The following is a 72,089-nucleotide window of genomic DNA, read 5'->3' on the forward strand; positions in this document are numbered from 1 at the left end:
TACACAGCCGCGCCGCATGGGGCGGTGTAGTAGTGTAAAATTCTACGCTACTTTTGGTAATTTGGTCATAACTTTTGGTAGGAGTGTCTGAATGATGAACGGTTTGAAGCGTTGGAAACTAGACTCAAAGAGTGTTACACTACTTTCCGGTAACAAGGCTCCGGCTATACCTTACGCAAATACCAAAATAAGATTTTCGGGAGGAAAAGCGGCATGAGTCACGTAGGGCCCCGAGAGGAAAAAGGGGCTCACCAATACAGCTGACGAAAAGTGAAGGAGTGCTACTATTGGTGGACTGGAGTACCTGCTATAGAACCACCTACAATCATAACACGAATGTAGCACCCCCGACAAAAGGGAGTTCAGTACATTTGAATTGTACTAGTATGTATGAACAAACTTTATCCCAAGTAAAATCAAGAAATACACAGGTAACAAAAAGTAATAGAATCAACAATCCAATGCACATGAAAGGAACAACCAAAGCCAAACAAGTTCTACAATCTCTCCTTTTCCCCTTTCAACATTATTTCATCACATCAATGGTTTCACAACTTTCACATATTTTCATTTCAATAGTGATTTCAATCACTTTTCCACCCTTATTACCTCGGCCACCCTTATCACCACAACCCACACCTTATAACTTTGTGTTGCGGCGCGCAACCCGATCCAACCAGACAATCAAATTTCACACGACAACAACAATAATTCACAAAGAATTTTCATAACATCAATACCATTTCCATCATATGCAACAGTCTGTATACAATTTAAGTCACAACGATAATTGCCCGCGATAATTCATGTATGATATTACCACAGTTGTTTCAATTGCATCAATCACGATATCTTTCCATCATTTGTTACACAGTTCTTACCACATGAACACATTCACACTCACACGCTTGGTTTGTTGCCATTTACTTACACCATTATATCGCGAGACTTAACCAACAACGTTCAAAGCATATTAATCACAAGAATCATCATTTCAAGTAAGCACAAGTTCATATCAACAATTCATACATTTGGGCCCAAGACACCATAGCTGTCACCAAGAAGTAATTCATGTACAAGGTGTTGTCGTAATCGTTCAACTCATTTACGTCATTTCACAATACCATCTTTCATTACTTACCACGCAGGGTTTTAGCCATTATACACATTCCCACATTTGGACACATTAATGTTCTTTCATTCGTTAACACATACTCCCATATCGTCATCCTCAAGCATTTACAAGCTTAGCACATAATAAGGTAGGTACATCAATTCACTTTTCACAATCACATATAACACAGTGGTGTGGAAATCAATTAAGACAATCAATACACATATTTTCATACAAGGTACACATACCGTATGCTCGTCACAACAAGGGGATTCTACAAGAGTTAAAGTTAGCCATACATACCTCAAAGAGCTTTTCCTTAAGTTACTACAACGTTCCGGAAATTCTAGCAATTCCAATCTACTTTGAGACATAACAAAATTGAACACAAATTAGGAAGATATTCATAATTCTAGCTCATTCGAGCATTTTATCAAACACCATATGTGCGTTAAATCTTTATGGTCCTTTTATAAAGGATTTCATCAATCCACAACCCATACTTTACCATCTTTATCTCAACAATGTTTCTACAACCTTTGACAACACATGCAAGCAAGATAACAACTCCAATACCCACAAACATTCTTTATAATTACCCATCTTTAGCTAGATTCGAAATTAAAGGTTAGGGTATAGAATTTTACCTCAAGGATGAAGGCCTAGTGTGGTTTTCCTTGTTAATCCATTAAGATTTGAGCAAGAGTTGTAGAAGAATTGATGAGGGATACTTTCTCAGTCTAGGGCACTCTCGCACTCTAAAAATATCTGATTTTTGCTCAAGAAATGGTCCCTTTAAATCTATTTGACGAAATGAGGTCGTTTTATAACAAAAACCCCGATTTTTGCACAGCAGTGCCGCATGGGTTGGCGTGGTAATGAAAAATGGGTTTAGAAACGAAACTCGAGGTGCTCTGATAATTTACATAGCCGCGCCGCATGGGGCGGCGTAGTAGTGTAAAATTTTGCGCTACTTTTGGTAATTTGGTCATAACTTTTGGTAGGAGTGTCCGAATGATGAACGGTTTGAAGCGTTGGAAACTAGACTCAAAGAGTGTTACACTACTTTCCAGTAACAAGGCTCCGGCTATTCCTTACGCAAATACCAAAATAAGATTTTCGGGAGGAAAAGCGGCATGAGTCACGCAGGGCCCCGAGAGGAAAAAGGGGCTCACCAATACAGCTGTCGAAAAGTGAAGGAGTGCTACTATTGGTGGACTGGAGTACCTGCTATAGAACCACCTACAATCATAACACGAATGTAGCACCCCCGACAAAAAGGAGTTCAGTACATTTGAATTGTACTGGTATGTATGAACAAACTTTATCCCAAGTAAAATCAAGAAATACACAGGTAACAAAAAGTAATAGAATCAACAATCCAATGCACATGAAAGGAACAACCAAAGCCAAACAAGTTCCACAATCTCTCCTTTTCCCCTTTCAACATTATTTCATCACATCAATGGTTTCACAACTTTCACATATTTTCATTTCAATAGTGATTTCAATCACTTTTCCACCCTTATTACCTCGGTCACCCTTATCACCACAACCCACACCTTATAACTTTGTGTTGCGGCGCGCAACCCGATCCAACCAGACAATCAAATTTCACACGACAACAACAATAATTCACAAAGAATTTTCATAATATCAATACCATTTCCATCATATGCAACAACCCGTATACAATTTAAGTCACAACGATAATTGCCCGCGACAAGTCATGTATGATATTACCACAGTTGTTTCAATTGCATCAATTACGATTTCTTTCCATCATTTGTTACACAGTTCTTACCACATGAACACATTCACACTCACACACTTGGTTTGTTGCCATTTACTTACACCATTATATCGCGAGACTTAACCAACAACGTTCAAAGCATATTAATCACAAGAATCATCATTTCAAGTAAGCACAAGTTCATATCAACAATTCATACATTTGGGCCCAAGACACCATAGCTGTCACCAAGCAGTAATTCATGTACAAGGTGTTGTCGTAATCGTTCAACTCATTTACGTCATTTCACAATACCATCTTTCATTACTTACCAAGCAGGGTTTTAGCCATTATACACATTCCCACATTTGGACACATTAACGTTATTTCATTCGTTAACACATACTCTCATATCGTCATCGTCAAGAATTTACAAGCTTAGCACATAATAAGGTAGGCACGTCAATTCACTTTTCACAATCACATATAACACGGTGGTGTGGAAATCAACTAAGACAATCAATACACATATTTTCATACAAGGTACACATACCGTATGCTCGTCACAACAAAGGGATTCTACAAGAGTTAAAGTTAGCCATACATACCTCAAAGAGCTTTTTCTTAAGTTACTACAACGTTCCGGAAATTCTAGCAATTCCAATCTACTTTGAGACATAACAAAATTGAACACAAATTAGGAAGATATTCATAATTCTAGCTCATTCGAGCATTTTATCAAACACCATATGTGCGTTAAATCTTTATGGTCCTTTTATAGAGGATTTCATCAATCCACAACCCATACTTTACCATCTTTATCTCAACAATGTTTCTACAACCTTTGACAACACATGCAAGCAAGATAACAACTCCAATACCCACAAACATTCTTTATAATTACCCATCTTTAGCTAGATTCGAAATTAAAGGTTAGGGTATAGAATCTTACCTCAAGGATGAAGGCCTAGTGTGGTTTTCCTTGTTAATCCTTTAAGATTTGAGCAAGAGTTGTAGAAGAATTGATGAGGTATACTTTCTCAGTCTAGGGCACTCTCTCACTCTAAAAATATCTAATTTTTGCTCAAGAGATGGTCCCTTGAATCTATTTGATGAAATGAGGTCGTTTTATAACAAAAACCCCGATTTTTGCACATCTGCGCCGCATGGGTTGGCGTGGTAATGAAAAATGGGTTTAGAAACGAAACTCGAAGTGCTCTGATAATTTACACAGCCGCGCCGCATGGGGCGGTGCAGTAGTGTAAAATTCTGCGCTGCTTTTGGTAATTTGGTCATAACTTTTGGTAGGAGTGTCCGAATGATGAACGGTTTGAAGAGTTGGAAACTAGACTCAAAGAAATTTTATTTGATCGGTTGTGCATCACACAAATCCTTATATAACTGGAGATATGATTGTCCAAAGTGAGGTCTTGTGCGCACTCATTTGCAACTTTCGTCTCTTATGAAATTTTCCAACTTGGCTTAGACTTAGGCCTCTCCTTAGACCCCAATTCACTTCTACTATGAATTATACACTTATTAACATATCCAATTGATATCCTTAATCTCCTTAAACCTCATTTGCACGCAAGATAAAATATTTGGCCTACCTTGGCACCACGAAATCTTAAATTACTAAGCAAAATTTTCCGGGGCTTTACACTTTACTTGCAACTCATTTGATTCAACTGTTTATATGGACTAATTTGTAAACATAAGTTCGGTCGGTACCCACAGTTGTGGACTAAGAGGGGTGCCTACTTCCCCTCGAGGTTACTTCGAGCCCTTACCCTAATCTCTGGTAATGCAGACCAACCCAAGAGTTAATCACTCTAGGTGCCCTTACGCACCATATACCGTTAGGTGGAAACTCTTCAAATACCCAATTCCCAAAAGGAAATGAGTCATTACACCCCGTGAATGTCGAAACCCGAACTTTCTTTGCAGATGAAAAAAGAGGGCGCGACAACCATTAAGTTCCAAAAAATAACACGGACCTACTCAAGGCCTCGAATCACACATAACACCATCAAAATCACGAATCGAACCTCCAATCAAGCTTAATAAACTATTTCAAATTTCCCAAATTCCAAACATACGCCAAACACGTCTACACAAGTTGGAATCACCAAAATCTTGCACACGAGTCACAAATTACATATCAAACCTATTCCAACTCCCAGAATAATAATCCAAACCCGATAATATCAAAGTCAACTACCGGTCAAACCTATGAACGTTTTTAACCTTCAAATTGCCAACTTTCGCTAATTAGAGCCAAAACCTTCTAGAAGAAATCCAAATGTGAATCTGGGCATATGCCCAAGTACAAAATCACCATCCCAACCTAAAGGAACAATCAAAACTCCAATTTGGGGTCCAATACACAAAAGTCAAAATTGGTCAACTCTTCCAACTTAAAGCTTCCAAAATGAGAATCATTCTTCCAAATCAATCTCGAACCACTCGAAAATAAATATTGACTATACCCACAAGTCATAATACATCATATGAAGCTAATCATAGTCTCAAACAACCGAACAGAGATGCAAATTCTCAAAATGACTGGTCGGGTCGTTACATTCTCCCCCCATTTAAACATATGTTCATCCTCGAACGTATCGAGAGTCATTCCAAAGTCATCATAACATTGTGTATATTCACCATACAGATACCCATGGGTGATCCCACATCACCCCAATCCTTATAAGCCTGACAATGCAACCTAATTAAAGATCCTTACTTCAACCTTAGTCCACAAACTTCAGAACTCAATCTCCAACATCCGAGATTAATAATAAGACTCGATTCTCTCACTATACTTTGTATAAGTCTAAACAAGCTATATCAAGCCATAACCATATTCCAAATATAAGCACATGATATTCCACCTAACTCAGATACTCGTAGCAATAACTTCCGACTACAATAGCTGCTCAATAACAAACCCAATACCGGTAAATAACCGCATATCAAACAAAACCTCATTCTGAACCTTCGTACTCTACCAAGGATGAAAGAAACACATATAACCTCATAACTACTTATCATATCAATAAGTCATGGAGCTCCCTCGTCAGCCAAGAACCACAGCCAAATTCTAAACTAGCTAATAACATTACTCTTTCAAGCATACCTTAATCAACCCGATAGCACTAATTCCAAGTATAATAAAATTATCTCATTAAATACCAACTTCTCGACCAACATACAACACCAATACCACTTGGAGCCACATACCATGCAATTTGTGCAACAAATAAGCAACAACTCAAATGTAACCAAAGATGGAAGAAGAACCATATGAGAGAACCGTCCTGCAAGCTCAATATATAGCACCACAAAGTGCAACGCTATGAACCCATCACAAAAGGATAAACAAAATAGAAAAAATAAGAACAAAATATCATATCCCAACATACCTCCACTCCGATGTGTGACCCAATCCAAACACTAGTCCACATAGAATATCTCGAGCCATGATGCTCATAATTAACAACCATATGCATATCAACAACAAACACGCGAAGTGTATTATCATAACCATGGAGAAACGGATAGCACAATATACCCCAATTAGGCTTCAATCAACCATTCAACACCCCAAGGGCCATTTCGCTCAAATTCTGCCACAAGACACAAACAGAACCGCATCAAGTGTGTAAATAGTCAACAGTCTCACAACCCATTGTAGCATAGGAGAGTAACACATGGAACATATCAGAGCACGAATAAGATCAACTCTAATAGATGACACACCCATCAACAATTGTTGTACCGAGTAAAAAAATCCTACACAATGTAGAATACACATTCTCATTAGGCCTACCAGTGGCCTCCATTCGATTCTGATACTCCCGAAATAGGTAGATAACCTCTAAAAAGTCCACAATAACCTATCAATAACACATACAATCAGTTGTCAACCTCTTAACATACCTTCATCTTTTGCAACCAAGGAACAATTTGCCTCTGAGAACCGTCCTAGCCTTAAAATCCCTAAAATATAAGGATCTCCATGTTCGATCCCAACTCCTCCATAAACACAATGTGCCTTCTCAAATGCGCACCCTTCTCAGGTGATACTAGATAGTGCCAACATTATTCTAAACATCTGAAACCGTCCAATGCTATCTAGAACTCATGACCTTCTCTTCGGACAAAACCACAACCTCGTATATGTAACTCAATCCCACTGCATCCATCATGAATTAATACGAAGACACGACAACCCCATTATCAACTCTGAATCACAAGCAGGATAAACCTTCAATCAACCAGAAATGTTCTACTTGACTCCAATCCAAGACAAAATTACAATACACAAGACACTCCTCATGCCCGTCAAAAACATCTGTCTCAAGCCATGTCAAAATTATCGAGAACTCTTTGAAATCCATTTGCACATAACCAAGCCAGCAAAACTGAATTCGTCTAACTCAATCATGTCGCACAAATCGCCATGACCAAGAGTATTGACACAAAACACATGTAGAGTCTCACCATCGAATGAATCAATCACTTCTATTACTATGTTGATCTAAACCACTACAATGATGACCTATTTCTTCGAATTCACTCGACATGCCGTCAAGTTTTCACTTCTTCTTATTAGTACACTACGATCCTTAACCCCAAGCTCACCATAAGAGATACTATCATGAAACCACGTCGTACTAAAGCCTATAACCCATTGTATTCCCTCTTAAGCCCCAGAAAATACTGCAACTGAGATTCCCACTTTGAAGAGACATTGTGTGAATCTAAAGCTATTCCTTTAACCTCGTTGATACTGAAATGTAGAATCCATAATGATATTGAAATACCGAAAGTCGCGACACCATTTAATGCCAATCTCATATCTCAACCATATACTAATTCGAAAACCCTCAAATACCACATATGAATCTTGAACTCATTAGAATCCTCTCGAGAGTCATCACAATACTCTAATCTCCAATGTAATGCCCATACGCGCAGAACAACTTGTGCTCCATTGAGCCACAAATACCCAAAGAAGTAACCCCACATTTAAGTAATTGAGCGACTCCTTTCTCCTTACACACTACATACACCGCAAATAACAATTTGAATCACTCTAAGATTTCCAATATTCCCATATAGTATTGATCGAGGCCAACCTTGCACTACTATTGAGTAGTGAGAGAGGTTGAAGCAGCTTTTACCCGATTAAGGTCAGGAACGATTTCCACGGGGAGCTAGATATTAGAGTCGAAAAGACTTATCATGATTGTCATTTTCAATGGGTGGTATTATTACATGGTACTCAATCCCTTGAAAGAGATATCATGATATGTACAAACAGGGAACAAAGGAGCAGAATGCCCAGCTCTTTTACATGGGGCAGTGAAGTTGGGTCTAATGCACAATTTGTGATACACCATCAAGTATCACAATGCTTATGGCATTCACTTCGGCAGCATTTCGACACAATATCTGATAAAGAAGCACTACAATAATCGAGCACAACAGGAATGGCTAAAGGCATTGGAAACACATCCAGCATGGGGTGCTCGCGTGACTTCATTTATACAACCGGCATGTTGCAGAAATGTCTACTTTCGAGGATAATCTGGCCATTAAACAAAAACCAACACAGTGTTTCTTTTTGTGTAATGCACGCCTATTTCGAAAAATACAATCGCAGCTTATGTTTTGTGTACTGCACACCTGTTTCGTTGGATGGTATCCACGCCTGTTTAATTTCGAGGAAAACCTGGCCAGTAAACAAAAGTAGCGTTTATTGGCTTGGAGTTTTGCTGAGATTAATTACTTGACATGCAAAGGAAATTCATTATTAAAGGAACATAGCTGGAATAATGTGGGTGAAGACATGATGATTTCTAGAAAATGTTTTAACAAAAAGCTAAAGGCATTGGAAACACAACAAGCATGTGGAGCACACATGACTTCGAGAAAAGCTGGAAACAAAGACCAATGCAGTTTTTTGATTTTTAAATGCACACATGCTTCACCCAAGAAATGGAATGCACGCATGCTTCTAGCATTTTAAATTAAAGAATGATTCTAGCTGGTTGGCCATCTATAGTTTGTTTAATGAAAGCATGCTTCAAAGGTTAAATGCATTGGATTTACAACCACCATGGTGGAGATCACGTGACATCGAGGAAATGGAAGGGATACAACAAATACCATCGCAACTTATTTGTTGTGTAATGAACGCCTTTTTCGTTGGCCCTTATGCACTCCTGTTTCCTTGGGAATATGCAGAGTTCCAGACCAAAACACACCCGAGCACATGCTGAAGAGTTTGGACTCAATGCTGTGATAGAGAGCATTAGAGGAGCTTTGGGGAATGGGGCAACGCATGGTAATCTTCAGTTTGTAAGCAGTAATGAAGGCCTGGAGTTTCGACACTGGATTAGCATCTTTTACTGACAATGCTACGATGGCATGGCGAACAAAACAAAGGTGTCAAACAACCTGGGAAGAAATTGTTGAGCAAAGTGGCTACGGATGCAACACACATTTTAAAAAAATGAACTGGGCTTCATTTGGACTGAAAGACAGTGCGGAAATACTAATCAGTGGACTAGCTTTTAATTTGGCAATTTTTATTAGTAATAGGTTTAAATCATGGGCTACGCATGCTTCTCATGGGCTAATTTTATTATATAATGATTAGTATACTTGTCATATCAATTTTGAGTGATCTACTCAATTTTGATAATAGGGTACATGTATTTTACAATGTTTATGCTTTACATTTCGTAGGACATCAAGACATTTGTATTTCTTTTTTTTATATATATAAAAAAAACTAGCCCTAGGTACTTGCCTAGTGGATTGTCAAAAAAAAAAGTAGTCTCAACAACAAAATATTCATAAGTAACTGATGTCAACAACAACAATATATGGAGCCTAGTCCCAAAATATAGAATGTTTGAAAGATAGAACTGTAATAACATAAACTAAAAGAATAGGGACTTCAAGGCCTACGAACGTAACAATAGCTACCTCGAAATCTCCAAAGGCTGGTACTCCATAGCAATTACCTCTCTCAGCAGCACTTGGATATGCACATAAAGTGCAGAGTATAATATGATTATAATCGACCATATGTACTCAATAAGTAACAAGCCTAATCTCGGGCTGAAAGGAATGACGAGCTTGGCAAGGTCCAATTTTCAATTCCAACAGCCAATAACAAACAATGGAATAATAATGGCAACAGGAAAAGCAGCTCAAATAATATTAAATTCAACCTTTTCACAACTTAAAGGAAAATAAGTATTCTTTTCAAGAATAGCAGTTAAGGCATAAATTCTTTAACAGAAATCATCTAACAATAGTGTTATCAATTTAACTTGTGATTTCAAATTCAACACATATATTCAAGATATCAAGTATCAATTTGCATGAGAGAAGAAACACAACTCTATACCTGTATGATAAATATACATGCTAGAATCACAATATCGCAGTTTAATCATCAAGTATACCAAATCTCAGCACATGCATAGTGCCTGGCACAAATGCCCTTCAATTATCACAAACAGCAACACTCAGCATTGTATTGTGCCTGGCATAAGTCCCTCACCAAGAATATAATTACTCATGTACCTACGCCCACAATTAATACTTGACTCCGGAGAGGGAGGTCCTTGCCCAATCATTGATCAGATCTAAGTCAACGATTAGTATCATTTAGCCCAATATGGGGCCTGGCACATGCGTCGCCTCATAATCAATTCCACTCAGCCCAATATGCGACCTGCGTATGCGTCTCCTCACTATCAATATCAAATCGTCTCTATGACCCAAGATCAGTCATCAACAACTCAAGTCTCAAATTCTCACATCTCACAATACTTAGTTCAAACTGTGTCACACATAGGGACATCAACAACATGTGAGATGACATATAAAAATGCACAGAGATATTTGTATAATACGCGGATATAACATCATGACTGAATGTGACATTAATTAAGGCAAACAACTCAATATAGCAAGAATACCCTATCATGTATCAAATAGATAAGCATATAGCTTAGAAATGATTTCTAGCATGAATAATAGCTCGTGCAGTCATACAAGTGAAGAAAATATGGGAATAAAGGGGCATGATAGAAAAACAAGGAACATAATAGCATAAGGTCTACCTGGATCATGAAATACCCCGGTGTATGCATATATGCCCGTCACCTAGCATGTGCGTCACCCCTACCAAATCTCAAATATCATAGCCAACAGTAAAAGTTACCCTTAAACCAATTTTAAACAAGTTACTTACCTCAAAGCACGTGAAACAGTACTCCAAAAAGCCCTTCCCACGCGAATCAAACTAAGTAATAAAAATTGATTCCAAGCAATAAAGCTCCAGTGTTTATCAAACTGCGAAAAGTCAACCAAAAAGTTAAGCCAGGACTGCTTCTCGGAACCGACAAAAGTCATAAAATCACGACTATCCATTTGAATATGAGTCCAAATATACAAGTTTTATTCAAATTCGAATCCGAATCGAGATTCGAATCTCCATTTTTACTCTGCAAAATCATAGTCAAAATCCCCAAATTTCCCTTCCAAATTCCATATTCTATATGTAATTATCCATGTCGAATGAAGATATAATATTAAAATCAAATAGATATCACTTATCTTCTTGCCTTGTGTGAAAATCTGTAATGACCCGACCGGTCATTTTGAGTAATTGCATCTCCGTTTGGTGGATTGAGGTCGTGACTAGCTTCATATGATGTATTATGACTTGTGGGCATATGTCAATTTTGGTTTTCGAGTGGTTCAAGATTGATTTGAAAGGATGATTCTCATATTGGAACTTTAAGTTGTAAGAGTTGACCAAGTTTGACTTTTATGTATTTGACCTCGAATTAGAGTTTTGATAGTCCCATTAGGTCTCGATGGTGATTTTGGTCTTAGGCGTATGTCGGGATTCACATTTGGATGTTTTTAGAAGGTTTTGGCTCTAATTGGCGAAAGTTGGCAATTTGAAGGTTTGGAATGTTCATAGGTTTTACCGGGAGTTTACTTCGATGTTATCGGGTTTGTATTGTTATGTTGGGAGGTAAAATTGGTTCGATATTCCATTTGGGACTTGTGTGCAAGATTTGAGGTGATTCTGAGTTGTGTAGACGTGTTCGGCGTATGTTTGGAATTTGGGAAATTTGAAACAGTTCATTAAGCTTGATTGGAGGTGTGATTCATAGTTTTGATGTTGTTATGTGTGATTCAAGGCCTCAAGTAGGTCCATGTTATTTTTGGTACTTGTTGGTATGTTCAGATGGGGTCCCGAGGGTCTCATGTGCGTTTCAGATGAGTTTCGGTTTATTTTGATCATGATGGGCAGTTCTGGTGTTGGTTCTTCTCCCTTGTGCAGATTTGGCAATAGGTGCGGACTCGCTTATTCTAGGGAGTGATCACTTAGGAAGGTGTCCAGGAGAGTTTTTCTTTTGCGGGGAGTTAGGCGCAGATGCAGAGACGCTTCTGCGAGTTTTGAAGTGCCGCAAATGCAAGTGAAGGTCAGATCCAGCTTGCCTGCAGATACAAGCGGGGGCTCGCGTGTGCGACAATTTGTCCGCAGATGCGGGGTTCCTGACAGATTTCTATATATTTGAGGGTTTGTTCATTTTATCCTATTTTGAGATCTAGATCTCGGATTTGGGTTATTTTTAAGCGATTTTCACGATTTGGATTGGGATAAATATTTTTTTACTTGGATTTGATTATTTTTCATATTTGATTGTTGAATTTGGCATTTCATTGACGAATCTAAAAGAGAAATTGGGGGGGTTTTGTCCAAACTTTTTAAAAAGTGAATATCTGGGATTTGAACAACTATTCGAAGTCATATTTGAGTGAAATTGGTATGGTTGGACTCATATTCGAATGAATTATCATAATTTGTGATTTTTGTTGGGTTCCAAGGTGTAGTCCTAGGTTGACATTTTTGGTTGATTTTCAGAATTTGATTCAAGATTTGACCTTTATCATTTGGGTTTGATACCTTCAGCATTATTTGATGTTTTTGAGTTGCTTTTGACTAGTTTCGTGTCGTTCGGAGGCCGGTTCATGCGAGATGGCTTCTAGAGTATTGATTTGGCTTGTTTGAGGTAAGTATCTTACCTAAACTTTGTTGAGGTCTTAGTTGCCTGAGTTATTTGTGATAGATATGTGCTATGGGTGGCACACATATGTGGGGCTAAGCCCATGTGCATGCACTAGAGTATTATCAATTCTCGGGGTAGTGCTTAGGTTATGATATACCTTGAGCAGATTGCTAAGCTTCATGATGTGATGTTTCTCTTTCGTCCCCCTGTTGTGAGATATTTAAGCTATGTTTGAGGCTACATAGAGGTTAATCTCCTAATTGAACCTAGTAGTAGCTACCTTGTGATGTATTTACCTGATTTGTGCTATGATATCACACATGCACATGCATACACCTTAGTATGTCACTTATACCAGTCCAGGGGTATGAAATTTGATATTCAATGATCGCAGACATGTATTCTTGTATATTTTACTTTATGTGTGATATGGTTTGTATTGGTAGCTTGTTACCACACTGGGTGGATTGTGATGTTATGCTTGTGACCATACAGATGATTGGCGAGTATTATTTAAAATACTTTCTTCTATTACCTCGCTGAGGTTAGTTATGATACTTTATGAGTACATGTGGTTGGTTGTAGTCATACTATACTTCTACACCTTGTGGGCAGTGTCACACCTCCTTTTTTATTACCCCCAGAAGGGGTATAAGGGAGTTTTTTCCAATTTAAGCGACAATCGAAACGAGATTATTTAATTAAAAAAACAGAGTCGCCACTTGGGATAATTTATGGTGTCCCAAGTCACCGGTTCAAATCCCGAATCGAGGAAAGATTGACTCCATTTTATAGTTCGCGAACATAGAAATCCGGGTAAGGAATTCTGTTAACCCGAGGGAAGGTGTTAGGCATTCCCGGGATCCGGGGTTTTAGCACGGTCGCTCAACTGTTATTATTTGCCAACTTATTTGATTTTAAAACATTCTTGAAACCTACGTGCATTTTATTCCTTTTAAACCGCTTTTAGGATTCCAATTGTTATACAATTAATATTGATTACACGTTGCGAATCATGTCCCGGGAGCCGTACCTACGATCCACAACATGTTTATTTTATTATTAAGATTAAATTGTGGCTGGATCATATAAATGTACCCCCGGATTTTTAGAAATTAAATGTCACGGCCACGTCACGGGAACCCATAGCTATGACAATTATTTAATTAACGCGCCTAAAGCAAACTACGAAAGTTCATTATGGAAAAACGTAAGCATGTCACGCGAGCATGTATATAATCATGATAATAACTTCAAAACGCACCTAAAGGTATTTCTACGATGTTCATGGGTTAGACAACAATGTTTTCAGCAAAATAAGACTTATTTTAATCTACCATTTCCTTCCTTAAATAGAATGCTACACACACTATTTCCTCAAATAAGACACACATACGGACATAATATTTTTCAAGTTGATTAATTTGGAAATCATGTTAAAATGGCAACTGGACTTGCAGAGGTACTATATGCATACTTTGTTTCTAAATCCGACAATTAGCTTCAGCCATGTCAACTATACCTCAACAATAACATTTGATATTCATATATTGTTTCACAACTCTTAGAATTTATTTCACAGTTAATGTTTAAATCTATAGCTCATTTTAATTATTAGCTAAACCGAGCGTTTCGACACTGATTCAAATCAAAACCACAAAATAGTCAGAAAATCATATTCCAATAAACAAATATCATATCTACCAAACCTGTGGACAACCATTTATGCTCAAACCTTCTTTTATTTTAGTACCCAACCTCACTGCCGATGTCACGACCCAATCCCCGAACCCGGTCGTGGTGGCGCCTCTCGTGAAGACAAGGCCAGCCAGACCAAAACGGAAAACCTCTTTTAAACAGTTAATCATCATAAACAGTAATAACATATAATATAATGCTCATAAATTGCGGAATTTAACGATAATAACAGCAGGAACCATCCCGACACAGCCCAAACCGGGGTGTCACAAGTCATGAGCTACTACAGAATCTACTGTAGGTCTACAAAGTACGAAATCTGATACAACAGTTTGAAGAAAACATAAATGATAGAGGATAAGAGAGTCAAGGGGCTGCGGACGTCAACAGCTACCTCGTAACTCCAAATCACTGCCTAGCCTGGAAGGAATCAACGCTCAGGTAAGGACTCTACTATACCTGAAACTGCACATATGGTGCAGGGAGTAATGTGAGTACTCCGACTCAGTGAGTAATAATTACAAATAATGGTTGAAAGTATGAAAACATGTAAAGGCACAAAGCAATTCCATATCAAGCAGTAAAATCACTTAAAGCAGTAAATCAGTGAAGAAATCAAATAATATTCCTTTTTAAAACAAGTAAAACAAGTAATTTAACAGGTAATTAACAAGTAGAAATTCGCCTCTCGGGCACAGTATCCATCACTCAACATAGTATCAGCCCCTCAGGGTCACTCTCAGTACAGTATTAGCCCCGCGGGCGACCTCACAATCACTCAGCATAATGGTCAGCCATTGTTACCTGACCAACATTCATCAAACAGTGTCATTGTTACCACTATTTCAAATCATATGGGTACCCGCGCTCACTGTGGGTGTGCAGACTCCGGAGGGGCCCCTTACGGCCCAAGCGCTATATCAAGCCACCTCGTGGCATCATCACTCACCATATCCTCACATCACTCAAGCCACCGCATGGCATAAATAGTATCTCAGGCCCTCGGCCTCAAATCACTCAGCATATCCTCACATATGGCCCTCGGCCTCACTCAGTCTAGAAATCATCATAAGCCCCTTGGGCATTAGTAAAATAGTAGTTCTCAGCCCAAAACATGATGTAGAAATATCATTTAAGTTTCAAATCTGAGTAAAAATGGTTGAGTTTGTAAAACAGTAGATATCAACAGGACTGAGTTCAAATAATAAGTCAAGTAGTGAGGAAACAGTGATAAAAATCCCCGAAGGGTCCAAATAGTTGGCACGAAGCCCAAATATAGCAATCAGCCCAAATCATGATGGTAACAAATGAATTTCAGTCAAATATTCGGTAAAATCATCAATCGGGATGGACCAAGTCACAATCCCCAGTAGTGAAAACCCCACGCTCATCACCCAGCGCGTATCTTGCCTCAATATGGCACTACGACATGCAATCCGGGGTTTCAAACCCTCAGAACATCATTTACAACCATTACTCACCTCGAACTGGCTAATTCTCTAGCTCACGACGCCTTTTCCCTTGAATTGACCTCCACGCGCGTCGAATCTATCCAAAATCAGAACGAATACGTCACAATATGCTAAGGGAACAAAGCCCAAGCGAAAACATTCGAAAAATATAAAAAATATCGAAATTAGCAAAACCCGAGCCTGGGCCCACATCACGGAATCGGGTAAAATTTACATTTTTGGAATCCTCATACCCTCACGAGTCTAACCATACCAAAATTATCCAATTCCGATACCATTTGGTCCTTCAAATCATCATTTTACATTTTTGAAAGGTTCCACAATTTTCTTCCCAAATTCCATCTCAAATCACGAATTAAATGATGAATTCAGTGATAGATTCATGTACTCTAACCAAATCTGAGTTAGAATCACTTACCCCGACCAATTTCTTGAAAAACCTTCGAAAAATCGCCAAAATCCGAGCTCTCTAGGTCAAAATATCAAATAAAATCCAAAACCTCGTATTTATAGAGTACCCTTCGGATTCCGACAACGCTGACCGCACAAAAATGACCGCGGTCCATGCAAAACCAGCGGGGTCCGCGCAAAAATGACCGCGGCCGTGCAGGTCTTGCTCTGCAGGGACAGGCTTTAGTATTTTGGCCATAACTTTCGCTACGGATGTCCAAATTGCAATAACTTTACCTTTCTGAAAACTAGACACGAAGGGATACATCTTTCGTTTTTGAATCACCTCAATATTCCTTGTGGATCAAACGATATGAGCTTCCGAAGTAAGACCAGCAACTTGCAGTCTTCACGACCTCGGCCGCGGCCACTTTGACGTGGCCAGCACTAGGCCAGCGTGCCCAGCACGAAAAGGAGCGTTGTCCGCACCAAAACTGCTGCTCCCTCCATTTTTCTAAGTTTCGGGGTGTTCGTACTCGCTCAAAACGCACCCGAAACACACCCGAGGCCCCCGGGACCTCAACCAAAAGCACCAACGCATCCTAAACATTATTCAACCTCGTTCTAATCATCAAAACACCTCGACTAACACCAAAATCATCAAATCACATCGAATTCAAGCCTAATTCTACATTGTACCTCCAAAACTACTTCCGATCACTCTCCTAAGTCATAAATCACCTCCCGAAGCTAACCGAACCATCGGAACTCACATCCAAACCCTCTAACACATAAGTCAACATCCGGTTGACTTTTCCAACTTAAGCATTCTTAAAAGAGACTAAGTGTCTCATTTCTTACCAAATCCTCTCCGAACTCAAACTAATCATCTCGATCCCATAAAACACGGATAATGAAGCGTAAAGAAGCTGAAATGGGGGGAAATGGAGCGGTAACTCATGAGACGACTGGCCGGGTCGTCACATCCTCCCCAACTTAAACAAACTTTTGTCCTCGAACGAGTCAAGAAACATACCTGAAGCCTCAAACAAATGAGGATATCTACTCTGTATCTCCCGCTCGGTCTCCCAGGTGGCCTCCTCTACGGGCCGACCTCTCCACTGCACCTTCACTGAAGCTATATCCTTTGACCTCAACTTCCGAACCTGGCGACCTAAAATAGCTACTGGCTCCACATCAAAGGTCAAATCGTCATCCAACTGAACCGTGCTGAAGTCCAAAACATGAGACGGATCCCCAATATACTTCCGGAGAATAGAAACATGAAATACCGGATGCACACTCGACAGGCTGGGTGGTAAAGCAAGCCCATAAGCCACCTCCCCAATCCTCCGAGGACTCAACTTGCCTTTCTTCCCAAATCTCATAACACCCTTCATGGGCGAAACCTTCAGCAGGACCTTCTCACCGACCATGTAGGACACATCTCGAACCTTCCGGTCCGCATAACTCTTCTGACGTGACTGTGCTGTACGAAGCCTCTTCTGAATCACCTTCACCTTCTCTAAGGCATCCTGAACTAAATCTGTCCCCAATAGTCTAGCCTCGCCGGGCTCGAACCAACCAACCGGAGATCTACACCGCCTCCTGTACAAAGCCTCATATGGAGCCATCTGAATACTCGACTGGTAGCTGTTGTTGTAAGCAAACTCTGCAAGTGGTAGAAACTTATCCCATGAACCTCCAAAGTCAATAACACAAGCACGCAACATGTCCTCCAATATTTGAATAGTACGCTCGGACTGTCCGTCCGTCTGAAGATGAAACATTGTGCTCAACTCTTCCTGAGTACCCAACTCTCTCTACACGGCTCTCCAGAACTGCGAAGTAAATTGAGTACCTCTATCTGAGATGATGGAAACAGGAACGCCATGCAACCGAACAATCTCCCGGATATAAATCCCTGCCAACCGCTCTGAAGAATAGGTAGTACACAAAGGAATGAAGTGCGCAGACTTGGTCAGCCGATCCACAATCACCCAAATAGCATCGAACTTCTTCAAAGTCCGAGGAAGTCCAACCACGAAGTCCATCGTGATTCTCTCCCACTTCCACTCGGGAATAACCATCTGCTGAAATAAGCCACCCGGTCTCTGATACTCATACTTCACCTGCTGACAGTTGAGACATCGAGCTACACATCCCACAATATCTTTCTTCATTTTTCTCCACCAATAGTGCTGCCTCAAATCCTGATACATCTTCGCGGCACCCGGATGAATGGAATACTGCGAGCTGTGGGCCTCCTCCAGAATCAGCTCTCTAAGCCCATCCACATTGGGCACACAGATCTGTTCCCCCCCCCTCCCCACAAAGTTAGGTAAGATACTTACCTCAAACAAGCTAAATCAACCTTTTCCATGAAAATCCAACTCCGGACGGTTCGAATCTAGCCAAAAACACTTATACCATATATGCAAACCATAGGAAACTATTCCGAAAAAGTTGTAATCTTTAAAGAATAAAAAGGTCAACCTTAACCTCGAGCCAGCACCTCATAACCCAACCAAACTTACAAAATTCAAACACTAATTCAATAACGAGTTCAACCATACAAAAATTATTCGATTTCGACATCAAATCGACCTTCAAACCTCCATTTTTCATTCATGAAAAGTTTCTACAAAATCCTCCATTTCTTCACTTTAGTTCACTAATTAAATGCTAAAAACAAAGATGGAATCATGAAGTATTAACAAATCTGAGTAAAAAATACTTACTCCGATCTAAATCTTGAAAATTTCCTCCAAAATCGCCCAAAATCGAGTTCTACAACTCAAAATATGAAAAATAACTCTAACCCTTGATTTGGGTTTTAATATTCTGCCCAGGTGCTCACCTTTCGCAAACATGGAAGAAGTCTCGCATTTGCAAAGTACAACTTCGCCTCCAACCGAATTACACTACGCGAATGCGACGTCCCAGTGACGAATGCAATGCCCAACTAGGCTACCCTAATGCGAAACCTCCCACACGAACCCGAAGGCTTAAGCCCCCAGTGCCCCTCAGCCGACCTCCATTGAACACAAACCGATCTCCCTCTCGCTTTCTCGAAGAGAACTGACCTCCAAAGCTTCGTGAATGCATTCCCTTCCTCGCGAATGCGAAGAACTATGCACGAGACACCAGATCAGCTGTGCAAACATAAAGAGATTGGTCCAAAACTCGACATAACACACTCGAGGCCCATGGGACCTCAACCAATCATACCAACAAGTCCTAAAACACAATACAAACTCGTTTGAAGCCTCAAACCTCATCAAACAACACCAAAACCATGGATCGCATATCGATTCAAGCCTAATGAACTTCCAACTTCTAAAACAAATGCCGAAACATATCAAACCAACTCCGAATGATCTCAAGTTTTGCACACAAGTCATAAATGAAACAACGGACCTATTCCAACTTCTGAAACTGAAATCCCACCGCGATATCAAAAATTTCAACTCTCGATCAAACCTCTCAACCTTCTAAACCTTCAACTTTCCAACTTTCGCCAATTCAAGCCAAAACGACCTACAAACCTCTAAATCAATATCCGTACATACACCTAAGTCAAAAATCACCATACGAAGCCATCAGAACCATCAAAACTCCATTCTGGAGTCGTCCACATAAAAGTCAAACTTTGATCAACTCTTCTAACTTTGGGATTAAGTGTCCCAATTTACTCTAAAACTCTACTGAAACCAAACCAACAACCCCGACAGGTCACATAATGATAATTGAACATAGAGGAGGCAATAAATAGGGGAAGGGGGCTAAAATACTCAAAACGACTGGTCAAGTCGTTACAAAATTAAGGCATCTACGGGGATAATTTCCTCTTACAAGATTAGGAAAAAGACTTACCTCGCTTTCAAGTCCTATTTCCGGCTCTCAACCACACTAATAGCCTCAAAATACCGCTTAGCAACCGAAAGTTAGCCAAAAGTCGTACAAACTAATTAATATATGCTCAAAACTTCATAATTCATCTATTAGAGCAATTACCCAACCCAAATTGGAAACAGTCACTACCGGGCTCACATGTACGGATTCTGGAAATGTTTGTAAATAAATGTTACCCATGACCTTATGAACTCAAATATATAATTTCTACTCAATTTCATAATCAATTTCGTGGTTGGATCCCATTTTTATCAAACCCTATGTTTTTCAACATAATCCCATAATTTCCATAAATTACATTTTAAAATCTACCCATAATCTATGTATTAAACTCACATTAGGTAGAAATCACTTACCTTAAAATTGTAGGAGAAAACTCCATCCTCAAGCGCTCCAAAATCAGCCAAAGCACAGTGAAAGAAGACAAAATGATCCTACATCCCGATTTTATAACATGTTTCTGCCTAGTTGTCCTTCTTCGCGATCGTGATAGGAGCCCTGCGATCGCAAAGTCAAATCAACCAACGCACAGGGAAGTCTTCTTCGCGAAAGTGACAGGACCATCACGTTGACCAAGGTGGCTTACCCTTCGCGAACGCAAAGGCCAAAGCCTGATTCCTCCCCCAGCTGGCCATCCACTATGCAAGCACGACCTATCGATCACGAATGCAAAAGTCAGTAGCCCCAAAGCTTCGCGATCGTGACCCCTGTTTCGTGAACGCATAGAGAAAAAATCTCCCAGCCCAATTCTTATAGCGGGAACGCGAGTTTTCCTCCGCTTTTGTGAATAAGGAAACCAACAGCAAAAGTTTGCATATTTAGACTTAACTCCGGGTGGTCCGAAACACATCCGAGCCAACCGGGACCCTATCCAAATGCACCAACAAGTTCAAAAACATAATTCGGACCTTCTTGAAGCCTCGGAAAACATAAAACAACATAAAAATTAAGAATCGCACACTAAAACCAAATTAATCAACTTATGAACTTCGAACTTCTTCAACTTGCTCCAAACGCGATGAATCATACTTAGCAAACTAGGAATTACGCCAAATTTTGCACAAAAGTCACAAATCACCATACAAACCTATTCCCAAGCTCGAAATCTTAAAGAGACATCGATAGCACCAAATTTTACTTCTAACCAAATTTAAGAAACTTTAAAACCTTCAAGGCACCAACTTTCAATATTAAGCATTGAAACACTCCTAGATCACCCAAAACTCGATTCGAATATACGTACAAGTCAAAAATGATCATACAAACCTATTGGAACCATCAAATCCTGATTTTGATGTTGTTTACTCAAAATGTTGACTCAAGTCAAACTTGGACACCTTATGCTACTATTAAGGAACCAAATGTTTCGAATTCACTCAAACCCTTCCAAACCTAAACCAATCCTCCTTGCAAGTCATAAAATAGTACAGTAACATACGAGAAGTCTTAAATAGGGGAACAAGGATCTATAAAGCAAAACGACTGGTAGAGTCATTACATTCTCTACATCATAAACAAACGTTCGTCCTCGAACAGGTCTAGAATCATACTTGGAGTGCTGAATAAGTGTGGATATCTACTCCACATATTGTCCTTAATCTCCCAAGTTGCCTCCTCGACTAGTTGACCCCTACACTGGACCTTTACCACTTAGATCTTCTTATAGCTCAACTGGCGGACCTGCCTATCAACAATAACAACTGGCTCCTCCTCATAATCTAAGCTCTCATCCAGCTGAACTATAGTGTAACCTAAAACATGTGATCTATCGGCATGGTACTTCCGGAGTATAGATACGTTTAAAATTGGATGAACTCCCGATAGACTAGGAGGCAAACCAAGCCAGTAATAAACCTATCCAATTTGCTTCGACACCTCAAATGGACCGATGAACATCATACTCAGCTTGACCTTCTTTTAGAACCTCATGATACCCTTCATTGGCGAGACTTTCAAGAGAACTTTCTTGCCCACCATTAACGACAAATCACACACTTTCTGATTTGCTTAACTCTTCTATATAGACTGAGTTGTGCGAAGTCGCTCGTATTTCAACTTTACCTTATCCAAGGCATCCTTTACCAAATCAATACCATATAACCTAACCTCGCCGGGCTCAAACCAACCGATGGGGGAACGACATAAATGACCATACAAAGCCTCAAATGAAGCCATCTCAAAGCTGGACTGATAACTATTGATATAAGAAAACTCGAAAAAGGTAAGAATCGATCCCACTGCCCTCCGAAGTCAGTCACACAAGCTCTAAGCATATTTTCCAAAATCTAAAATTTCTGCCATGACTGTTCGTCGGTCAACGAATGAAAGGCCGTGATGAGCTCTACACGGATACCCAACTCACATTGTACTACTCTCCAGAAATGTTAAGTGAACTGAGGGCCTCTATATGAAATAATGTAAACAAGCACACCATGCACCGGATGACCTCCTGAATATAAATCTTGGCCAACCTCTCTGAAGAGTATATAGTCACTACCGGAATAAAGTGTGCCGACTTGGTCAGCCTGTCGACAGTGACCTAATGGCATCAAATTTCCTCACCATCTGCCAAAACCCTACTATGAAGTCCATAGTAATATGCTCCCACTTCCACTCTAGTATAACCATCTGCTAAAGTAGGCCACCTGGCCTCTGGTGATCATACTTAACCTGTTGGAAATTTAGACATCTCGCCATATACTCTATTATGTCCTCTTTCATTTCCTCCACCATTAATACTGCCTCAGGTAATGATACATCTTTGTGACACCTGGATGAATAGAATACCACGAATGTTTTACCTCCTCTAGTATTTTCTCCCTTAGGCCATCAACATTAGGAACACATAGGTAACCCTAGAGTCACAGAACAACATCATCACTGATAGCAACCTCTTTGGCACCACCCCGTAGCATCGTCTCTCTAAGAACCAACAAGTTCAGATCATCGTATTGACGAGCCTTGATCCGCTCAAATAAAGAAGACTGAGCCACAACACATGTAAACACTCGACCAGGCTCTGAGATATCCAACCTTACAAGTTTGTTAGCTAAGGACTGAATGTATAAAGCCAATTGCCTCTCCTCTACTGAAATTAATGCCAAACTACCATTACTCTTGGCCTTCTTGCTCAATGCATCTGCAACCGCATTCGCCTTGGCCGGGTGATAGAGGATAGTAATATCATAATTCTTCAGTTATTCAAGCCACATGCGGTGTCTCAGATTAAGGTCCCTTTGCTAAAACAAATACTGCAAACTATGGTGATCAATGTAAACCTCGCACGACACCCCATAAAGGTAAACACTCCAGATCTTGAGGGCATGAACTATCACGGCCAAGTCCAAATCATGCACAGGATAATTCTTCTCATGGGGATTTAGCTGAAGTGAAACATATGAAATAACTCGCCCCTCCTGCATCAATACACAACCCAAGCTAACGCGTGAAGCATCGCAATACATAGTATAAATCCTTGAATCAGAGGGTAACACTAACACCAGTGTTGTAGTCAATGCGGTCCTGAGGCTTCCGAAAGCTCACCTCGCAATCATCGGACCATTTGAATGGAATACCCTTTTAGGTCAATCTAGTCAAAAGAGCTGCAATAGACGAGAAAACCTCTGCAAACTGACGACAATAACTGGCCAACCCTAAGAAACTCCTGATCTCGGTTTCTATGGTAGGACGAGGCTAACTCTAAACTGCCTCGATCATCCTTGGATCCACCTTGATACCCTCAGCTGATACAACATGCCCCAAGAAACCTACAGAATCTAACTAGAACTCGCACTTAGAGAAATTAGCATATAACTTTTGTTCCCGCAAGGTCTAAAAGGTCCTTCATACTACGCCAATAGATCAATATGTCATCAATAAAGACAATGACAAACGAGTCGATATTGCCTGAACACTCTATTCATCACATCCATGAATGTCGGTGGGGCATTAGTCAAGCCGAATGACATAACTAGAAACTCATAGTGCCTATATCTAGTCCGAAAATCTATCTTTGGAACATTCAAAGCACGAATCCTCAACTGATGATACCTGGACCTCAGGTCAATCTTAGAGAATAATCTAGAACCTTGTAACTGATCAAAAAATCATCAATGTGCGGAAACGAGTACTTATTCATGATAATGGCTTTGTTCGGCTGGCGGTAATCACTGCGCATCCGCATACTCCCATCCTTCTTCTTCACAAACAATACCGGTGCACCCAAGGCGACACACTCGCCCTGATGAATCCCTTCCCGAGAAACTCCTTAAGTTTTTCCTTCAACTCCTTCGGAGCCATGAGGTACGATGAAATAGAGATAGGCTGGATGTCTAGTGCCAAATTAATAATGAAATCAATATCATGATTTGGTGGCATGCCTAGTAGATCAAAAAGAAATTTGTCGGATAACTCATGTACAACAGGCACTGAATCAATCATGGGAGTCTCCATAACAGTATCCTGAACATAAGCCAGATAGGCCAAACAACCCTTCTCGACCATATGTTGAGCCTTTAAAAAAGAGATAACCCGACTGGATGTACTGATAAATGAACCTCTCCACTCCAATCTAGGCAACTCTGGCATCGCCAAGGTAATAGTCTTTCCATGTCAATCAAGAACAACATGTTACATAGACAACTAGTCCATGCCCAGGATGATCTCGAAGTTGGTCATATCAAGCAACAGAAGATCCCCTCTGGTCTTATAACAACAAAAAGTCACTATATATGGATAATAAACCCAACCCACAACAATAGAATCACCCACTAGCTTGGACACATATATAGGAACACTCAAGGACTCACAAAAAACATCTAGATAAAGAGAAAATAGAGAAGATACACAGGAGTAAGTAGACCCTAGTTCGAATAGTATCGAAGCATCCCTTTTACAGACAGAAATAATACATTTGATCACGGCATCTGAGCTTACTGCATTTGGTCTTGTTGGAAAGCCATACCACCTAACCGGAGTGCCACCTAACTAGCCTTAACCTTTAGAGTGACCCCTACCCACCTGCCCTCTGCCTCTGGCCGGCCGAACATATAGTGCAACAGCTAGTATGGTAATCATGGGTTGATGGCCCTGCCATACTGACTTGCCCCAAAGCCTGGGGCAAAACCTCCTAATATGACCAAGCTCCCCACACTCATAGCAACCTCTCGGTACGGAAGACTATTGCCCCTGAGTCTGACCTTGGTGACCAGAATACCCACTGGATAAACCCTGGATAGTAGATGGATGCTAGGTACTCTATGGAATGGCATTGATGTAGGGCCATGCTGGAGCACCTCAAGTAGGCGGTGGTGCTGAATGTGTGGGCCTACTATATTGGCCCCTCATGAACTGACCTCTGCCCCCAGACGGGGCACTATAAAATCCATCACAATATCGAGGCCGCTTATCCCTCGGTGTATGATGTTGACCTTGATGGTGGATACGAGCTATCTCCACAACCTACTCGTAAGAAGTCCCGATTTCAACCCCTCGGGCCATAGCTACCTGGATACCATAATGCAAGCCCGCATTAAATCTCTGCACTTTCTCTGCATCTGTGGGGAGTATCATAAAGGCGTGTCCAGACAACTCAGATAATCCCGCCTCTTAATCGGTCACAGACATCTGACCCTACTAAAGCCACTCGAACTGACCCACCCCGTAACCTTTCCCTCTAAGAGGGGGGAATATATCTCTCTAAAAAAGATGTGTGAATTGGTCCCAAGTCAAGGGAGGTGAACATGTTGGCATGCTATAGAGATAAGACTGGCACCATCTACAGCCCTTGCCCTCCAACTGAAATGTGGTGAAGTCCACCCTATTGGACTCTAATATTCATATATTATACAGTATATCCCTGCAAGGATCAATGAAGTCTTGTGGGTGCTCATGTCACTCATCGCCAAAGACAGAAGGATGTAGCCTAGTCCATCTATCCAGCCACTTCTGCTGCTCAATGGTCACGGTTGGCCTCGGCTCTAGTATTCCGCTGTAACTAGTTGGGCCTCGCAAGTAGTGCACCTGCGTTCTGATATATAGAAGCATCATGCCTTGGAGCATGAGAGGTAGGGGTTTGTGCTCCCTCTCCTACTTGAGATATGGTCAAATTTACCGAAATATCCCGATCTGAGTCATAGAATCCATGAACCGTAGCATACTGCACATGGCCTCCTGAAATCCCAATGTAGTCATCAAATCCACAGGGGCTGGCTCAGTTGTAGGCACCTCATCTTGCTCCTCAATAACAAGATCCTCCACTAGATCCAATGGTGGTACAACAGGAGCAACTCTAGGACGCCCTCATCTTCTAGCAGGAGTTGTGGCCTCCCTCGGCCTCTAACAACCAGGGGAGCAGCTCCTCTACTACCAGGCACAGTCATAGCCCGCATTCTCACCATCTATGATAGAATAAGAGAAAGATACTTAGCACTACATCAACTGCACTATGGAAAATTAAAAAAGGGAAGTTTTCTAACACCCTATAGCCTCTCGAAGATAAGTACAGATGTCTCCACACCGATCTGCAAGACTCTACTAGGCCTGCTCATGACTCGTGAGACCTATGTGAACCTAGTTCTCTAATACCAAGCTGTAACAACCCAATATCCATTAAAGGCTGTGACAGTGCCCAACACCGTCGTTAAGTAAGCCAACGCATGAACTATCAAATTAGTTACTCATTTTATTGCTTTTGAAATCGTGAATTTTTATTTAATAAAGAAACTAAGTATAAAAGATTAAGGTGATATAACTCATAAATAAGACATAAAAATGAAATGGTCACACTCCGGGTACGGCAGATCGGAGCATGGGAAGAAACTCACACTAGGTCTTCGAATAATAGGGATGCGCGCCCGAATGGCCATCAGATGTGCCTGCCTCAGAACTTGCACGATTAATGCAAAATTATAGTAGGAATATGTAAATCAATGTGTACCGAGTAAGTATCTAGTATAACCTCAAAGAAGTAGTGATGAGGGGTCGACATCGACACTTACTAGTGGTTAATAAATAAAGTACAAGAATTATAACTAAGCATGAAATACAACAGTAAAAATGGAATAAGAAATAGTAAATAACGTGATCCTTTTGCATAAGATCAATTGAAAATCCTCAAATATCACATGTCATCTCAACAAGTAAGATCCATTAAGTAATTATAAAATCTCAAGTCAGGAATGAAATATCATGTATACTCTAACTCCTAATGATATTGTGCACGAGTTATGCTAAGGTCGTACGACCTGATCTAGAATAATCGTGTACATTGCTGAGGGTCAACCGACACAAACTATAGATGCATCTCAAATGTACTCCTGAGGCGTTCGGCCTGACCCACGAGAATAGAGAAACACTTTAAACTACGGGTAGAACAACTACAACACAAGGATGGCACTCAAAGAAACCATAACTTTCACCAACAATTAGGTATTCTTCCAAATGTAAAGGTAATGAAGCTCGGCCTAGCATAATCTCTATTTAAATTTTAAGTATAAATCTAAGTAATTAAACTAACAAGTTGAGTTCAAGTAGCACAAATATCGCATGGTAAAGTCCTAAGTTTACCTGGACATAAGTATGATTTTAGCTACACACGGACTCTCATCACCTTGTACGTACGTACCTCCCAAAATAAGTAGCACATAATAATTAAGGCACATACAGGGTTCGTTCCCTCATACAAGATTAGGCAACAAACTTAACTCGCTTCCAAGTCCTCTTTGCGACCCTCAACCATACTAATAGCCTCAAAATATTGCCGAGCAACCTGAAGTTAGCCAAAAGTTGTACAAACTAATCAATATAAACTCAAAAGTTCATAAGTCATCTATTAGAGCAATTACCTAACCCAAACTGGAAAGTTCCTAAAAGTAACGGCCAAGCCCATGTGCCCGAATTCAAGAAATTTTCATACATAAATGTTACCCATGACCTTATGAACTCAAATATATAATTTCTACTCAATTCCATAATCTATTTCGTGGTCTAATCCTAGTTTACCAAACCCAAGGTTTTTCAACAATATCCTATAATTTTCATAATTTCCATATTAAAATCTACCCATAATCTATGTATTAAACTCATATTAGGTAGAAATCACTTACCTTAAGATTCTAGGTGAAAAATCTCTCTCCAAGAGCTCCAAAATCGGCCAAACCAAAGTGAAATGCGAGAAAATGAGCCTAAGTCTTGATTTTAAAACATGCTTTTGCTAGTAGTCCTTCTTCGCGATTGCGAAGGAAAACCAACCAATGCCCGGGTAAGTATCCTTCGTAAATGCAACAGGACCATCGTGATCGATGGCCAAAGTGGCTTGCCCTTCGCGAATGCGAGGGGCCCTTGCCAACACAAAAGCTAGCGGCCCAAAAGTGTCGAGATTGTGACCCATGTTTCGCGAAAGCCAGCGGCACCAAGCCAATTCCTTCAGCGAGAAGACGAGGCTTCCTCCGCGTTAGCGAACAAGTACACCAGCAATAGAACTTTTTCGATTTTAAATGTAGCTTCGGCTGGTCTGAAACACACCCGAGCCACTTGGGACCCTGTTTAAATGCTCAACAAGTTCAAAAACATAATTCAGACCTGCTCGAAGCCTCGGAACACATAAGCAACATCAAAACAAAGAATCACACCCTAAAGCTAAATTAATCAACTTATGAACTTCAAACTTCTTCAACTTGCTCTGAATGCGACGAATCATATTTAGACAACACGAAATGATGCCACATTTTGCGCACAAGTCAAAAATCCCCATACGAACATATTTACTGGCTTGAATTCCCAAACGGACATCGATAGCATCGAAGTCTACATCAAATCAAATTTAAGAAACTCTAAAATCTTCAAGTTGCCAACATTCAGCATTAAGTGCTGTAACGCTCCCGGTTCACCTAAAACTCAATCTGAACACATGCTTAAGTCTAAAATCATCACACAAACCTATTGAAATTATCAAATTCCGATTCCGAGGTCGTTTACTCAAAATATTGATTCAAGTCAAACTTGGCCACCTTAGGCCACTATTAAGGAACTAAGCAATCCAAATTCAACCCAAACCCTTCCAAAACTAAACCAATCCTCTCTGCAAGTCATAAAATAATAAAATCACTTACAAAAAGTCTTAAATATATGAACATGGAACTAGAAAATAAAACAACTGGTCGGATTGTTAAAGTTTATCCCCCAAAACCACTCTCTAGAAAGAACTTTTGAGAAAAATACAATTAAAAGCATGTTTTAAAAGTGTTTTTCGAAATACTAATTGCTGCTCAAAAGTGCTTTTTAAATTAACTAGCTTTAACATACGTGTGACGACCCGGCCAGTCATCTCATGAGTTACCACTCTGTTTCTCTCATTTCTGCTTCTTATTCCTTTGTTTATCGGTTCTATATGTGATTGGGTTGGCTGGCTCGGGTTCGAAAAGGTTTTGGTAAGGTTTGAGACACTTAGTCTCTTTTGAGGAAGCTTAAGTTGGATAAGTCAACGGAAGTTGACTTATGTCTTAGAGGGCTTGGATGTGATTTCCGATGGTTTGGATAGCTTCAGAAGGAGGTGATTTGGGACTTAGGAGCGTGATCGGAATGTGCATTGGAGGTCCGGAGTAGATTTAGGCTTGAATTGGCAAAATTGGAATTTTGGCATTTTTCGGTTGATAGCTGAGATTTTGATATAGGGTTTGGAATGGAATTCTAGGAGTTTCAGTAGTTCTGTTGTGTCATTTGGGATGTGTGTGCAAAATTTCAGGTCATTCGGACGTGGTTTGGTACACTTTTTGATCAAAAGCAGAATTTAGAAGATTTTGGAATTCTTAGGCTTGAATCCGATGTGAATTTGGTGTTTTGATATTCTTTTGACCGTTCCGAAGGTTGGAGAAAGTTTGAATGATGTTATGGGATATGTTGGCATGTTTGGTTGAGGTCTCGGGGGGGCTTGGGGTGAGTTTTGGGTGATCAATCGGACCATTTCAAGTTGTTGGAGATTGCAGAAACTGCTGTTGAGTGTTGCAGAAAAATTGACCTTCGCGTACGCGAAGGGTTAACAGGTGAAGCTGTAGTTATTTCCTTCGCGTTCGCCATGGAGGTTCCACATTCACGAAGGGTTGGGGTCTTGTGCATTGCGATCGCGAGAAGGGGAGCCGCATTCGCGAAGTTTGGAGTCTGGAGGCATCGTGTTCACAAGAGGTAGGACACGTTCGCGAAGGAGGAAAATTTGGTAAACTTGAGTTTGTGCTTCGCGAACGCGAGGCTTTGACCGCATTCGCGAAAAAGGATTTAATGCCTGGGTAGAATGTTTAAATAGTCATTTGTCCGCGATTTTTGGACTAACTTCCACCATTTTTGAGCGATTTTGGAGCTTTTTGAAGAGGATTGAAGAGGGATTCAAGGGGAAACACCTGGAGGTAAGATGTATGGACTTAATACTCGATTCTAATGTGTATTCTACCTAATTAATCATGGAATTTAAGCCTAATATTGAAGTACTAAGGCTTGTAATTAGAGTCCTAGAATTTGGGATTTGAGGGGTCATTTGTGGTTGGATTTTGATGCTTTTGATATGAATGAACTCGGGGAGTGATAAGGAGTCTATTGATGTAATTTTTATCAGAATTTGAGACGTGGACTCGGGGGCGGGTTTAGCTAATTTCGGGATTTGTGTTATAATTTGATTTCTTTCGAGTGGGTTTTGTTCCCTTAGCATATTTTGATGGTTTTGCACTAATTTTGGTTAGATTTGGAGCATCCGGAGGCCGATTCGAGAGGCAAAGGCATCACGGGATAGAGATTTGGACCGGATAGAGGTGAGTAATGATTGTAAATGTTGTCCTGAGGGTATGAAACCCCGGATTTCACATCATTATAGTATATTTAGGTAACGCACACGCTAGATGATGATTGTGGGGTCATGCACCGTTGGTTATTGTGACTTAGTCCATCCCGAATGACTATTTTACCGCATATTTGACTGAAAACTGTTTGCTATCATCATGTTTTGGGCTGAAAGCTATATTTGGGCCTCGTGCCAACTATTTGGACCCTTTGGGGATTTATACTGATATTTCCTCACTGTTTTGACTTTATATTTTTATTTAGTTATGATGTATTCTACTATTTTCATAACTCAGCCATGTTTACTCTTTTTTAATACATTAAATGATATTCTAAAATAATAATATGAGCTGAGCATCATATTTTACTGTTACCCGAGGGGCTTATGAGATTCTGACTGAGTAAGGCCGAGGGCCTGTGTTGTGAGGATACACTGATTCACGATTATGAGGCCGAGGGCCTGAGATTGTACGCCACGAGGTGGCTTTTTGATATGAGGTCGAGAGCCTATTGATTACGCCATGAGATGGCTTGATATTGCACTTGGGCCATAAGGGGCCCCTCTTGGAGTCTGTACACTCCCAGTGAGAACGGGTACCCATTGTGATATGAGATATAGCCCGAGGGGCTGGTGTTGTTCCATGATATTGCCCGAGGGGCGGATTCTATTAACATTGTGCCTGAGTGGCGGATCTTTATGTGTTTATCTGTTCTAGCTGCTTCTCATTTAATTGTTTAACTGTTGAAAAGGGTTTTAAGGAAGCTTCTTCTGAACTAAGTGTGTTTACATGTTTTCACTGTTTCATTGTTTTTACTGGTTTTATACTGCTCCTCTATAGTATGTTGATGTGTTTTTATGTGATTTCTTATCGCTCAGTCTTTATTTATTATTATTACTCACTGAGTTGGAGTACTCACTTTACTCCCTGCATCTTGTGTGCAGATTCATGCGCTTCAGGTTCTGTTTGTGAGGGTTGAGAGCTTCCAGCAGACTTCGGAGATTCACTAGGTAGCATTCGTAGCCCAGTGCTTCTCCCTCTGTCTTACATTCTCCTGTTATAGTTATGTAATAGTTGTGTAGACTCTTTCAGACTTGTAGTTTTTATGATAGATGCTCATTACTAGTGACACCCCGATATCGAGCTGTGTTGGTTTTATTTCTGCAAATTGTACTATTTCACTACTTATTTGGGGTTAAATTATATTAATGACTTAAATTGTGTCCTTTTAAATGCTTTAAAACGAATTGGGTTGTTGTGTCGGCTGGCCTTGTCTTCACAAGAGGCGCCATCACGATGGGGTCGGAGTATAGGGTCGTGACAAGTTGGTATCAGAGCCTAGGTTACATAGGTCTCACGAGTCATGAGCAGGTTTAGTAGAGTCTTGCGGATCGGTGCAGAGACGTCTGTATTTATCCTCAAGAGGCTACAGAACTTTTAGGAAAAACTTCATATTCTTTAAATTCTTGTCGAGCGAATCTGTTGATCCGAGTACTAAACTTTGTTATTCTATTTTCTCATAGATGGTGAGGACATGTGCTACTGGTTAGGATGGACGACCACCGGTACCACCAGCTATGGCTACTAGAGGCCGAGGATGCGGTTGTGGTCGCGGTAGGGGTAAGGGTGTAGCCTGCACGGTAGCTAGGGCAGCACCTGCAGATCCACCAGCCGCCCCATTTCAGGATCAGGTCCCAGTTATGGATGCTCCAGCAGCACCAACTGTGCCCATTGTGATTCCGGGTCTTCAGGAGGCCTTGGCTTAGATTTTATCAGTATGCACTGGCCTAGCTCAAGCGGTCTCAGTTACTACAACCGCAACTACTTCTCTGGCCTGGGGAGGCACTCAGACTCTCACCGCTCTCACACCTGAGCAGGTCGTGCAGGGGCTTTGACACCGGGGGCACATCCAGCCCAACCGGTTGCAGCTACTTAGGACTATGTAGCTCCTGCCATATCAGAGGATGAGAAACATAGGTTGGAGAGGTTTGGTAGGCTTCAGCCTCCGACTTCAGTGGTGTAGAGGGCGAGGATGCCTAGTGTTTCTTGGACAAGTGTCAGCGGATTCTTCGCACAATGGGTATTCTAGAGACCAACAGGGTCGCTTTCACTACTTTTCAATTTTCTGGAGCTGCCTTCACTTGGTGGGAGGCTTATGAGAAGCGTAGACCTGTTGGTGCAGCACCTCTTTCCTAGCAGCAGTTCTCCGTTCTCTTTTTGGAGAAGTATATACCGCAGTCTCGCAGAGAGGAGCTGCATAAGCAGTTTGAGTGGTTGCATCAGGAAGTGATGACTGTGATGCAGTATGAGATAAGGTTCTCCGAGTTAGCTCGTCATGCTATTTGGTTGGTTCCGACAGATAGAGAGAGGATAAGGAGGTTTGTGGATGGCCTCACTTATCAGCTTCGTATTCCTATGGCCAGGAAAAGGGTGTCTGGTGCTACTTTTGAGGAGGTTGTAGACATTGCTCGTGAGATTGAGTTAGTTCGTCATTAGGAGCGAGATGAGAGGGAGGCCAAGAGGCCTTGATGATCTGGTAGTTATGGTGGTGCTCCTTCGAGAGGTCAGTTTCAGCACGACAGTGACCGTCCATTCAGCCATACTCAACTAGCTCGCCCAGGTTATCGTGGGGCGTTATCGGGTCATGGTTCTCACAGTTCTCATCAGGGCCAGTCATCACTTAGTGCCCTTCTAGCTCAGAGTTTGTCCGGTGCTCCATTAGTTCAGGGCTATTCTATGCCAGGTGCATCTGCTAATCATTCCAGTGCTAGGGGTTCCCTTCAGTCCCCGTTTCTAGCACTCGAGAGTTGCTATGAGTGTGGAGATATGGGTCATATGTGGAGGCAGTTTCCTCGTCATCTTGCAGGTTCATCTAAGCAAAGGAGTCAGCCATTAGCTTCAGCGCCAGTTACTTCACCACCACCACCCAGCCATCTAGGGGTAGAGGTCAGTCAGCTAGGGGTTGCCCTAGAGGGGGAGGTCGATCAGGTGGCAGTCAGGCCCGTTTCTATGCACTTCCAACTAGACCTGATGCTATTTCTTCTGATTCTATTATTACAGGTATTGTCTCAATCTGCCATAGAGATGCTTCTGCATTATTTGATCCCGGTTCCACCTTTTCTTATGTGTCATCATACTTTGCTCGTTATTTGGATACGCCTTGTAAGTCTCTTGTTTCAGCTATTCATGTATCTACTCTGGTAGGCGATACTCTTATTGTAGACCGTGTGTACCGGTCGTGTGTGGTGACTATTGGGGGCCTGGAAACCCAAATAGATCTTTTATTATTGTGTGTGGTGGATTTCGATGTTATTTTGGGCATGGATTGGCTATCTCCATGTCGTGCTATTCTGGACTGTCAGGCTAAGCCAGTCACATTGGCTATACCGGGTGTGCCATGAATTAAGTGGCGAGGTTTGACTGATTATGTTCCCAATAGGGTAATCTCATTCTTGAAGGCCCAGCATATGGTTGGGAAGAGTTGTCTTTCGTATCTAGACTTTGTAAGGGATGTCAGTGCAGAGACTCCCAATATTGATTTTGTTCCAATTGTGAGGGAGTTGCCCAATGTGTTTCTTGCAGACCTGTCGGGCATGCCACCAGATAGGGATATTGACTTTGGTATTGACCTGGTGCCGGGCACTCAGCCCATTTCTATTCTGCTATATCGTATGGCTCTAGCGGAGTTGAAGGAGTTAGAAGAGCAGTTTCAGGAACTCCTTGATAAGGGGTTCATTCGGCCTAGCGTGTCACCTTGGGGTGCGCCGGTTCTATTTGTGAAGAAAAAGGATGTCACGGTGAGGATATGCATTGATTACAGACAGTTGAACAAGGTAACAGTTAAGAACAAGTATCTTTTGCCTCGTATTGATGATTTGTTTGACCAGCTTTAGGGAGCGAGAGTGTTCTCCAAGATTGATCTCCGTTCGGGTTATCACCAATTGAAGATCAGGGACTCAGATATTTTTAAGACAACTTTTATGTCCTTATATGGTCATTATGAGTTCTTGGTGATGTCTTTTGGGCTGACCAATGCCCCAGCAGCGTTCATTCATTTGATGAACAACGTGTTTTGGCCTTATCTCGACTCGTTTGTCATAGTTTTCATTGATGATATTCTGGTGTATTCGCATAGTCAGGAGGAGCACGCAGAGCATTTGAGAGTTGTGTTGTAGAGATTGAGGGAGGAGAAGCTTTATGCAAAGTTCTCCAAGTGTGAGCTTTTGCTCAATCCAGTGGCTTTCTTGGGGCACGTGGTGTCCAGCGAGGGTATTCAGGTTGATCTGTAGAAGATAGAGGCGGTTTAGAGTTGGCCCAGACCGTCCTCAACCACAGAGATTCACAGCTTTCTTGGTTTAGTGGGTTATTACCCCAGGTTTGTTCAGGGATTCTCATCCATCGCATCGCCCTTGACCAAGCTGACTCAGAAGGGTGCTTCATTTGTATTGTCAGATGAGTGTGAGGAGAGCTTTTAGAAGCTCAAGACAGCCTTGACCATAGCTCCGGTGTTAGTTTTTCCATCAGCTTCAGGTTCATATACTGTGTATATGATGCTTCGAGAGTTGGTATTGGGTGTGTGTTGATGCAGGAGGGTAGAATTATTGCTTATGCTTCTCATCAGTTGAAGCCCCAGAAGAACTACCCCATTCATGATTTGGAGTTGGCTGGCATTGTTCACGCGTTAAAGATTTAGAGGCATTACTTGTATGGTGTGTCTTGTGAGGTGTTTACGGATCATCGTAGCTTCCAGCACTTGTTCAAGCAGAAGGATCTCAATTTGAGGCAGTGGAGATGGTTGGAGTTGCTAAAGGATTATGATATTACTATATTGTACCATCTAGGGAAGGCCAATGTGGTGACTGATGCTTTGAGCCGAAAAGTAGTGAGTATGGGGAGTTTGGCATATATCCCAGTTGGGGAGAGACCTCTTGCAGTTGATATTCAGGCCTTGGCCAATCGGTTCGTGAGGTTAGATATTTCGGAGCCCAGTCGGGTATTGGCTTGTGTGATTTCTCGATCATCCTTATATGATCGCATCAGAGAGCGTCAATATGATGATCATCATTTGCTTGTCCTTAAGGACATAGTTCAGCACAATGATGCCAAAGATGTGACTATTGGTGATGATAGGGTGTTGAGGATGCAGGGCCGGATATGTTTACCCAATGTAGATAAGCTTCGAGAGTTGATTCTGGAGGAGGCCCATAGCTCTCGATATTCCATTCATTCGGGTGCCGCGAAGATGTATCGGGATCTAAGACAACATTATTGATGGAGGAGAATGAAGAAGGACATTGTGGGATTTATAGCTCAGTGTCTCAATTGCCAGCAGGTGAAATACGAGCATCAGAGACTGGGTGGCTTGATTCAGCAGATGGATATTCCAGAGTGGAAGTAGGAGCGGATTACCATGGACTTTTTAGTTGGACTCCCACAGACTTTGAAGAAGTTCGATGCTATTTGGGTGATTGTGGATTGGCTGACCAAGTCCGCACACTTCATTCCTGTGTGTACTACCTATTCTTTAGAGCGGTTGGCAGAGATCTATATCTGGGAGACTGTTTGTTTGCATGGTGTCCTAGTTTCCATCATTTCAGATAGGGGCACTCAGTTTACTTCATAGTTTTGGAGGTCTATGCAGTGAGAGTTGGGTACTCAGGTTGAGTTGAGCACATCTTTTCACACTCAAACGGACGGGACAATCAGAGCACACTATTCAAATATTGGAGGACATGTTGCGTGCTTGTGTCATTGATTTCAAAGGGTCATGGGATTAGTTTCTATCGCTTGTAGAGTTTGCCTATAACAACAGCTACCAGTCGAGTATTCAAATGGCTCCATATGAGGCTTTGTATGGAAGGCGGTGTAGATCTCCAGTTGGTTAGTTTGAGTCAGGTGAGGCTAGGCTATTGGGGACAGACTTGATGCAGGATGCTTTAGAAAAAGTGAAGGTAATTCAGGAGAGGCTTCGTATAGCGCAGTCGAGACAAAAGAGTTATGCTGACAGGAAGGTTCGAGATGTGTCCTACATGGTTGGTGAGAAGGTTCTGTTGAATGTTTCACCCATGAAGGGTGTTTTGAGATTTGGAAAGAAGGGTAAATTGAGTCCTCGGTTCATTGGGCCTTTTGAGGTGCTTCGGAGGACTAGGGAGGTGGCTTATGAGGTTGCTTTGACACCCAACTTGTCGAGTGTGCATCCAGTATTTTATGTTTTGATGCTCTAGAAGTATATTGGGGATCCCTCTCATGTTCTAGATTTTAGCACGGTTCAGTTAGATGATGATTTGACTTATGATATGGAGCCATCAGCTATTTTGGAGTGTCAAATTCAAAAGTTGAGATCAAAAGATATAGCTTCAATGAAAGTACAGTGGAGAGGTCGGCCCGTGGAGGAGGCTACCTGGGAGACCGAGCGGGAGATGAGGATCAAATATCCTCACCTGTTTGAGGCTTCAGGTATGTGTCTTGACACGTTCGAGGATGAACGTTTGTTTAAGAGGGGGGGATATGATGACCCGGCCAGTCATCTCATGAGTTATCGCTCTGTTTCCCCTATTTCTACTTCTTATTTCTTTGTTTATTGGTTCTATATGTGATCGGGTTGGTTGGCTCGGGTTTGGAAAAGTTTTGGTAAGGTTTGAGACACTTAGTTTTTTTTGAGGAAGCTTAATTTGGAAAAGTCAACCGGATGTTGACTTATGTGTTAGAGGGATCATATATGAGTTTCGATGGTTCAGATAGCTTCGGGAGGTGATTTGGGACTTAGGAGCGTGATCGGAATGTGTTTTGGAGGTTCGGAGTAGATTTAGGCTTGAATTGGCAAAATTGGAAATTTGGCGTTTTCTGGTTGATATGTGAGATTTTGATATAGGGGTCGGAATGGAATTCCCAGAGTTGTTGTAGTTCTGTTGTGTTATTTGGGATGTGTGTGCAAAATTTCAGGTCATTTGGATGTGGTTTGGTAGACTTTTTGATCGAAAGTGGAATTTAGAAGATTTTGGAATTCTTTGGTTTGAATCCGATGCGAATTTGGTGTTTTGATGTTGTTTTGAGCGTTTCGAAGGTTGGAGAAAGTTTGAATGATGTTATGGGATATGTTGGCATGTTTGGTTGAGGTCACGGGGGCCTCGGGTGAGTTTCGGGTGGTCAATCGAACCATTTCAAGTTGTTGGAGATTGTAGGAACTACTGTTGTGTGTTGCAGAAAAATTGACTTCCACATTCGTGAATGGGCCCTCGCGTTCGCGAAGGGTTAGAAGGTGAGGCTTGAGTTTTAGCCTTCGCATTTGCAAGGGAGGTTCCGCGTTCACGAAGGGCTGGGGTCTTGTGCATCACGTTCGCGAGAAGGGGAGCCGCGTTCGCGAAGTTTGGAGTCTGGAGGCATCGCATTAGCGAGAGGTAGGACCCGTTCGCAAAGGAGGAAAATTTGGTCAACTTGAGTTTGTGCTTCGCGAATGCGAGGCTTTGATCGTGTTCGCAAAGAAGGATTTAATGCATGGGCAGAATGTTTAATTAGCCATTTGTCCGCAAGTTTGGGGCTAACTTCCACCATTTTTGACCGATTTTGGAGCTTTTTGAAGAGGGATTCAAGGGAAAACACTTGGAGGTAAGATTTATGGACTTAATACTCGATTCTAATGTGTATTCTACCTAATTAATCATGGAATTTAAGCCTAATATCGAAGAACTATTGTAATTGGAGACCTAGAATTTGGGATTTGAGGGGTTGTTTTTGGTTGGATTTTATGCTTCTGATATGAATGAACTCGGGGAGTGATAAGGAGTCTATTGATGTAATTTTTATCGAAATCTGAGACGTGGGTCCGGGGGTTGGGTTTGGCCAATTTTGGGATTTGTGTTGTAATTTGATTTCTTTCTAGTGCGCTTTTTTCCCTTAGCATATTTTGATGGTTTTGCACTGATTTTTGTTAGATTTGGAGTATCCGGAGGCCGATTCGAGAGGCAAAGGCATCGTGGGCTAGAGATTTGAACCGGATAGAGTGAGTAATGATTGTAAATGTTGTCCTGAGGGTATGAAACCTTTGATTTCACATCGTTATGCTATATTGAGGTGACACACACGCTAGATGATGAGCGTGGGGTCATGCATCGTTGGGGATTGTGACTTAGTCCATCCCGAATGACTATTTTACCGCGTATTTGATTAAAAACTGTTTGTTATCATCATGTTATGGGCTGAAAGCCATATTTGGGCCTCGTGCCAACTATTTGGACCCTTAGGGCATTTTTACTGATATTTTCTCATAGTTTTGACTTTGTATTTGTACTCAGTCATGCTGTATTCTACTGTTTTCAAAACTCAGCAATGTTTACTCTGTTTTAACACATTAAATGATATTCTAAAATGATATTTGAGCTGAACATCATATTTTACTATTGCCCGACGGGCTTATGAGATTCTGACTGAGTAAGGCTGAGGGCCTGTGGGTTGAGGATACACTGATTCACGATTATGAGGCCGAGGGCCTGAGATTGTACACCATGAGATGGATTGTTGATATGAGGCCGAGAGCATATTGATTACGCCACGAGATGGCTTGATATTGCGCTTGGGCCGTAAGGGGCCCCTCCCAGAGTCTGTACACCCCCAGTGAGCGCGGGTACCCATTGTGATATGAGATATTGCCCGAGGGGCTGGTGTTGTTCCATGATATTGCCTGAGGGGCGAATTCCATTAACATTGTGCCTGAGGGGCAGATTTTTATGTCTTTATTTGTTCTAGCTGCTTCTCATTTAATTGTTTAACTGTTGAAAAGGGTTTTAAGGAAGCTTCTTCTGAACTAAGTGTTTTTACATGTTTTCACTGTTTCATTGTTTTTACTGGTTTTATACTCCTCCTCTATAGTATGTTGATGTGCTTTTACGTGATTTCTTATCGCTGAATCATCATTTATTATTATTACTCACTGAGTTGGAGTACTCACTTTACTCCCTGCACCCCGTGTGCAGATTCAGGCGCTTCAGGTCCTGCTTGTGAGGGTTGAGAGCTTCCAACAGACTTTGGAGATTCACTAAATAGCTGCTCGGCGTTCGTAGCCCAGTGCTTCTCCCTTTATCTTATTTTCTCCTATTTTAGTTATGTAATAGTTGTGCAGACTCTTTTAAACTTGTAGTTTTTATGATAGATGCTCATGACTAGTGACAGCCCGATGTCGGGCTATGTTGGTTTTATTTCCGCAAATTGTACTGTTTCACTGCCTATTTGGGGTTAAATTATATTAAAGACTTAAATTGTGTCCTTTTAATCACTTTAAAACGAATTAGGTCGTTGTGTCGGCTGGCCTTGTCTTCACGAGAGGCGCCATCACGACCGTGTCATGCCCCGAACCTGGGCCTAGACGTAACATGGCACTTGGTACCTAACTACATGTGACCAAGCAAACCAACTGGCTAGCTGAATCAACATGTGATATCATAACATACTGAATACGGAAGATAAACTAACACATGCTGATATACTGAAAGTTTGGATGATATAAATCAAAGTGTGGAAATACTAATACAATTTTGAAACATATTTGTAGCCAACATAGCTTAACATGAAAAGCCCGAGACTTTGTTTAACTACTACTCTAGTCTATGAAGCCTCTAATGAAGTACTGATACATTGACTGTTTGAAAATACTGAAGACTATAAGATAACTATAATTCCTCGAAAGAACTAGAGATCACCAAACAGCTAATACGAGAGTCCTAGCGCTCTGAATCATCAACGTGTAAATCATTACCTGCATTGTGAGATGCAGGCCCCGGGCAAAGGGACGTCAGTATATTTGAATTGCACTGGTATATAAAGCAACTGAAAGAAAGAGTTATAAATGCTGAAACTAAAACTAAGCTGATAATTGAGAATTGATAATTGATAATTGAAATGATAACTATTGAAACTGAAACTGAAACGATAACTGATAGCTAATAACTGATAACTGATAACTGATAACTGAAATGATAACTGATAACTAAACTGAACAAATGAAGTAAGGATATGAATACTCCCTCTTCTGAATGATGAACAACCTGTTTATCTGAATAAGCTATAGCCTCGGGCACAATATATATGTGCACAAGCTACGGCCTCAGGCCCAAAAATGCATAAAGCATAAACTACGGCCTCAGGACCAAACATGCATAAAACATGAACTACGGCCTCAGGCCCAAGTACGCATAAAGAATATAAACTACGACCTTAGGCCCAAATATATGTGTTCAACATTCAGGAATTGAGAATCAAACTGCAATATATGATAGTGAAATACTGAATCACACTGAGTTACATTATACTGGAATACTGGATCACACTGAGTTACATAATACTGGAATACTAAATAGGACTAGATTGAGACATATATTCTTGAACTGGTTATGAACACTGAAACTTCTACTGTTCATGGCATACTGAGTAATCTATTCTAAGACTCGGGGGCATCAAACCCAAGTCTATATTGAATATGCACTGAGCTCGCAACGTTCAGAATGAAAGTGGTGAACGAGTTATGAAGCTAGAGAATATAAGTTCTACAACTATTCAAGGAACTAGACTTAACTATATTTTTGAGGCAATTGGTAACATCATAAAAGAAACATAGTGTAGGAAGAATCATTAAAATTCTCATACATAGAGAGTTAGCCTGACATACCTTAACTTCCTGCTCTTGAGTGTAATACAACATTCGTCAACCCTTTCAACTTTAATCTATATCAATACAAGTCAAAGGGATTCCATATTAGCAATAATTCTTAAGTTTTGGTCACTTAAGCATTTTCTCAAACACTTGGTGACATAAAGCTTTATAGTCCTTATTAATGGTGTCTCTACACCCAATAACCCATTCTGTTGTTCCTAGATAAATTCTAAAGTCTCAAATGGTTACAATCAACATCATTCTTTATCACCCATAAGGTAAACAATACTCTTAACCAATAATCAAAAATCAACAACCTAAACCTATAATCCGTTCATGCTTTTCTATCAAACCCATTAACTCATATCTCATGAACTAGAGTCTATCATCATTAATCCAATGCTAGAATCAATTAGAGGGTGAAGATATTACCTTCTTGACGTTCAATCTTCTTGAATTCGAGTTCTAGGGTTCCTTCTTTCAACAATGATATCCCAGTCGAATATCTAATGATATGAAGGGTTTACCCATGTTAATAAGATATTGGAAATTGAAATTAACTTAGAATCACCATTAGAACATACCTTAGGTGGTAAAGGGACCCTTAAGGACTTAGGTGTTTAAGAGCTTCCCTTTCTAGAGCAAGTCTTTATGTTTTGGGGTTGTGGGGGACGAAGTAGGGCTTTAAAATGACCCCCCATGGGCGCCCCCACGCGCCTGGTAGGTCTGAACGCGCACCTGACCGCGCAAAATGGCAGTAACATTGCCTCATGTCATGCCCCGAACCTGGGCCTGGACGTAACATGACACTCAATGCCTGACTACATGTGACCGAGCGAACCAACTGGCTGGATGAATCAACATGTGGTATCATAACATACTGAATACGGAAGATAAACTAACACATGCTGATATACTGAAAGTCTGGATGATATAAATCTGTTACAACCCATATCCACATGTGTTAGTTCATGCCATATATTAGTTAACATAAATCCAATAAGGAATTATCTTTGAGATGATAAAAAGTCAATCATATTGGTCTTAAGTGATACAAGAGTGTATAAGGGTGATTAACAAGTATTAGAAGTTAAATGAATCAAGGATATTGTAACTCGTATTTTCAGGTAATCTAGCGGTGCTTAATACACTCAAGAGGTCATTTATTAAGTTAATTTAATCATATAATATCTGTATCATAAGTCTTGAAGTCAAACGAGTTATGAAACAAAAGTCGACAAAAGTTGTCGCAACTTAGGTTCATAATTTTACTTAAACATTAGGTCAAATGTTTCTAATCTTTTCTCCTAATTTACAAAGAATTATGGGGTGATCTACCAAAAAAATTAAATATCTATAAGTCTAGTTTCCAACGCATTAAACCTTTCATCGATACGATCTTGGAGTAGAGAGATATTCGCGTTTTTGCGAGACTGCGCTAAGCACCTCTCTATGGGGCCCACTAAGGCGGTTTAAGATATTTGGACCTATATAGGATGCCTCCAACCCGTTTTAAGTCATTTATTCTCACTATTTTCAGACCTTAGAACCCTAGGAACATCCTCTCAAGGTTCTCTCAAGATTCAAGACCCAAAAAAAGGGCAAACAACACAAATCAAGTGTCGGGAATTCCGTGGCGCTAGTAAGTCTCTTGTTCTTCTTGTTGTTGCTCATTTTTGTGTCGTTCCAGCTCGTGTGGGAGGTTGTTTTAAAGGGTTTATGTTCTGTAAATACTCCCTCATGTTCTTAATATCAATCCTAGGTGATTTCAAGCCTTCTAAAGTGATTCTAGTGCCGAAAAACACTAATTGATCGCTAGTTTTGCTTTTTTGTTGTTGTGGCAGCATTGGAGGGATATTTCATGGAAATTTAAGGTCAAATTGGAGTTGTTATTTCTGTATAAAGGTAAGTAACCTCTTACTCTATATGTATTTAAGATTATCCAAGTTGCGGCTAAGCCATTGAAGCTAGAACTTGTGAGATATATATCGAAAGGCTTGGTAGTAATGTTATTGTTTTGTGGACTGTTTTGCGTTGTTGTTGGGCTGCGTATTTTACTACTATCTTGTGGAGTTTTGGAGGAGGAAGGGTGTGTAGAAACACCATATATATGTAGGGTTATGGGCTGATAGTTATTCGTAACATTTCCAGGTTGTTTGACACGACTACGGTGGTCGTCGTATGTATGGAGTGATTAGGCTGTGTGTGGACTATTTTGGGAGGCTCAATATGTTTATTATTGATGTTGTTTGGGCTGTTTGGTGACTGTTTTGAATGGTGTGAGGTCATATATATAGGGGAGGTGTTGTCCGTTTCATCGTAAAATAGGTTGTGGTCGATACATAATAGTTATGACGCTTAAATGATAACGATAGTATCGTTTCTCTTATTGTAGACTAAGGAGTTTTGACAATTGCATAGCTTGAGATTGGGGCAGTATATACAAGGTATGTGAGGCTATCCCTTTCCTTCTTTTGCACGACTCCGATTGTACATAATGTAATGAACGAGCTTCCAAGATACTCTACTCTTAGAAGCTAGCAGTACTTACATTGTTTTCCCTCTTATGGAACGATTGATGTTAATGTTGCTTCTCTTATTCTTATGTTATCAATGTTGTTGGTACTTCCTGATTCTTATAAGGTTCATAGTGAAGAGTTAGTCCTAATAACGTGTACAGAGGATACCGACCTTACGTCACTCCAAAAGGTTTAGAATGTGATTCCATGAGTCGAGCATGCATTATATATATGTATCTATTTTACTCTACCGAGCCACGCTATAGTTGGCCGGGTACGGCACCTATTGTGCAACCACTGATCAGTTGGGTTTTACCGAGCTCCACGTGGCCGGGTACGATTCTACCGAGCCTTATGATGGCCGGGTACGTTTTTTTTACCGAGCCTATTATGGCCGGGTACGATATGATGATGATGATGCCCACAGAGGCGAATGTTTTAAAGGTTTATGTATTTATACATATGTATCATGCATTTCATGTAAGTATCCCTTAGAGGTACTAAAATGTTACAGGTTGTATATTCTCTATCCTTGCTTACATTACTGATCGAATTTATGGTTCCCTGCCTTACATACTCAGTACTTTATTCGTACTGACGTCCTTTTATTTGTGGACGCTGCATGTCCTACTGCAGGTCCTGATAGACAGGCAGGTGTAGCTCCCCCACCACAGTAGGCTATCCAGTTCAGCAGTGATTGGCGAGATCCCTTCTCCGGACTTGCCTTGGTCTTGGTATGCATTTTTGTTATAGACATTATGGGTATGTCGGGGCCCTGTTCCGGCTATGTTGCAGCACTTATGTTCCTTTAGAGGCTCATAGACAGGTGTCGACTCATGTATAGTTTGGTATGCCTTGTCGGCTAGTTTTTGTTGTATAGTCTTTCATAGTAGCGTGGTAGCTCATACCTTATATGTAGTTTCTTGATTGTCTAGTCATCCCCTGCTATGTATGTTCATGCCGTCATATTTTATTGCTGGTTGTCCATGATCCAGGTCTACCATTTATATTGATCTCGTCAGCCCTAAAAGATAATAATGAAGGTTAGATGAAATGTACGTTGGTGCTCGGCAAGTGTGGTCGGGTGCTAGTCATGGCCCTCCAGTTTGGGTCGTGACAAACTTGGTATCAGAGCAAGTCTGTCCTAGGGGTTGTCTATGAGCCGTGTCTAGTAGATTCTTGATTATGGATGTGTAGCGCGCCACATTTATAATCAGGAGGCTACATGACATCTAGGGTTGTTACCTTCTTCCTGAATCTAGATCGTGCGTAGAGTTGAGTCGTAAGTGTTCGTCTCTAATATTCACCTTGTTTTTTCAGTGATGCCTTCGACTAGGAAGCAAACGATTAGTAGACGGCTTGATACAACAGCGGGAGAGGGTACCAGTCAGGTTCCACAAGTCAGAGAAGGACAAAGTGAGGCTCAGAATGAGATGCCCTCTCATACCTCATCTACTCCATCTCCTCCAGAGGATATTAGAAGGCACCCAGCGCCTCCAGTTCCTCCGTCTGGCACTCCAGACCAGGATATGCGGAGTTCTTTGCAGTTATTGACTAGCTTGGTAGCTGCTCAGGCTCAGAGGCAGAATACAGGTGCTGCTGAGAAACTTGTTAGTACAAGAGTTCGTGATTTTATTAATTTAGACCCTCCAGTGTTTACCGGATCACACCCCAAGGAGGACCCACAGACTTTTATTGACCAGGTTCATCGTACACTTCGGGTTATGCATGTTAGTGATATAGAGGTAGTAGAGTTGGCTTCTTATCGGCTACGGGATTTAGCGGTTTTCTGGTATGATAGTTGGGAGAGATCCAGGGGTCCGAACACTCCTCCAGCTGTGTGGAAGGAATTTTCTGAGGCCTTTCTTCGTTACTACTTGCCAGTTGAGATACGACGAGCTAGACGTGATAAGTTCTTGAACCTTAGACAAGGTAATAAGAGTGTGCGAGAGTACAATATGCAGTTTGATTCTTTGGCAAGGTATGCTCCCCATATGGTGGCCGAGATGAGTGATAGGGTGCATATGTTCGTGAATGGGTTGGGACCACATCTGATAAATGAGTGTACGACAGCCTCCTTGGTGGAGGGCATGGATATTTCCCGTATTCAAGCTTATGCCCAGACCCTAGAGGATCGTAAGCGCCAGCAGAGGGCAGTTAGGGAGCAGGATAGGGGCCAGCATAAGAGGGCGAGATTTGCAGGGTATTCTGATGACTTCAGAGGCCGCATCAGGCCACAGTTTTCGAGGAGTTCGGCGCCACCTGTAGCTAGTGCTCCTCCACAGTTTCAGAGGCCTCGATATGATCGATCCTATTCTGGTCCAGGTCAGAGTTCGCGGGCATCTGGCTCGCAACATCACAGGGATACTAGTCAGATGAGACCCCCAACACCACATTGTGATCAGTGCGGCAAGGCCCACTTTGGACTGTGTCGTCGAGGTTCTGATGCATGCTATTCGTGCGGGCAGCCTGGCCATATGATGCGGGATTGTCCTAATAGAGGAGGTGATGGTATGGCTCAGCCGACTGGATCTGTGTCTGGTTCTTCCTCATCAGTTCGACCTCCAGCACGGGGTTTTCAGCAGTCGACAGGTCGTGGTAGGGGTAGAGGTGCAGTGCCGAGTTCGAGTGGTGCTCAAAATCGAACCTATGCTCTAGTAGGTCGACAGGATCTCGAGTCGTCTCCAGATGTTGTTACAGGTATTATATCTGTGTTTTCTTATGATGTATATGCGCTGATTGATCCGGGATCTACATTATCATATGTTACACCCTTTGTGGCTAATAAGTTTGGCATTGAACCTGAATTGATAAGTAAACCCCTTGCGGTATCTACTCCGATAGGAGATTCTGTGATTGCTAGAAGGGTATATAGAGGTTGCACTGTGATGATTTGTAGTCGTCAAACCTCGGCAAATTTATTTGAGTTAGAAATGGTTGATTTTGATGTGATAATGGGAATGGACTGGTTGGCCTCATGCTATGCAAATGTTGACTGTCGTACGAAGATGGTTAGGTTCCAATTTCCGGGTGAACCCGTCATTGAATGGAAAGGGAACATTGCTACACCGAAAGGTAGGTTTATTTCCTATCTTAAGGCAAGGAAAATGATCTCAAAAGGTTACATTTATCATCTCGTTCGCGTTAGGGATGTGGAGGCGAAACCGCCTACTTTACAATCAATCCCTGTGGTCAACGAATTCCCAGATGTTTTCCCAGATGAACTCCCAGGCCTTCCTCCTGAAAGGGAGATTGAGTTTAGCATTGATGTGTTGCCTGACACTCAACCGATCTCTATTCCTCCATACAGAATGGCCCCGGCAGAGTTGCGAGAGTTGAAGGTGCAGTTGAAGGACTTGCTGGATAAGGGCTTTATTAGGCCTAGCACTTCACCTTGGGGTGCACCAGTCCTATTCGTGCGGAAGAAAGACGGGTCGTTACGGATGTGTATCGACTATCGACAGTTGAATAAGTCTACTATAAAGAACAAGTATCCACTTCCAAGAATTGATGACCTGTTTGACCAACTCCAGGGTGCCAAGTATTTCTCCAAGATTGATTTACGTTCAGGGTATCATCAGGTGAGGGTTAGGGAGAAGGATATTCCAAAGACGGCCTTCCGGACAAGATATGGGCACTTTGAGTTCTTGGTGATGTCGTTCGGGCTAACAAATGCCCCAACAGCTTTTATGGATCTCATGAATACTATATTCAGGCCCTATCTTGATGTGTTCGTGATTGTATTCATTGATGACATTCTAGTGTATTCTCGTTCGGAGGCGGAACATGCGGGCCACTTGCGGATAGTATTACAGACGCTTCAGGATCGTAAGTTATATGCTAAGCTCTCCAAATGTGAATTCTGGCTGAACTCAGTAGCATTCCTTGGCCATGTGATATCTGATGAGGGTATTAGTGTCGACACTCAGAAGATCGATGCAGTAAAGAATTGGCCGAGACCTACAACACCATCAGAAGTCCGCAGCTTCCTAGGGCTAGCAGGATATTATAGGCGGTTTGTAGAAGGATTTTCCTCTATATCATCACCATTGACTAAGTTAACACAAAAAGCTATCAAATTCCATTGGTCTGACACTTGTGAACGTAGTTTTCAGGAGCTGAAGAATCGATTGACATCCGTACTAGTGCTCACTCTTCCTAAAGGAACAGAAGATTATGTGGTATATTGTGATGCCTCAGGTATAGGTTTGGGGTGCGTATTGATGCAACGTGGGAATGTGATTGCTTATGCATCAAGACAATTGAAGAAGCATGAAAAGAATTATCCAACCCATGATTTGGAATTGGCTGCAGTAATATATGCTTTGAAGATATGGCGACACTACTTATACGGCGTCCATGTTGACATCTACACAGATCACAAGAGTTTACAATACATCTTCAAGCAGAAAGAGTTGAATTTGAGGCAGCGTAGGTGGCTTGAATTATTGAAAGACTACGACGTCGAGATATTGTATCATCCCGGTAAAGCCAATGTTGTGGCAGACGCTCTCAGCCGTAAATCAATGGGAAGCTTAGTACATATTGAGGCAGGTAGATGGGGGTTGATTAAAGAGCTTCATCAGCTAGCCAATATGAGAATCAGATTGTTAGACTCTGATGACGGAGGTGTTACTGTACAGAATACATCAGAATCATCTTTGGTAGCCGAGGTAAAAGCACGACAATATGAAGATCCTATCTTAGTACGATTAAGAGAAAGCATTCAACAGTGTAAAAGTATGGCTTTTAGGATCGGAAAAGATGGGGCACTGAGATACCAGAGCCGATTGTGTGTGCCTAATGTGGCAGGGTTGCGAGAGAAGATTATGAATGAGATTCATCAATCCCGATATTCCATCCATCCTGGCTCGACAAAGATGTATCATGATGTCAAGGAGCAGTATTGGTGGGATAATATGAAGAAGTCTATTGCAGAATTTGTAGCCCAGTGTCCCAATTGTCAACAAGTGAAGATAGAACATCATAAACCCGGTGGATTGCTTCAAAATGTAGAGATTCTGACCTGGAAGTGGGAGGTGATTAATATGGACTTCATTATTGGATTACCTCGCTGTTATCATAAGTTTGACTCCATCTGGGTGATAATTGATCGATTTACAAAATGTGCCCATTTTCTGCCAGTGAAGACAACTTACACGGCTGAAGATTATGCGAAGTTGTATATCAAGGAGATTGTTAGGCTTCATGGTGTGCCCATATCTATTATATCAGACCGAGGAGCTCAATTTACGGCTAACTTTTGGAGGTCTTTCCAGAAGGGTTTAGGCACACAAGTAAATCTCAGCACTGCATTTCATCCGCAGACTGACGGACAGGCTGAACGTACCATTCAGACACTGGAAGATATGCTACGAGCATGTGTTCTAGATTTTAAGGGGAATTGGGATGATCATCTTCCACTCATAGAATTCGCCTATAACAATAGCTACCATTCCAGTATTAAAATGGCCCCATACGAGGCACTATACGGGAGGAGATGTAGATCACCAGTTGGATGGTTCGAAGTCGGTGAAACAGAATTATATGGGCCAGATTTGATTCACCAAGCTATTGAGAAGGTGAAAGTGATACAGGAGCGATTGAGGACGGCACAAAGCAGGCAAAAATCTTATTCTGATGTCCGACGTCGTGATCTAGAGTTTGAGGTTGGTGATTGGGTTTTCCTGAGGATCTCACCAATGAAGGGTATTATGCGTTTTGGGAAGAAAGGTAAGCTGAGTCCAAGGTATATCGGGCCGTATAAAATTCTTCGACGAATTGGACAGGTTGCTTATGAGTTAGAATTGCCATCCGAATTGGAATTTGTCCACCCGGTATTCCATGTATCTATGTTGAGAAAATGTATTGGAGACCCTTCTCGAGTCGTCCCTATCAAAGATGTACAAGTTACAGAGGACCTATCATATGAAGAAGTGCCAGTGGCGATATTAGATCGGCAAGTCCGCAAGCTGAGAACAAAAGATGTAGCTTCCGTCAAAGTATTGTGGAGGAACAAAAATATGGAAGAAATGACATGGGAAGCAGAAGAGGAGATGAAGTCTAAATACCCTTACTTATTCCAGAATGAAGATAACAAGGATGCTGGTGGAAGACAGGATACATTGGAAGGTGAAACGGCTCTATGAGGTAAGCAATAATTTGAGAATACTCCTCCTTAATACAAAATGGTGATATGTAGATAATGTAAATACGCATAATGCTTTGTGTAGCCTTGTGAAGCCATATGTTGGGCTTAATTACTTGCAAGTTTTGCTAGTGACCATTTTATAGGGGAAAATTGATCGGAAATTTCCATTGGAATCCACGATGATTTAAACTCCCCATGAACCCTTACATTCGATGACGAATGTTCCTAAGGGGGGAGGGTGTTACAACCCATATCCACATGTGTTAGTTCATGCCATATATTAGTTAACATAAATCCAAGAAGGAATTATCTTTGAGATGATAAGAAGTCAATCCTATTGGTCTTAAGTGATACAAGAGTGTATAAGGGTGATTAACCAGTATTAGAAGTTAAACGAATCAAGGATGTTGTAACTCGTATTTTCAGGTAATCTAGCGGTGCTTAATACACTCAAGAGGTCATTTATTAAGGTATTTTAATCATATAATATCTGTATCATAAGTCTTGAAGTCAAACGAGTTATGAAACAAAAGTCGACAAAAGTTGTCGCAACTTAGGTTCATAATTTTACTTAAACATTAGGTCAAATGTTTCTAATCTTTTATCCTAATTTACAAGGAATTACGGGGTGATATACCAACCCAATTAAAGATCTATGAGTCTCGTTTCCAACGCATTAAACCGTTCATATACACGATCTCGGAGTAGAGAGAAATTCACATTTTCGCGAGACTGCGCCAAGCACCTCTCTATGGGGACCACTAAGGCGATTTAAGATATTTGGACCTATATAGGATGCCTCCAACCCGTTTTAAGTCATTTCTTCTCACTATTTTCAAACCTTAGAACCCTAGGAACATCCTCTCAAGGTTATCTCAAGATTCAAGACCCAAAAAAAGGGCAAACAACACAAATCAAGTTTCGGGAATTCCGTGGCGCTAGTAAGTCTCTTGTTCTTCTTGTTGTTGCTCATTTTTGTGTCGTTCCAGCTCGTGTGGGAGGTTGTTTTAAAGGGTTTATATTCTGTAAATACTCCCTCATGTTCTTAATATCAATCCTAGGTGATTTCAAGCCTTCTAAAGTGATTCTAGTGCCGAAAAACACTAATTGATCACTAGTTTCGCTTTTTTGTTGTTGTGGCAGCATTGGAGGGATATTTCATGGAAATTTAAGGTCAAATTGGAGTTTTTCTTTATTTATAAAGGTAAGTAACCTCTTACTATATATGTATTTAAGATTATCCAAGTTGCGGCTAAGACATTGAAGCTAGAACTTGTGAAATATATATCGAAAGGCTTGGTAGTAATGTTATTGTTTTGTGGACTGTTTTGCGTTGTTGTTGGGCTGCGTATTTTACTACTATCTTGTGGAGTTTTGGAGGAGGAAGGGTGTGTAGAAACACCATATATATGTAGGGTTATGGGCTGATAGTTATTCGTAACATTTCCAGGTTGTTTGACACGACTACGGTGGTCGTCGTATGTATGGAGTGATTAGGCTGTGTGTGGACTATTTTGGGAGGCTCAATATGTTTATTATTGATGTTGTTTGGGCTGTTTGGTGACTGTTTTGAATGGTGTGAGGTCATATATATAGGGGAGGTGTTGTCCGTTTCATCGTAAAATAGGTTGTGGTCGATACATAATAGTTATGACGCTTAAATGATAACGATAGTATCGTTTCTCTTATTGTAGACTAAGGAGTTTTGACAATTGCATAGCTTGAGATTGGGGCAGTATATACAAGGTATGTGAGGCTATCCCTTTCCTTCTTTTGCACGACTCCGATTGTACATAATGTAATGAACGAGCTTCCAAGATACTCTACTCTTAGAAGCTAGCAGTACTTACATTGTTTTCCCTCTTATGGAACGATTGATGTTAATGTTGCTTCTCTTATTCTTATGTTATCAATGTTGTTGGTACTTCCTGATTCTTATAAGGTTCATAGTGAAGAGTTAGTCCTAATAACGTGTACAGAGGATACCGACCTTACGTCACTCCGAAAGGTTTAGAATGTGATTCCATGAGTCGAGCATGCATTATATATATGTATCTATTTTACTCTACCGAGCCACGCTATAGTTGGCCGGGTACGGCACCTATTGTGCAACCACTGATCAGTTGGGTTTTACCGAGCTCCACGTGGCCGGGTACGATTCTACCGAGCCTATTATGGCCGGGTACGATATGATGATGATGATGCCCACAGAGGCGAATGCTTTAAAGGTTTATGTATTTATACATATGTATCATGCATTTCATGTAAGTAGCCCTCAGAGGTACTAAGATGTTACAGGTTGTATATTCTCTATCCTTGCTTACATTACTGATCGTATTTATGGTTCCTTGCCTTACATACTCAGTACTTTATTCGTACTGACGTCCTTTTATTTGTGGACGCTGCATGTCGTGCTGCAGGTCCTGATAGACAGGCAGGTGCAGCTCCCCCACCACAGTAGACTGTCCAGTTCAGCGGTGATTGGCGAGATCCCTTCTCCGGACTTGCCTTGGTCTTGGTATGCAATTTTTGTTATAGACATTATGGGTATGTCGGGGCCCTGTTCCGGCTATGTTGCAACACTTATGTTCTTTTAGAGGCTCATAGACAGGTGTCGGCTCATGTATAGTTTGGTATGCCTTGTCGGCTAGTTTTTGTTGTATAGTCTTTCATAGTAGCGTGGTAGCTCATACCTTATATGTAGTTTCTTGATTGTCTGGTCATCCCCTGCTATGTATGTTCATGCCGTCATATTTTATTGCTGGTTGTCCATGATCCAGGTCTACCATTTATATTGATCTCGTCAGCCCTAAAAGATAATAATGAAGGTTAGATGAAATTACGTTGGTGCTCGGCAAGTGTGGTCGGGTGCTAGTCATAGCCCTCCAGTTTGGGTCGTGACAAAATCAATGTGCGGAAATACTAATACAATTCTGAAACATATTTGTAGCCAACATAGCTTAATATAAAAAGTCTAAGACTCTGTCTAACTGTTACTCTAGTCTATGAAGCCTCTAATGAAGTACTGAAAACACTGACTGTAAAAAAAATACTGAAGACTGTAAGGTAATGATAATGCCCCGAAAGAATTGGGCTCACCAGATAGCTGGTACGAGAATCCTAGCGCTTGGAATTATCAACCTGTAATTCATTGTCTGCATTGTGAGATGCAGGCCCAAGCAAAAGGGACGTCAGTACATTTGAATTGTACTAGTATGTAAACCAACTGAAAGAAAGAATTATAAATACTGAAACTGAAACTAAGCTGATATTTGAGAATTTATAATTGATAACTGAAATGATAACTATTCAAACTGAAACTGAAATGATAACTAATAACTGATAACTGAACTAATAACTAGTAATTGAACTGATAACTGGTAACTGATATGATAGCTGATAACTGAACGGTAATTAATAATTCAACTAAAAGAAAGTAAGGATATGAATATTCCCTCTTCTGAATGATGAACAACCTGTTTATCTGAATATTAAACTGCGGCCTCAGGCCTAATATATATATATATGTGCACAAGCTGCAGCCTCAGGCCCAAGTATACGTATACATAACTGCGACCTCAGGTCTAAAATGCATAAAGCATAAACTGCGGCCTCAGGCCCAAATACAAGTGTTCAACATTCAGGGATATAAAATCAGGAACTGAGAATCATACTGCAATATATGATAGGGAAATACTGAATCACATTGAGTTACATAATACTAGAATACTGGATCAAACTGAGTTACATAATACTGGAATACTGAATTGGACTAGACGAGACATGTATTCTTGAACTGAATATGAACACTGAAACTTCAACTATTTATGGCACACTGAGTAATCTATACTAAAACTCTGGGGCATCAAACCCAAGTTTATATTGAATATGCACTGAGCTCACAATGTTCAGAATGAAAGTCATGAACGAGTTATGAAGCTAGAGAATAGAAGTTCTACAACAATTCAATGAACTAGGCTTAACTATATTTCTGAGACAATTGTGCGTCGTAAAAGAAACGTAGTGTAGGGAGAATCATTAATATTCCCAAACATAGAGAGTTAGCCTCACATACCTTAACTTCACCCCTTAGTGATACTACAATGATCCACAATACTAAAAACCTTCGATCTATAATAGCAACATTCAATGAAACCAATATTAGTAACAAATTCCATAACTTAAGCCATTTAGGCATATTGTCAAACACCTTGTAGGCATAAATCTCTACATCTCATCACCATATAGTTAGTTCACCTAATTACCACCATTCATCAACAATTTATCCCACCATCATAATTAACCAATTTATAACTTCCAACATCACATATATGACCATCCATCCACACCCTACCAACAAAGTTCCATTAAATAAACATCTTTCAATCTCTATAATAGTTGTGCAATTAAATTGGGAACTTATGGTATTCAATCACTATACCAAGAGTTCCAATACTTATTCATACTCATATTCCCTTAATAAATCCATACATGTAAGTCTAAGGGTATAGGATTACCTTTTTGGAAGAAATCTTGCAAAACCCTCCTTTGAGTTTTTGAAGAAATCCCTTGAAGATCTAAGTATTTTATGTGTAGATTTCATCAATACTAGTGTATAAATGATGGAATTCACACGAAGATAATGGAAATTGCTTACTTTGAAGATGGGAGGGGTTGGAGGTATTGAGAGGTTGAGGAAAACAATAAAATTCCTCCAAATGAAGTGGGGAAAATAACCCCCAAAGGTTTTATATCAAAATAGGGTCGGGTTGACAAAAAAAATGAAGATTTGCACAGCCGCGGCGCATGGGGAAACGCATGGGAAGCGTGGTAATGAAAAATGTGTTTAAAAACTAAATTTGGAGGTGCTATGTTAATTTACACAGCCGCGCCGCAGGCGGCGCATGGGGCGGCACGGTAGTGTAAAAGTCTGTGCTACTTTTGTTAATTAGGTCATAACTTCTGGTAGGAGTGTCTAAATGACGAACAGTTTGAAGCGTTAGAAACTAGACTCAAAGATATTCATTTTATAGGTTGTGAATCACATAATACCTTATATAAATGTAGATATTCTCGTCCAAAGTATAGTTTTGTGCGTGCTCATATAGAATTTTAGTCTATCATGTAATTTTCCAACTTGGCTTAGACTTAGGTCCTTCCTTGGACCCCAAATCACTTATGACATGCCTCGTACACTTATTATCATAAACAATTAATAACAATCACATTAATACTCATTTAAGGCATCCACAACTGATTCAAATTTACGGGGTGTTACACCTCAGGAGTGCGGCCGCGCTCGGGGCGCGCATATCGTATACTATTCTATAAAATGCACATAATGTTTTACACAGAGATCCGTTTGAGCTACATAATATATCGTTGGAAAGATATTTCAATGAATTACAACTTTCATGCTTTGAGTTTTCCTAAATCCCTTACACATGTTCATTAAACCTTGCTGGAAGAAAGACCTTCTGCAAACTTAATCGATTTTGTCAAATCTTATGCACATCACTTTCCATATTGATTTTGAAACAACTATTTTACCAATAATCATCCCGATATTAAAGATAAACTTTACGGCTTGGCAATCAGTTTTAATCAAAAAAAATTGATCTGAAATTTCATAACACATTTGACAATAGCAAGGATTTCCTTAGCTACAGTCGCATAATTCTTCTGGGAACTATTCCACTTACCAGAATAAAACTGAACAAGATAATCTTGTTTATCTATTGGATAACATTGTTTCAATATTCATCCATAACCAATATCAGAGGCATCAGTTTCCACAACCTTTGCTCAACTAGGATTGGCGAGAGTTAAAGAGGGAAGGTTATTAACCTTTTGTTTAATTCTCTTGACTGCTTCAGTATGACTGTCAGTCCAAGACTTAGGATTCTTCTTTAATCTTTCATAAAGAAGAGCAATATCCTTAGCCAGAGCCTTTATAAAAGGTGAGATATAATTTAAGCTTCCTAAAAATCTCTGAAGCTGAGTTTTATCAGTAATAATATCAGGAAACTTAGAGGCAAATTCAATACTTCTATTAATGGTAATTATTCTACCATTTTCAATGTTATGACCCAAAAATCTAATAGAAGTTTGAAAAATCATCATCTTTGGTTTTGATATAATTAAACCATTTTGTATAATAATCTTTTTAAATAGATCAAGATGTTTGAAATGAGATTCTATATTTTTTGAAAATACTAGAATATCATCAATATAAACAATTATGAAATCCGTATAAGGAAGGAAAATATCATTCATAATTTTTTGAAATTCGGAGGGAGCATTTTTCAAACCAAAGGGCATAACATTCTATTCATATTGGCCTATTGGCACATTAAAAGCAGTTTTGTATCTAACTGATTCAGATATCTGAATCTGCCAATAACCTGATTTTAAATCAAATTTTGAAAATATAATGGCATCATGAAGTCTATCCTGTAAATCCTTTTTATTGGGGATAGGGTATCTAATCCATTTTAACACCTTATTAAGGGGTTTATAATTTATAACTAATCTAGGAACTCCTCGTTCCTGTTGCGCATGCTTATTAACGTAAAAAGCAGTACAAGACCATTTGGACTTTGAGGGTCTAATTAAAACCTTCTGCTTTAAGGAATCAATTTCCTTCTTGCATAACTCCAAATAGTCGGAGTTCATTTGACAAGGTTGAGCCTTGGTAGGGATATTATCCCCTGAAAAGTCTTCTTCATAAGGAAGACTTATAATATGCTTTTTTCTATTCCAAAACCGATTCGGATGGTCACCACATATAGAAGCAGCAAATTGATTTTTGAGAAAATTAATCTTTTCTACTAGCTTGGGATTTTTTAAATCCTATTCTATAGTAATGGAACAAATCTCATTTTTCAAAAATTCAATCTGATTGATTTTTGAAGAAATATTATTTGAAATTACTTCGTTCAAAAAATTTTGAACTAGCTCGGTCATAAACTCAAAAGTGATACTCTTACCATTATAAGTACCAGTAAAACTCTTTGTATCCCAATATAAAAAAGGCATTAATTTTATAAAAAATGGGACTACAGTATAACTTCCTGGTGGATGTCTTTTACTAAAACAAAACTTTCAGGAATGCATGTATCCTGTTGACAAATATAAGCTTTAGGTAATTTATATGAATTACCCATTGTTTCACCACTAGCATTCTTTAAACGGTGAGTGGTTTTATGAAAATATCTGGAGGGTATAACTCCTTCTTTTACACAATTTAAATCTGCTCCACTATCAAATAGGGCAACAAACTCTTTTTTGAAATTGTAATCAGTTAAAAGAGTTATTTTTATTAAAAACTTTTGAATGATAAAATATTGTAATTTTTCTAAAAATTCATCTTCAAGAAAATCCATTACTGCCAGTAAAGCATTAGCAGTCCTTTCCTCTAAAGAACTAGAATATTATTTATCTCAGTAATCTTAACACCGGGATCTGTATTAATCACCTCTGAATTTTCTAATCTGAAAATCCTTTCATCTAAAGCTACATTTGAAGCTTTTAATTTCGAGATTTCTTTCTTGAGATAACTTATCTCAGTGCTTAAATCGTGGACAGTAGCAAGCCTTTCAGGCTGAGACTTATTTTTCACCATCTTTCTTATTTCAGACATGGTATAAGGTCTTTTTTGAGATGGAATTTGTTCCACCTCTATTCCTACCTCTGCATTCGTAGGAATTTTATCTATTAGCTGGGACCTTAATTCAGGGTCTTTAATAACCCTTCGTAAATCAATCAAATTGTCATTAGACAAAACATTAATCTTTAAATCCCTAAATTGGGAGTAGATATTAAAGAGTTCATCGTCAGTATTACAATAATGATTTGAGCATTGTCCCTTATTACAGGAATCTTTCTCTTCTTCAGAAGATGAAGTATAACTTTCTTCATGAAGGACCCTTAGGTCTTCACTTGTTGGTGAAGATTCTTCATCTGTATCAGATATTTCTAGAGAAGAATTTAAAAGAATCTTACATAAAGAATCTTTGATATGATCATCTAAATCCAGTTCTTTGATCTTATCCTTGATTTTGCAATATTTTGCATAATGGCCTACTCTACCACATTTATAACATGCCTGAGGATTTTTTGATTTAACAAAACCCTTCCTGGCTTTATGAAAAGCCTTTCTCTTTTGGGTCTTTTTGCGTCGTTTTTCCAGCGAACCATTTTTCCTCTTGAAATCCTTTTAATGGGATTTCTTTCTTCTGGATGGTATATCAATGGCGAATTGTTCACAGAATTCACCTAATTGTTGTCTCTCAGTGAGACGATGTTTCTTAATTTGTTGGTTTAGCTTGATCTCATTACACAAAGCTAAACCTTCCTGAGTGCATACACTAAATAGTTTACCATATGAGTAATAATTATAATCAATACTCATTCATGTGCCTCTAAGGACCTTTCGAATCCTCTCAGCAAATAAAGGAGGAAGTCCATCTATGAATTTAGACTTCCATGAGTACTATTACTCTCTGGTAATTCCATCACTCTGGATAAGAAAACATCTTTATACCATCTAAAAGATGTAAGGGTTTTACACCTCAAATTCTAGAGCATTGTTCTAGTGGTCTCACTATTATCAGACCATCTTCTAGAAAAGTGTTCAATGATTTTCATGACTAAAATAGAGACTGAGTTTTGAACAATCTTATCATCTTCAGTCTTGGTTGCATGCATTATTTGAAATCGCTGGTCTTGGGTGAGATAATTATCCCACCAGCCTTTTAGTTGACCAGTAAATCCGGCAATAATCATTTCTGCAATTGCCCTATCTGTATTCTTATTAACTTTACAGATAGTACTGTACATAAGCATTCTATGTACTGTCGTACAAATTTGCCTTTCGGCAAGACCATCTATGTTCCATTCATAGATATCTGACCCACTATAACCTTGGTGGTAATGGTCATTATCTTGTTCTTCTATTAGAACATCTTGGGGTGTTGGCCTAGGATAGTAAAACATTCTTTGATAGGGTTTTCGAGCATACTTTTCAGAGATTTTATTAATCTCGTTATCTACTTTCAGATTGCTAGTAGATGCATGTTCTAAACTTAGAGGACTAACTCTAAATTCACCTAACTTCTTAACAAGAAGTTTTTCAATATTTTCTAGACTTACATCATCCAGACTTTTTAATTTAAAGTATTTTACCTCAGGAGGTGGTTGGATACTGGTGGTAGCGATCTTCTCTTTACCTTTAGTATCCTTTTGTTGGATTTTTTGGACTTCAGCTACAAGTTTGTCCAATTTCTCATGAATCTTAATAACCTGTTCACCCAGAATACTCACATACATGTTAGTATAATTGTTCTGAGTAAGCATCGTATTCAAATTCTTTGCAGTTATTGCCGCAACATCATTTTCAAATATTTTTGAAAAAGCAGTATAGTAAATAATTTTATCCTTTTCCCCTATATGAAAAGATTGTTGGGGTGGAAAAATAGAATTGACAATATTTCCATTCGTGAGCGTATAATCTCTTTCTAACACAGAAACATAGTTATAAACATGCTTAGACATAAACCATGGAACAAAAGCAATAATTTTACTTTTCTTGCTAATGTCTGTATAAAAGTCATGTCTAAAGAATTGTATCAATTGAGGAGTCATGTTTTCATGAAGCCATTTTTTGAAAACAGCCCATCTAGGTTTTAGAAATTCTTCTAAAATCATTTTTCTTGTCGGTGAACCCGGACTAAAATCTATCTGGTTTTCAACCATTATTAACACCATTTGAAAAATCCATTTCGGAAGCAGTTGGTTCAAGATCTGTATTAATCTTGACGATATTATCACTGCTGATGCTAATATCATTTATTCTATTGATTTCTCTTATTTGTGATGTGGATGCTCTAGATGGAAAATCTACCACATAATCAATCGGAGAAATGTATGAGGAGTTTGATCTAGTCAATCTAGATGATAAACTGATATTATCAGTTTGTACTGGTTCATTGAACCTGATCTTAACAGTACCATCTAAGGTTTGTTCTATTTCTGTAACCTCAGTATTACCAGTGTTTCGAGGTGCAACAGTTTTCTCTATGACTCATTCTTTAGGAAAATCTATTTCATCCCATTTGATAGGCCTTCTGGTAGTTACTTTCGATTTACCAAAGTTGGTTTCTATAAGAATAGTTTCATTTTTGAAGTCCATGTTTTTGCACATAGGATTCAAAGTATATAATGGTTTATAATAGATCATATAACAGATACATATAATTTCTGTACCAGGCAAATAGTCATAACCATGCAATTTAATGCTAAGTATTAAAGCATTTAAAGAATTCTCATCATTAAGAGAAATTTGCAAATTGGGGTAAACATTAAAATAAACAGGGCCATAAGCCAAACTAGTATGCACAGTCCCTATAAGAGACTTTTTCCAGTTCTGATTTCTTCCATCTCTAAGAGCTGTTATAAAGCTTTCAGGTAAGCCTCTTAAGGTAAGTGACTTAAAGGCAACTTCTATTAAGCCTATGTGTATAAATCTATGTGAATCCCTATAAGGGGCTAAATCACTTTCAGATAATAATCTGAACGTAGCATGATCACTATCTACGGTGATCGTCTCTTCAGTAGTTTTAACTACTTGTTTTAAACCTATTCTTTCGAATGTTCCTAATTGGTATATTACCTTAGGCTTGACTAATGGTATAGTCCATTTATTAAGTAGATCTAATTGTTGAGGTAATTCATATTCCTCTTTTCTACTGTTTTTAACAGTAGTCTTATTCCTAATGATATTCATTAAGAAAATAGCGTTAAACTTAGCTTCTAAGGTTTTTTTACTAACATGGCTCTGATATCAAGGGGGTACAGGATCGCTTCCTAATGGGACTCAGGAAATGAATTACAAGAACACCAGTCCTGGCCAGCTAGTAAACTCTACAGTAAACCTGCAATCTTCTTTATAAAAGTAGATTCTTTCCGATAATGGAGGGACCCTTTACTTTATTAAAGTTATCGGAGGGACCCGTTACTTCATTAAAGTCTTCGTCTTATTACCCCAATAATCCACTGGTGGGGCCTTCTTATCTTCACGCCTTATCTTTTCCTTTATGTCAAATAAATCTAAAACAAATAATTCAAGTACATTAATATCATAAAAAATCTCAATCTCACAGCTCAAACAATGAGAAAAGCAATATCATAGTTGAACTTCAACAAAGATATTTAACAGTCAAAATATAATAAATTCTTTTCATGAACAATAAAATTATATTGTTTAGCGAGTTTTTAAATTATGAGTGTCAAAGAAAACTTAGACAACACACCAAAATAATTCTATAACAATTATTTTCCATGAAAAATAAATTATTTACCTATACCGATGAACGTCCTAAAATTCTTGCTAGATGAAAGGACATCAATTGCGAATGACTATTCTTAAATCACATAATTTTTGTTTGTAATATATTTTATACAATTTATTAAAAGAGGTACTTGAATTAATTTTGTCGTATGAAATGAGGGCTTCTTAAGCTGGCTTAGCAATTAGTAATTATTATAGAACATAAAGTACAATTCCGAATTAAAAAGATCTTTAATTGATATGAGTTACAATGTCTAACCAATTTTCTGTTACAAATGCAACGATCCAAATGACATGTCCAAAATTTATAAATAGGTCAATATGATGATCGTATATGTGATATTATAAACAAAAATCACAATTGACAACCTTTCACTTCGTAATTATTTAACAAGAATGCATGAACATCTAATATAACTCCAAGAACAAACTACAAGTTAGAAAATTTACTTCAAATCACAAAACAAGTTTACCTCAATAGATGTCAATTCTTTCAAGAGTTTATGATAATAAAAAATAAGAATATTATCTACTTTTATAAAAGCGGACAGCTCCTCCTTATTCGAAATTGCTTTGATACAAATTTTTTGAGAGAAAAAATTATAAATTAATAAAACAGCCAACAAATTGAAAGACCTAACCTTAAACCTCAAGCAAGTCAAAAACACAACATACTGAATCCTAAACAAAAAAATTAAAGTCCTAAACCTAATATCGAAAAAAGGTCTTAAAACTAATTATTTTTACAATGGGCTGTTGTGTGGCCAAGCCTATATTTTCCAATAAAGAGTTTCTATTACTACATTAACAATATTACAGCCTTTAAAGTTTCTTTCAAAAATAGTTCCTAGGGTGTCTGTCTATAGTATTTCACTGACAAATACCGGAGGTGTCACAACCCAAAAGCCATTAAAAGTTGTGATGGCGCCGGACATCACGATCAGGCAAGTCAATAATAAATAATTAATTTGGTTCTCATTTTAGTATTTTTGAAATCATAATTTCCTTAAGTCAAATAATAAATGGTGAATTTTACAGAGTCAATAATAGTATTTTTAACAAATTTCAATACTGAATAATCCCATAATCATCTCAGAACCCGGTGTCACAAGTGCATGAGTATCTACTAGAAAGTAAAAATAGCATATAATGATTGTCTGGAATACAAATTTGACAGAAAGGAAAATACAAGTACTCTAAAGGAGACTCCGTTGGCTGCGAATTATCTCATAAGATGAAACCCACCTAAGTCCCTGTATCAATCTCGTTGCTATGCCCACAAGACCACTAAATATATGTGTGTCTGTACAACAAAATGTACATCAAGTGTAGTATGAGTACAAAAAAAACTCGTACCAAGTAAGTATCCAATCTAATCTTAAAGAAGTAGTGACAAGAGGTTGAATTCGATGGCCATTAATAACATAATTGGTCGTAGATTGATTAATAACAGCAGTAAACTCAAAGAAATCATTAAGCAAGTAAAAATTCCTTTTGGTATTAAGAGATTTCCAAATTCATATTTCATCATTTATCAATTCATCTCAAACTAGGGAGGCAATATCATTATTTTTAAATTTCAAGGCAAGTAATACACGCATGCACAAATCATATCAAGGCGTACGACCCGATCCAACATAGTATTTAAACTGTGCACGGACAGAGGGTCGAATGGAGCGAACTATGGATGCATTCATTTAATCTACCGAGGTGTTCGGCCCGTTCTACAAAAGATAAACACATTCAAACATTCAATCAAGATTTCATCAAGGAGCAATTTGTTTACCGTGAAAATGGTATTAAGAAATAAATTTGATTTAGTGGTTCTAAAAATATGTGATCTATTTATGTTAGTTGTTAGGCAATGGATGCTAAATAAAATATTAGAAGATAAGATTATAGCTCAAAAATAATGTAATAGTCAAACTGAACGACTGGAGATCGGAGCCTCAAGCTGTCGTATATGGGACGTCGAGGTCGAGTTCGGTGACCGGCTTGGAGCGATCGAGGGAGGAATAACAGTTATAAGAGCTACGTCGGTGGCTCTTTATGATCAATAATAAGCAATAAATGAAGAATAATAAATAGAACATAATGAATATAAGCAATAAAAGGAAGTAATGAAATCAAGAGAATATGTTAGAGGCAGAGAGAATGTTCTTGCGTATTGAATATTGACCATCAGATGATCACAAAATGACAAGGATCCCCTTTATATATGGGGGGTCCCAACATAGTACAAATATATTTATTGCAAAGATATGGAGCTGGTACAGCCAGTTAATGCCATGATGCGGGCTTAGACTAGCCTGACAGACTTTGTCGGCTCTAGCCATGTGCCTTGGGAACTTCCCACTTTTTCACCATAACCGCTGATCTACCCTGAGGTCAGGCATCGGTAGCCCCTTGGGGGTGAATCTCGACCATAGCCTCGAGCCTTCCAGAACATGCTGATGAGGCATCGTAATTATGAAAAATTGGACCCTCTGATTTTATCGTATACAGATAGACCACGCACTTCTTAGAGTGGAACGATAAGAAAGGACTTCGATATCCATCTCTTCGATCTTCTCGTGATGATGTCATACTTATGATGTGAGCCTTTGTGATAACCGAGGCGTCCCATCGGTACATCTTTCCAGAATCATTCAATGCACTGCTGATTCTTATTCTTCAAAGCGATAATGTCGCCGCTGGTCCAGCTCCCAATAACGCATTGATTGCGCTTGCCGATACGTCTTTCAAAGTCATTGATGGCGTCGTCGGTTACGCTGTCACCCTTTCTATAAATGGGAGCCTCCTAGAACTAATTCTTGATTCAAATTTTCTTCAACATCCTTTCACCCCTTTCTTCTCTCCATCCTCATCCATTGTTATTTCCCATGTTTGAGGCCCGTGGCCTCAAGGTTACACAGCGGCATTCTCATCAGTTACACCATGGCCTTTTTCTAGGGCTTTTCCTTACCGAGCGAGATTGTACTGATTTGTTGTTGTTGACCCGAGGTGGTGAGAGAGAAATATCAAATTATCCTCGGATTATGGGATATGCGGAATATGAACTTCTACTCATCTCTCCTGACTACCCGGTGCGGCGCCTCACTCCTTTTGCTTTCCGTGTAGTGAGGTGGTACAATCTACTAACTGTTGCATCCCGCACCGGTGTAATGTCTCAAGAAGTGGCTTCACAATATTAGTGCAGGCTAAATCCATACTAGCCAGATTTTTTACCCAACCACTTCTTCATCCATTTTTGCTTCTTCTACGTCACTTTCCTCTTCTCCATCTTCTCCCTTGAAGATGCCGTTTTGGAAGATTGAGACGAGGCCCCTGAGGAGATGGTGCTCGAAGATACTGTCGCTGAGGATGCACCCCCGAGAATAGATAAGTCTCTTGGCTTTTACTATATGTATAATTTTTTGCTTCTTTGTTTCTATGTAAGGACCCTTCGTGGGCTTTTGTAATCATATGTAAGGACCCTTCGTGGGCTTTTGTAATCATGTACTTATAAATACAAAGATGTTTCTTCAACTTGTCTCTGATTTATGCTATATTTCTTTTTATCTGCATTTGTGAAAAATCTGAATGCATAACTCCACCAATTGGTGCGAATATCGAGACCGGGTGCAAGTATTTCTTCTGGCTCTAGATTGATTAACATGATTCCCCATAGAACCCTTTGTCGTTCCTTAGACCGAATCCAGATTGGTTTGATAAACTCAGGTCATCGGGATCCCCAGCTTCAAGTTGAATGAGAGTAGGACTTCGAACATTCAGTATGAGACTTAACCTTTTAGACCCCGCGATAGTCCTCGATGGGGGGGTTTGCTCGGATGCCTGTGAATAAAGATAGCCTCTAGGCTTTCGGGAGCAGTCCTCGAGTGGGGGTTCTCTCAAGCTCGGGCTGCCTGGAAACTTGTTTTGTACTCAGTGTAGATAGCCTTGAGGCATTGTAGATTGATCCTGTATGAGGGCTTACCCGGGTTTAGATGGTACTTCGAGGCCAAGCCCATATGACTAGGTTTCTAGAGCTTATCTTCTTCTTTTTTGTTTTGAAAGAGGCCCTCGAGATCAGGTACCATGTCGAGTATCGCAATGATATTAATGGCCCTTAGAGCATATCTTCTTATTGGTAGAGGTCCTCGAGATCGGGTACCATGTCGGGATGCATAGTGATGTCATTGGCTTCCTGGAGCCTGTCTTCTTCTTGGTGGAGGTCCTCGAGATCGGGTACCATCTCGGGACTTGTAATGATGCCAATATTTCCTGGAGCCTATATTCTTTTGGCGAAGGTCCTCGAGATCGGGTACCATCTCGAGGCCTGTAATGATATTGATGGCTCCTTAGAGCCTTCTTCTTTTTAGCGAAGGTTCTCGAGATCGGAAACCATCTCGAGGCCTGCAATGATATTAATGACTCCTTAGAGCCTTTCTTCTTTTTGGTGGAGGCCTTCGAGATCGGGTACCATCTCGAGGCTTGGTTGATGCGGGTGTCTCTAACCCCAAAATGTCGTATGGTGGCATCAAGTGTATGACACGATTACGAAATGACCGAGGCGATCCCACCGGCACGTCTTCCCAAAGCGATAAAAGCTCTAGCTAGTATTTTTAATTGACCTTTGAGGCAGGTGGGTAGTCTCCACCTTTTCCATATATAGGGTTGTCTTCGCCCCTTTGAAGATTCCGCCATTCTGAGTAGTTATCCTCTTTTGTAGAGTTCTCCTTCCCTGCATTAGGTCCTCCTTCATTTTAGTTTTGATGCTCGTGCCCGAATTCCCGCTCCAATTCTCTAGTTTCACCACAGTCATGATTGCTACATCAGGGTCCGCTTGGCAAGGAAAAGGGAATTCCGCCTCTGGTTCCCGCCTGGTTGTCAGTGTGCCGTCAGTGCCAGGCGAGTCATCCTCTGGGCATTTTGTTTCGGGGGGGAGGGGGAATCTCCCGTCAGAAAAGTCTCCCAACGTTCGAGATCATTGGGAGTACACCTCGAAGTTTGTTTCCTTAATAGGTGAGGAGCACCTTGAGTTGGCGAGGAAGGACTGTTGATACCCAATTTTTCCCTATATATTTTAAATATGCAAAATACCTTCAAAATAGCATATATATATATGCATATATAATCATGTCCAAGGTTTTTATTATTTTTTTTCATAATTTTATGGTTTTAAATTGATTTATTTTCTCCCTTTTTATCCATAAAATTCCCAAATAGTTACTTCCAAAATTATTGTTTTGATAATTCATCTATTGAATTTCTATATTTATGCCAAAATATGTCTAAGGTAACTTTTATATATTTTTATAATTATATTTAGTATTTTTAAAGCTAAATTGTACATAATTACAATATTAGCCCTTTTAAGATTTAATTATGTTTTATATGCATAAAATTGGATCCTGTATTTTTAAATTATTAAGTATGTATTATAAATTATTTTAGTAATTTAAATTATTTTTCAGAAACTATTTACTATTTCTTTTATAAATTAAATAGGAAAAATTGGCTATTTAATTATAGCCAAATTGACTTTCAATTATAGCCAAATCAGGACCCCAATTCCCAGCCCAATTAAAACCCCGACCCAATTAACCTAACCCAATTTTATAATGCGCCCAGCCCGGAACCAATCTTGTCCGTTGATCTCAAGAGATCAATGGTCCAAAACAAATCTTCCTTTTTTATCTAACCTAACCCCCGAAACCCTAAGCCATTTTCACCAAACGGTTGCCCTGAAACCCCCTTTCCTCTCCAATTCTCTTTGAGACCTAGATTAAACCCTAGCCGCCGCCACCCAAAACCAGCCCTAATTCCTTCGATCCTCACTCGAACCATGGATTCCCATGGCTGTTTGAGACGTATACTTGTCTCCTACATCTCCTGATTGCTCATTTTTGTGATTTCATGGAAGGATATCGAAGAGTCTAGTCCAGATCTTGTTCAAAACTATCCAAGAGTTTGTCTACGGTCTGTGAGTGCTTTCTATCGATGTTTTACAGTTTGAATCCTTGATTCAAAGGCTAGATTCTCTTACCTTTTCTATTCTCTTCAAGAAACCCAATGTTTGGACTTGAATAGGTTCAGATCTCCGTATATCTGGAACGATCCTGAGTTCATCGTTGATTTTCTTAAAAAGTTCCTTTACTTCTTTACTAGTTAATCGATGTCTGGACATTTTTGTTATATCACGGTATCTGAAACACTTTTTTAAAAAAACTTCCATGGCTACTCTTCTGGGTTCTTTTACTCCTTTACTACTGACCGATTTTTAAACGCTACAATACTTCAGGTTTTGACTTCTATGACTTTAGTTTGTTTGAATCTTTATATGTCGACATGCCTTTAAGTTTGCTTCTTTAAGTTTTTTCAAACTACGGTTTCATCTCTTTAAGTTTTCTACAAAAGTCCTAAAGTGTTTTTACTTGTTCGACTGATTCTTCGTGTCTATGTTTTAAGCCCAAAGGTTTCTACTTATTTCACTGATTATTTCAATATTTTGCCCGTTATTCATTAGTTCTGCCAATTAAAAAGGATTGACTAATTTTATTTGCCTAATTAGGTTTCAAATTATATTTGTTGCCGAGATTGGTACTTTTCTGTGATTTCTTTCCCTATTTGTGACTCATGACTGGTACTACTTGGCTTAATTGGTTTATCAGCCTGATTTATGCGATTTAATTGTTCTAAACTGACTCCTAGATGGTCTCTGATAGATTTGTGTACCTTATTGAACCTGTAACTTGGCTGTTAATTGATCTCTCCCTAATTTGAAGGGTCTGTCCCAGAATCCTGCCTATTAATTGATCTTGTTCAGCCGTAATTGACTGATTGATTGATCTCTTTGCCTTATTTGTGAACTCTTGATTTCCTTTACCTTATATGCTTTACTATACCCGATTCTATATAAACCCCATTCTGATTCTCTTTTAACACACGAACAATTAGTTCAAAACACACACACACACACACACACAAAATTCTCTCTTCTCTCTCTGCTACTTGTGCTAACTGCTTGTCTAGCCAGCTGAAATCCAAGGCTAGACTATGGAACTCTACTTGCTTTACTTTTCTGCACTTTCCTTCCTTAACTGATATGTTCCTAGTTCAATTCTGAAACTCAACTCTATGTGCTCCATGTCTGTTAATCCATGTCTCCTTCTGCACTAATTTTATGGCTTATGTATTTAAATTTAACCTTCTTGTTTACTGCTTATTTCAGCATGCTTAAGTTTTGTCCTCTCTTGTTTAAGTGTAATCAGTATGTCTACTTGAGTTCTTGTTTGTTTCCTTCAACTAGTATGCCACCATAGACTCCTAATGTACTAAGCAACATGACAACTCCCATACCCTATCTCTATGCCTATTACTATTCTAACTTCAAACATGATTCCCTTGTTAACACTTTGAAGTAGTAGTTCTGTGTTCTGGAGGCCAATAAGTTGCTATTTGTTCTTTGTACCTGCTGGTCTATATGTTTTTTTTCTCATCCATGTTTATGTGTTTCTGATTTGGGCCCTCTATGTCCCCAACTCCTTACTTCCCTGCTTGTGAAAGTTGAAATGATCTTATTCTTTGAACTTATTCTGTGTGTGCTGGCTTGTTCCAAGTTGTTGTTGCTCCTATTCTCTTCTCCTTTCAAAACTATTTTTTTCCTAAGCAACTCTTCTGTTGTTTTGCAAACTTATCTCAAACATGCTTTGTCAAAAACTGTTTCCAACCCAACTCTTTTAAATCTATATCAAGCACTCTCACATATACTCTTAGACCACTAAGTTCTGCCCCTTTTGTGTGAGCCTTACCTTGGGACCCTTGAGCTCCCTCTGAACTTGGACATATAAAAGCTAGCCTCTCCACACTGCACTTACTCTGTCTTGGCTATGAAATCTGGGTATGAGCACTACCTGGGATCCCTTGAAGTCCTTAGGAAACTCCGACACACCTAGATATGAGAACGGCGATGGAACAATCTTGGCACTTGAGGTGGTTTATTACATAACTCAGGGAGGAATTCCTAATCAGGCTTCCTATAGCTTAACTTCTTATTTTCATTTCTACTTATGTAATTCATTTCAATGTTGGTCTGTAATAACCTATTGTAAACAAGTATTGGGGTTGGCTAGTGAAAAGGGATGAGGTAAATATGAATGCTATAGTTGTTAAGGGTAGAAAATATGCTATTAGGGTTATATTCCTAATTGTGCAATAGAAACCATGCTTCGGATTCATACATGCATTAGAAATCATGCTCTTAGGTCCCATGTTTCTTGCTTCAACATCTCATCCGTCACTAATCCATGTTTTATGTCTATCACTTAGAAATCCAGCTCCTAGGACAATAACAACATTGGCATAAAAGCTGTTACTTTTGTACTTCCAGGAGCCATATTTCAATAATTCTGCAACTCTTGTGCACATTTAGAAATCATGCCTTAGGGATCCTATTTTTTTTTAACAATCCTGCCATTTGCATGTGCATATTAGATATCATGTTTTAGGATCCTGTCTGTATTTTGTTTAAGATGCCTAATTAATTACTTATTCATGAAAAGGTAATAAAAATAATAATCTCACATTGTGATGTTTTCTGAATAAAACTGGTAACAATCTCTGCATTCTTAGATTCGTATCAACATTTAGAATAGCATGTTTAGGTAAAAGATAACTTCCAAACTATTTCAACAATTCTGGTAACAGCTGCATATTATTTTACGTGTAGGCAAGCCTTAGGTAATAACTTTAAAATAAAAACCATTATTGTCTTTGTTTAATTGCTAGCATGTAAAAATCAGTAGGCAAGCCTGATTCGGACTTCTTTTCTGAGTCATATAATAAATCTGGTTCTGATGTTGTTACTTAGATACCATGCTTAGGACTTGAATTCAGACTTTATCTATGTCTGAGTCATGTTATCTATGTGCATTACTTGTGGAGGTATATGGGCCTTCTATTTGTTTTTCTGTGTTTTCCCCCTAAATGCAGTCCTATATGTTCTTGTTTGTCGCCTAGTATTTTGCCTTTAAACCTGAGGGTCTGCCTAGAACCCCCTTTTATAGGATAGGAGTCCTAAATTCCTCTGAGACTGATAGGAAGGGACGGGTAACAACATGCAATAGAGGTCAAGACTAACCCTCGCTTTAATTACCTTTACGGGGCGGGAAAGGGTAGATATGGATATGATGACCGGTGCATTAATGCCATGTGTAGCCCCTCTTTAAGGAGTGTCATACCGGGTATTGCATTGATGTGATCCATATTATAAATAAACCTAGGACCCCTTTCCTTTATGCTTAGATTATAATTCTTTTTTTTCAAAAATCTTTCTTTTCATTAATTGCTTTTCAAACATCTGTGTTCTTAAACTTAAATCCCCTACTATTTGAGCCATACTTGCTATTTGCTAATTGTACAAATTCACAAACAGTTGTTTGGCTGGGAACCACACTAGTGGATCCTGAGGGGTGGGTGTCTAGCACCTTCCCCTTCGGATAATTTCGAGTCCTTAACCTATCTCTGGTTGTCGAACGTAGTTATAGATGAACCCTATAGGTTCCTTAATGTACCTTAAATCGCTAGGTGGCGACTCTTCAAATTGCAAACCCCCTTTTCCAAAAGGAAAGAGTTGTCCCAACCAAAATGTCATAAACCCAATTCCGCGAAGGAAAAATGGGGCGTGAAAAGGACTGTGGATGGGGGAAGAGGTAGTATTGCGAGTACCTTACCCAAAGGAGAGCATCATGGACCACGCTGAGGGGTTTTTGAATGTCTACATGTACCTATTTACGCTGGGTCCCCTTGATAGGGTTGTGCTTGACTTCTATCGAAAGTACCAGGTTACCTTGGCGCAGATTCATCCGTTATTTTAGCGGATAGTATTGATGATGAGGTTCTTTGCGGAGAAAGCAGGGCTTGAATTCACTCTTAGCCATCTCATCAGGCTATATCGGCCTTTTGACCATCGAGGTCTGCTAACCCTATGATGCCAACCCACCACGCCTTTCGTTGTTGATAATGAAGAAGATGGAAATCAGGGGTGGATGAGCCGAGTCGTCCAAGTACGGACTGTTGATATTATCCCTGTGGAGTTTTTGCCATTTCCTGAGGAATGTAATTTTACACATAAATGGTACACTCGTGCCTTCGTAGTTTTGCTTATGGCAAAGGCGGGCTCCGTAAATGC

This window comes from Nicotiana sylvestris, chromosome 12, assembly GCF_000393655.2.
Source record: "Nicotiana sylvestris chromosome 12, ASM39365v2, whole genome shotgun sequence".
In the NCBI taxonomy this organism is placed as follows: domain Eukaryota; kingdom Viridiplantae; phylum Streptophyta; class Magnoliopsida; order Solanales; family Solanaceae; genus Nicotiana; species Nicotiana sylvestris.